Source organism: Crassostrea angulata, unplaced genomic scaffold, assembly GCF_025612915.1.
Source record: "Crassostrea angulata isolate pt1a10 unplaced genomic scaffold, ASM2561291v2 HiC_scaffold_126, whole genome shotgun sequence".
Lineage (NCBI taxonomy): Eukaryota > Metazoa > Mollusca > Bivalvia > Ostreida > Ostreidae > Magallana > Magallana angulata.
In genome coordinates, this window is record NW_026441681.1 from 1 (window position 1) to 65044 (window position 65044).

General features: G+C 32.1%; 2 protein-coding genes and 1 long non-coding RNA gene across 4 annotated transcripts; 2 read left to right on the forward strand and 1 right to left on the reverse strand.

The window, feature by feature from the left end:
- Position 1: 1 nt before the first annotated feature.
- Positions 2-8709, reverse strand: LOC128169399 (uncharacterized). Of its 2 annotated transcripts, none has more exons than XR_008241530.1 (4): positions 8494-8709; positions 5227-5327; positions 476-665; positions 2-112 (listed from the first exon to the last, which is right to left on the reverse strand). It is a non-coding gene; the product is annotated as an uncharacterized LOC128169399 (long non-coding RNA). The 2 variants fall into 2 exon arrangements; XR_008241531.1 differs by having other exon boundaries at positions 8418-8508.
- A 377-nt stretch (positions 8710-9086) lies between these two features.
- LOC128169394 (laminin subunit alpha-3-like) lies at positions 9087-54995 on the forward strand. The gene is given in 13 exon segments (XM_052835545.1): positions 9087-9102; positions 10320-10467; positions 12348-13429; positions 44996-45109; positions 48004-48117; positions 50101-50214; positions 50581-50694; positions 51804-51917; positions 52281-52394; positions 52641-52754; positions 53435-53548; positions 53729-53848; positions 54835-54995. Coding segments are annotated over 13 exon segments (2424 nt in total). The 3' UTR covers positions 54981-54995.
- Positions 54995-56934, forward strand: LOC128169393 (uncharacterized). Its single transcript, XM_052835543.1, has 2 exons — positions 54995-55557; positions 55677-56934. Exons 1-2 carry the CDS (start codon positions 55124-55126, stop codon positions 56755-56757), a joined length of 1515 nt encoding a protein of 504 aa, XP_052691503.1. The 5' UTR covers positions 54995-55123; the 3' UTR covers positions 56758-56934.
- The last annotated feature ends 8110 nt before the right edge of the window (positions 56935-65044 follow it).

Here is a 65044-nt window from a genome sequence, read left to right on the forward strand (position 1 = left end):
CATTTGTAGATCTCTTCGTCATTATAAAATTCCAAAGGACAGGTACTATTGAATTTGTCCACACAGCTGTAATGGTCCAGGTCACCTGTACCTTCCAGTATTACACAGTTACCTGTTATTGTTCAATTTTTTTGGTGAGATATTAGACTTTTTCATAATTTGAAACAATGATGGCATTGGATTATTGGTGATTTGTAATACAGTAAACAATAATAATGCGTTAGTCATTGTCATAACCGGCTTATTTTTTTTTCTAAAGCTTATGAATTTGTATTCAGATGACTTAACAATACACATGTAATAACATATAGTCAAAATTATTACACGATTATTTGTATAGCCACACTACTTGCTCTATAAATTCCTAAAATGTGGTACAAAGAAAAACGATACCATTTAAAAAATAAATGAATTATTGTCATATTATTCCAATGATTAATGAATAATTATCACCATATAATATTCGCCATTATACCTTCTTGATAAAGACTTTTGTGTCGGTCTGTGCAAAATTCTATTAGAGATGATAGGTATTTATTGGGGGCACACAGATATCGTAACCCTTTTGTGCAATTTCTTCTTTGTGCTGCTGTTTCAAACTCATCTTTGCTTCTAGGACATTCGTTAACAGGATAAACAGGAAATCGATAAGGTTTTGCCCTAACCTATAATCGAAAAAAAGAACATCTGTTTTAGTTGCAAATTTAAGTTTTCTAAACAGGTTTATATTTGTCGTTTTGAGCGGGTTTCTTATATTTCGTCAAATAAATGCTGTTACATTGAAAGCTTTTGAGTTTTTACTGTGAGTAAATAAAATGCTAAAAGAACAGGTTCATTCAAAAACAGATAAATGGTGTTCATACATGTACGTTCGTTGAGGGGCCTAATATGTTGAACTTTGTCTCGCAAGGGAAATGATTAAAAAAACAAATTTTGATAAATTTCGGAAATCAAATTATCGACAATGATTTGATTTGGTTTGATTTCAAGAAAATGATTAGAATCGCTCACTGTAATACGATGAAACAATATTATTTTAATATTTAAGTCTATATTGTTCTAGTTTTTTGTAATTTCCTCCTTCATACTGGCATATATGTACCTGATGCATATTTTATAAACAGACGAAGATATAAGAGAAACATGAAAACGAATGTTCTCCATTTTCTTAATCAAAGAGGTGTGTTTTATATCCGTCCTAATATGCTTACAAGTTCCTCTAATTTCTTGTTTGCAAACTGAGTCCCCTTTTACTGAATATTACAATTCACAGGAGTTCTTATTTGATCTTTACAGTATTGCTAGAATAAAATATAATATATTCATTTCTGTTAGAGTGAAACAAAGTCAATATTTTAAGTCTGGACTACAAGGTTTGAAGGAATTATTGAATGTATAAATATACATTTATATTAAAGTAAAAGTTGATATTCCCATTTAAAGGGAACACGGGTTCTTCAACATAATCGTTTTTACAGTGTTAATGATTAACCTTTATAGATATCAACAAAAAAAGTATGCCCATCCATTTTTACTTTACATGTATTATCTTCGCGTTTTTAGCAATTGGCTTTATGTCTTTTTTATTATTTTTTTTTATATTTACGTGTAAAATAGTAATTAAATGCGGGTGTCGAAGAAAGGACACATCCTTCTCAAACCGTCGAAACATGTACATAATATACTACCTAAATCTACTCAGAGTGAATCAACTCATTTCATTTACTTTTTTTTAAATTTCACAACATTGACATCCATAATGTATGAGTATTCTAACAAAAACTGATTGTAATTCACAGCTTTTCAGACACAGCTTTATAGAAACTGACACAACCTTTATCAATGCTATCCAGTTCTAACAGTGTACCAGGTTATCCATCGGTTGAAACCTCCAGCAACTTAGAACAATCAATGACTGCACAAACAAAATCATGATTATTTCCGACTCAAATTCCATAAAGGACTATATGACTAAATTTCTTAATTAACGTACGGATGAAAATAACTGCGTTACATTATTTAATCTTCACGTTTATTCATATATATATATATGTTAAAAGAACGATGTAAAGATAAACACTAAAATTTCCTTTATGTTCTTTTGGGTTATAAAAGGAGCACTTATTGCAGAACAAAAATCACAAGACGATAACGTGGGATATTTTTAATTCACTATCATCTCCTACATATCCCATACGAATCACCAACGAGAAGATGTTATTGTTTAAATTAAAAAAAAAAAATAAGCACATTATTTAAGCAAATGCAAACTCTGATTTAGTGCAACTTTGTAAACAAGGCAATTTGATACAAATATTCAGAAAAAAAAATTAAGTCATAGGTAATTTGAGTTCTAACAGAACAAATGTATTTCCATTATGATAACAAACAATTGGTTTACACATGTATGCACTTGTAATTAAGATTATTGATATTAAATAAGTTAATGTTATTTAATACATGTATATGTTAAAAAGTTCTAAATTTAACGTTATGGTGATCGCAACACAAATGTGTTTGCATATCGTAACTTTAAATGACATACTAGACACATAAGAAAAATAGAAATTTATTGGTGTAGAGACAAATTGATATAATTTTTGACTCATCAAAACTTCTACGTGTTAACCCAGTATAATGTATTTACTATATGATATAGGCACATGTATTTGTCTTGTCGACGGGTTGATTGATTTCCACTTAGTTAATAACGATTCATTGATTTTGACCCAAGACCTTGATGTGTGCTCAATATCACAAACACGTCCGGTTTTACTGAGTTTTGCTCAGACTTGACTTGTTTTAAGTTGCCTATGAAATTGACATTACATTTAGGTTAGAGAAAAATATATATCATAATAAAGTTTTCTTTTGATTGCTAAATAATTAAAATGTCGAGGACAAAAATAGGCAGAAAATTTCTTAAGGGAGTCTATTAAGTGTTCATGCTGTAACTACTGTGCATTAATGTATGTTTTGATACCTTGAACACATTTAGTTGAACTATTTCACAATTACTCTGATGACATTGTTTTTAACTTGACCTGTTGATTATGCCCTCACTTCCTTCATAAAATTCAGGTTTATTGTTATTATTCCTTCGGTCCGCCAGTCACGTTTTTATTTCTCATACTGCTCTTACATTTTACGGATTTTACTTATCATCTCTTAGGATTTGATTTTTGGTGTTCTTTTAATGCTTTAATAGCGTTTAAAACATGCAACACATTAGCTAAAAATGATGCCTTTTTACCCCAAAACCCGCTTTCCAGAACTCTTGCTACATTTTACACAATATCAAATATCATTTGTTAGAAAACCATTGTGGATGCCCTGTAGATGCGTCATAAAGTCTCAAAGGTGTAATATCTTACCCAGGAGTCATGGCTAGAAATAACGGGTTATTTGTGGTTGCAAAAACGTTGTTCAAATAACGTTATTATTTTTTGAAAAATTAACCAAATCTATTTCTGGAAGAATGTGATTAAACATATTCTGTTGGTGATTAATAATAAAAGTCAATTTAACTTTGTTAGTCACTACATGTAGGTTGCAAAGAAATTATGTTTTTTTTTGTAAACATGAATACCCGAGTTGCGTTTTATAAAATTATTTTTGCCTTTATATTGCGCACAATAATTTTAAGATTAAATCTGTTTACTCTCGTGCTACAAAGCAGCTTTTGATGTTGTTTGGGTTGCATGTACAGCAAATCCATTTGCATTTACATGCAATAAAAGTAAATAATACCATAACATATATATATTTTTCAAATATTGTTTTGTGCCAGATGTTTGTAACGTTATCATTATAGTGAGTCCAAAGGTATTCATGCAGCGCATCTCACCTTTTAAAAAAAATATACAGTCCTCTCAAAGAAAGGCAATTCAAAATATCTAAGACATTTGTAATGGCATATTATATTTTTTTTACTGCGAAAATTCTAAAAACAAAAAAATATTTATAATGCGAAATGTTCACATTTTTTCTCGTTTTGGAGGTCTTTCGTATTACATGTACCTCCCACATATCTAAACGTTTTCACCAGGGTAGTTTTATAACTGGCGCAATGAAACATTCTCGTATTATTTTATTTCTACCATTTTATTGAAACTTGTACAGCTTGATTGGGTGTTAGAGAATATAAATCATTGGATATCTTTAATAGTATTAAATGAACATCGTTTGAAAATATGATGTATCTACAAATATTTAATAATTTAAGGTAGTAAGGGACAGTTTCGAATAATGTACCCGTCAAAATTTTTGTAAAATTGAGAGTTTCTGTACTTGAAGGCTTATGAGTGTTGCTAAAATTCATGAAATGATTTTTAATGATTATCATTAGTTAGAGGGGTGTCTCTTGTTGAAATTGATATGCAATATGTAGGCCCCTTTTGTTAGGTACATGAGAATCAGAAGTAAAATGCGAAACCTGCGGCTATGACTTTTGTGCTGACTTTACACAGTGAAATTGCAAGTTACAGACGGGAGGTAAAATAACACGAAAAGTAGGTAGATGGGACATTGTAAACTATACACCGGTAAGTTTCTAACATGTGATAGGGCAACATGCACACGGTGCGGAAGGTCAACCCTCTGCAGGGAATTAGCTGGGGGAGGTCTAAAAAGCTGAACAATCATGAAAAATCAGCAAAATATGAAAGGGTCAAAATCTCATAAACACCAGTATGTAGAGAATTTTACAGGTTTTGGTTCGTTATTTTCTTCAGAAATTGGTGATTTGCCTTATAAAGAGTGAATTAAAGGTATCTGTGTTGAATGGGAACTGAGGAAATTCTAGTTACAGAGTTCCGAAGACATGCATCCCTTGGCTACAATGAATTGTATTTACAAAACTGTCCCCTGCCACCTAAGATAATAAATAAAGTATGATCAACACTAAAAATATAATATAAAACTATAAAGTGCATTGTTTAAATCCTATTTAGCATGGACTTTACCTAAGCGAACAAATAGACACCAAAGGAATTTACTAAAGAACCTCAAATCGACAAAATAATGTTTAAGTTCATAAAAACAACATCTTTCCAATCTTTATGATTAAAAAAAAAACACTTTAAAATTTTGGCCAACTCATTAATTTTGTTGATGAGAATTGTTACACCACACATGCATAAAGATGAATTTTTTAGAGTAACATACTTGTATATACTAACTATAAAGTTGCACAATTGGAAATATTAAAGTTTGTTTTATACTTACCGGATTTTCTGTTGCGATGTTAAATGCGTTAATGACTAGACACACACGAAACAGTAAAAGTCCCATTATTCAAATGTCCATTATTCTTCCTGTATCTGAAACTGAACATGTCAGAAGATTTTTTAATGTTAGGGTTTTGATAAACATTCTATTTTTTTTTATATACACCAATGACTAAATTGTTATGTTTGACTTTCTATCGTGAATGTTTTTTGCTTTAAATGAAATCCCGACTTCATCATAAATTGAGATAATGTTATTATCTCATGAAACGTACGGATCCTAAAACATTGTTGTCAGTGAACATTCTTCCAAATTATCCAGACATTAGGTGTCGTGCAATAAACATAGAGAAAAAGCGCTGGCCAAACACTATTATTTCTCTTCATTTGAAAGGTGAATTGGTCGTAATGCACAACAACGAACACAGTGCACAAATTCCAACTCTTTGCAACAAAGACTTTAAAGGGACAGACTGTGTCGGCCATAATAATGTGTAATATATACAGTGATCCATTTAAACGCTAGCTTTCTGCAAGAAAATTTATACATATATAATTGTTCAAAAATACATTATTCTGATTAATATAAGATTTGAACTTTACAAAATACGATTTAAAGTTATTTAACAATAAACGTATGGGTAAGACGCGACTTCTTATGAGAAGTAATCAGAAATTTGGATAAAAAAATGGCTCCCATGAATTTACAATTCAACTTTCAGTGATGCTATTGATGCAAACATTCACTCAATGACACGAAATAACACGATATAACAATAACAAGATATTCATATACTTTACATACTTATATTGTTTTGGATATTTTATTTGGTTTCGGTTTCGCTCTGACTTGACATGTTAAGACCTGCGGAGAACTCAAGCGGAAAATGCAATATTGTATGGAAAGTCGAAAGGTTTTATCAATATTCTCTCTACGCAGCACTGTTGCGGTGTACTATCAAAGTGCTTTTAACTTTCTTAAAATATATGCATCTTTTAATACAGAATATCTATGAAATTTATATTTACATGTATATAAACTTCCACTTATATGACACTTAGTATTGATAATTCACACAAAAATTTCAATATTGCAAGGATTAACCAATATTTGCATGAAAACTATGTATCAAGTAGAATCTGCTGCTTCATTTTTAGCTCGTATTTTATTACAATATACATAAAAAAATGAACTTTGCTTGAAATTGCTATGACTTGATATTTTGAGCATTTATTTTTTATACTAAAGACTTCATTAAAACAGCAGCACTTTTTGATGTTTAAACACTCTCGTTAATTATGTAATACATGATAATAATTTGTTATCTTCAGTCCTTGCAAAATATTCATTATTTTGTTTATCAGGATTTACTCATCGAACATATACATTAAACGATTTGGGATTTAAAAACATATTTTCTTTAGATAATAAGTATTGGTTGGTTAAAACAGCAATATCTTACTTGTATATAAAACTCGGCTTGGTTTAAGTATGCATTTTTTTTCAAACGAAATGGTATATCCGCGTCGCCTCTCGTTTTATAGAAAATCTTTGCGTCCAAATTTACAGCATAACGTCATATCGACATACAATCTCAGCAACTTGTTGATATTTATCGATGTTGGATTTATTTGTTTACAAAGTTGCATGCAAATGTAATTTTTAATTTAGTCTGATATGTTAGTACATATGAAAATTGCAAATTTCTTTTTATTTATTTTTTTCGTTTTTGATTACTTAATTGTTGTTTTGTGTCATAACATAGTAAACATTTGTACTTTCTTGTTGGTGCGACTACATAATTGACCTTTACGGTGCTGCTTATGTAATTATGTATTTGTGTTTTCCAATTACGTTATTCGTTACATGTTTATTCTGGTATTGGAACCACACGCATTGCAAATCATTTGTAAATAGTCACTTGTAAGACTTATCGAGTTTTGGTAAAAAAATTATTCATAACCCGATCGATTTAAGTTTGAATTTTGTATTCGAGTCATTTTTAATTTGTTTGTCTGGATTCGTAAGGAACTGATTTTTTTAATAACGACAGGAGCGCTAATGCTACGTCGAGTCTAAGGGTAAATGGTTTATATATATATTTATGAGTAAGATATCATATCAACCTGAACTTACGATCTTTTATAAGATATGTTGTTAAAAACTCGATATAAACCTATGCTTTCATTAAAAACAAAGACTTGAAATATATATATGCTAATACTCAATGCCATTTCTTTTTAAATAGGTCGTTGACTGTATGACCTTGAATCGCATTCATTATTTACAAAAAATACAGAGTAAAAAAAAGTTAAGTGCTCCGAAACAGAGAATTTAAAGGGACAGCTTATGGCGGCCATGTGTAAAAATCGATAACTTTATGGAAAGAAAACCCGGTAGCTATCTACAGGAACCCCTATAAGTACAGTCAGTTCAAGCATATCTTTTACAACATACACCATATCATAGCATAGCATTGAAATCTCATAGCATAGCATTGACATCTCATAGCATAGCATTTGAATCTCATACCATAGCATACAATCGCATAGAATCGCATTCGTCATATCATACCATAGCATACCATAGCATAGCATACAACATTATTTTAACTCGGTTTTAAATGTTTTTATTTGAAAAAATAAATGTTTACATGATAGAGTTGTGGTAAACTTAGGCTTCTTATTATTTTACTTTGAAATGTGTGGAACTCTTCTGTGTATGGAGGCGTTTTTGTTCAAATCTCATAGCATACCATAGCATAGCATAGCATACCATATCATTAAGCCCTTCATTTCAATTTCTCATAGCATAGCATACATATCTCATAGCATAGCATACAAATCTCATAGCATATCATTAAAATCGCATACCATAGCATAGCATTCAATTGTAAAAGATATGCATGAAATGACTGTACAGCAAATATATCCCCTTGGCTGATAACAAAATTTACCTTTGGCAAAACACAATTTAATTATAAAAAATATTTTAAACAAGAAGTGTTTAGATAAATGTCGACTTGTTGTGGACATCAATCAGAAATAAGGATAAAAAAACAAAATGGCTCTCGTGAATTTACGACTCCATGCTTAGTCATGCAATCGATGCACATATCTTTTCAAAAGCACAAGGAAATACTAATTAACACAAAATAACGATTAAAAGATGTCATATAGTTTACGTACCAGTACTGCTTTTGCTACTCCATCAAGTGCTAAGTAACACAAAATAACGTTAAAAGATATCATATATTTTACGTACCAGTACTGCTTTGGCTACTCTATTAAGTTTCGCTTCATGACGTGGCATTCTTTGAGCAGCGTAAAACCCAAGCGAGAAATCCAATAATGTATGGAAAGCCAAAGAAATCAATATTCTATCTTCTCAGCACTGTTACGGAATATTATAAAAAAATGAAAGGATTTAAATGTTCTTAAAAAGGTAAATCTTTTAAAACATTGTTCATGTAAAATTATAATATTATGATAAAAATCTAATGTTAAATGAAAGAGCCTTTTAAATGTCACTACGATTACACAAATTACTGGCCCCTGATATAAAAGTCACGTGATATGTGTTGATAATTCAACATCGCATCACAAAGGTGAACCCTCATTAAAATAAGAACTTTCAAATATGATTTAATTATTGGAACCTAGTTATTTCTGCATCTTTAATTGGTCTTCTATTACAACAAACATAACAAAATGAACTTTGGTTGATATTGATATGACTTCTGCTAAATATTTTGAGTATTAATTTATTTATTTTTAGAATACAGATTTCATTAAAACAGCAGCACGTTTGATAAGTTAAACATTATCTTATTTATATTCATTAAGCGGAACATCATCATGTACCACAATGAACGTAAAACATTTACGCATATATAAATATATATATATATAACACGGAGTTGCACTGTTTTGAATGTTGATACACGAATGTGTTTATGGGGGTTAAAATAATGATTTTAATGTGTTGGGTTCACTTTATATTTTCAACAAGTTATATTTGCTGTGCATATGATAGCAGTAAAATGAGATAATGAAAAAAAAAATCAACTGCAGTGGCTTTTAAATAATTTTTTCGGAAGGGGTAAAATAACTCAGATCTTGTCATAATGGACATTAGGCAATGTTGCTAGTACTCAACTTTATTTTTTTCTTATTTTGGCCCGAAAGCTGGCTACAAAAAAGCACATTCATTTCAGCTTTTCTTTAAGTCTAACAAGTTGCCTAAAATCAAGCTTACAACTGATTTACTCTTTATATGTTTCAGATTTATATGATACTTAAGCAGTTTCAGCCTCTTATATTTGCAAAATTAATCTACTGCAAAATGATAGCCTTGCGGCAGATTATAGTAGTAATAAGTTGGTACTTTTTCAGTGCCAATTGATAACAACAATTGAGATAAAAAGAAGTGCAGAATGTATTGTTTTTGGGGGTTGATTTTTATCAAATCTCCTATGCAGTTTCTCTGGCAAACCGAAACTAAAACAGTGTTTGGACCTAAGCACAAATAAGCTTCGCCGACAAGAAAAGGTTCCTGAAAATAATCGATAAATTCGATGTAATGTATGAAAAAGAAACCTTTGTTCTTTAAGGAAACTTATTTCTAAATACCTCAAAAATAGTCAGATAGATATTGTTTGCAGTCGTGTGTATTTTTACGCGTTCAATATAGTGTCGTTCAACCATTGGCTGTCTACGTAAATCCCCGACAAGCAGAGAGCCATTCTATATTTAGAGGTCGCGCCATCAAGCTATCACGTGACTTGGTGTATCTCGCCGTGCATCTGATTGAACGAGAATATAGTTCATTATTGCTTTGATCCATACAATTTTCGAAATATATCGATTACTGATACATAGTTTGATGGAATCAATTCTATCTTTAAATTTTACATAACATTATTTATACGGAGTTTTCTCGAAATTCTTGTTGGAAAAGTCTTATAAAAAATGTGTGTAATTCAAGAAAAGCGAAAAACCATGCAAAATAACATATCGTTCATTTTAAAGTAAATAATAATCGATAAAATCAACTTCCATCAGTACTTCAGTACTTTGATTTTGTTTTAGGATGTAGTGGAGAATGGACAGCTATCGTTAAAACTGGCGCTGATGGAACAGAAATAAACGGAAGTAAACGAGATCTTGTCGATCGTCTAGTCGCCGGAGATGAGATCAGAATTTCATTGAACAATTCTATTGATCAAACATCGATACAGTCAGCCACTTTGACTGAAAACGAAAATGTTTTTGTTCAAGCAATGTTTATACTTGGTCGGTCTGCATACGACGAATTTAGTGGCGATCTTAACTGGAATTTTTTAATCGTATGTACTACTGGTCACGCACATGTATCCCGCTGGTATGTTGTCTAACATAATTCTACGGGCAACGCAATACTGGTATTTGATACTGTAGGGTTTGTAAGGTACGTATGATGGCATATTTTAATACAATACATGCCACTAAATTCCCTAATTGAACGAGTCGATTTTATAAGTCAATATAACACTGAAGGGATTAGATCGTTTGCGTACATCGAGCCCGATACGTCAGTATTGAAAGGAATTAATTCAAATGTTTGGTTACAAACAGGTTTACATCATGTAACTAAATTGATATTCATTTCAATATTCCTATCCAAGGGTACCTACTAAATCATTACATCTTTTTAGAGTCTATACAGTTTTTAGCCATCTTAAACAATAATACCTATTAAGTATGTTATAGGGCTTCACGTAGCTTATAAAGGAAATATTTAAATATTTTCAAAACCCAAGTGTTCTCTTCCAATATTCTTTTAAAACGGTATTCACATTTAAGAACGTTCTGATGGATAAGTTTTCAAGTAGTTTTGAGGTTCCGTGGCCTTTCTTTAGCTCCAAAGATGGCCCCTGCTCGGACAATGTACATGTACTTTACTACATAAACTACTTTCAACCTGAATTTACCTTAGACTTACCAACAGGATTTCCATATAGAGACTATCTGAAAAGGAGAGAGTGGTGGACTCAGATAGTAGTACTACATACCTAAATCAGGTCTAAAATGTTCTTTGCGCTATACAATAATCATCTTGTGCGTGTGCCCTAGGAGGACTAAAGCATCTGTACACAAAGTAATCAATTAAATTAATGATTGGCTGACCTTGGCATCCAGTATTAATTTCTTTTTATTTTGATAAATAATTTAAAACTTGGCAACATAATTTCATGTTTCTTGATTAAGAATACTCCATATTGATAAATGTACCACTATTTTAAATCAATGCTGTACAACGTTCATACCTTTCACTACTTTTAAACAGTACATTGCAGTAGTCATCATCACATGTGTAAGAAAAAAATTGTTTATTATCGACGCCAATTCATTGTCAACATTCTTGTAAGTCTTTCTTATCTCTTTTTGTTCACAAACCTAAAAATTGTTAAAATCGTAAAGTGCTACAGTCAACATGGGTGTTTTTATTTCATTTTTTTAATTTTTTTTTTTTGGGGGGGGGGGGGTAGGCTCTATAAACAGGGGGTACACATGAATATCTATCAACATCGATGTCAGATAATTGGCTGATGTAGGATTCATCAACAACTCATTTTCTACCAACTAATTAACATCACCATAAAACATTTTACTAACTTAGTTGTTCAATTGTTCAATATTGGACTTGGTCTTGGAAATCTTGATTTTCTTAAATCGACCCCAATTAATTAATCACCGCCCCGGTGTACTAACAAATAAGGTCGTCCTGTTTATTTTACCACTATTACGTTTCTCATTCATCTCCAACAAACTCCATTTATTTCACACTTGTCCTTAATCTGTAGTCACCAATTTATATAGTAAAACGGAGAGGTTATTTTTCGTTACCTTGATATGAATGTTCTATATAGATGAATTTATAAACATTGTGCAATTGTAAACCTGAAAACGAGTACGACGTTTTTTTTCTGTACTTAAAACTGACACCGATAGTAGATCATGTCCATTCTCGAAAAAAAAGAAATACACTGACATATCGAGTTTGAAATACGCATCTGGTATTATTTTTGTCTGAATAAAATGTATAGGACAAATATACTTACCTACATTTTAATGTAGATCATGCGCTGCTGAAAAACCTGTCTACTGTAATACGCTGTCCGGGGTTCGAACATGTGGAGACAAATCTGTGTTGTTAAATGCAGTTAACAATGGCGCTAGTGTTAAAGTTTTAAAACCAGAAACTGGATTTATGACCAGACTGACAACAATTGAAGTGTCTAACAGCTTGGATGTACATGGACAATACCCATGGCGTTTAGGACAAATTAAACTAGGCGAGGAATATGAGTTCCCAACTAGAGTGTTTTGGTTGTTGACGACATGGTCAACTACAGGCACAATTCCAACCTCTCAGTGGTACGTTGGCCAGCACACTAAGCTGAACACTTTTTAGGATTTTGGCTCAATGGTGTGGCTTGTGGACGATTGCTGGACACAGGTATACAGTCACGACACTTTTGGACGTGGATTACACGGGTCCTTAGACCTGCTTGTTGAATCTGTTTTAGCTGGCAAAAGAGTCCGAGTTAAAATCAATTCGTATATAACGGATGCAGATAATCTTTATGTAAGGAATGGTCAGGTTTCAGCTCAACTTTTAGGACAATTTTCTAAAACTTCTGCATATAACATTCCAACTAATGTCAATTGGATCTGGCAAATTGCCTCAACAACAGGCGATGTCGAAACAGTGAGGTACGATATTGGAAGCATCATCAACAAATTGAGTTCGAATGACAAAAAATCCATCACGTGGTTTGTTGAGTCTAGACCCTGGTCAAAGGTCCTGACCACTTCTAGCTCTGGCATTGCTAAATATGGATCTAAAGCTAACCTGATTACTTCTCTACAACGGGGATCTCCGCTTCGTTTAGTTGTTTATGAGGGAGACAACTCTTACCGTATCATAGAGGCAGACAATATAGCCATTCAAAACTCGGAAGTTGCAGTACAGTCTATCAGGTATATCGGCGATGAAAACGGAAGTGGAATAATTCCGAGGCGGTTTAAGTCCCCTGCCTATTGGAGATTTACATTGACGTCAACGAATGGAAACCAGCGGCTGGCCTGGTGGAAGGTTGGGGAACACTCGTCACTTCCGGCTACCATAGAAAATTACCAAGTGGATTGGATCGTAGGTTAAGATCCATTGTTTCAATTTAATTGATACTTTTTTATACTTTGTGAATTGTTTTTGTTATTCTTTTTAATTCCAAAGGTATTTAGATTCATAACTAATGTACTCGACTCTATTGCATGCATTTACATCTATTCAGTCACGCAGTTTTAGATTAGCTTCTTTCTAATAGTTATTGATATATTGACATGAAAGCTACTGAACATAAATATAAAAGATGTTACATTTTGCAATTACATGTTCCTTGTGTATGGCTTTTGATGTATACAACTTTATATTACAAACTGTTTGCTTTGAATTACTTCTCTGGATCAGCTTCTTTTTTTGTGCCACAACAAAAATACAAAAAATATAGTTTTCCAACGCACATGCAGTTTGCTGCCTTTTGAATTCAACACAAATAATTATACAAATGTATCATATAAACCATTGTGTTACCAGTTTAGCGAAATAATATTACATTGTTTTTTAACATTGCAGTTGAAATAAAAAAAAACATCGCACTTAAGCCTTTTTTGTTTAAAAAGGGGTTAAGCCGCATAAATCAGACCGATATTCGGTACGTTTTTCATTAACTGAAATTAAAAATCACATGAATACTTGTAAATATCTCTTGTTCAATAATGGCCTTTCTTATTCATATCTTAAAAGGACATCATGCATCATGTTGAGTTGTTTTGCAAATAAAACAAAACGTTCTTTTACTAGTGTAATGTCCGCAAAAGACTTGGAAAGGAAAAAAAAATGAAAACTTAATGTGAACGTTTTTCGTTTGGTATTTATTTTACAGAAACCTATAATGTATAGAATAACAACAAGCATTACAACAAGGATGTTTTAACATGGTAACCAAATATAAATAAGGTCTTTACACGTAAATTAGTCATGAACTACGGACAATAAAAAAATATTTCTATTTACCCTAACGTGATTGACCAATCAAATCTTCGATTTTGAAGAAAATTAATGCCAGTGCATTGAAAATAACAGTCAAATTATTCATAACAAACAATTTTGAAGCTGTAAATACCTCTCATCTAAAAATTCAATTCATATACAACACTTTTCACCGAAGTTTTTACTGGCTTCGAATTTACACACCATGTCGATATTAAATGCACCGAGTTAGACTTATCTCCCGTATTGTATTTCCTTTGAAGAATATATGACAAGTTTTTAATGAAAATTTACACGTATTTGTAATATCGTCTCTGAGTTTATCCATGCAAATGCGATATTGTGGAAACATAAACTAAAGGGCCTTCCGTGATTTAGCATGAATGTAATGCGCATGTGCAAGATTGTGAAGTCCAAATATCCAGATGATTCCCGGGTTTTTTAAAGGAATTTTCTTGATTATTAATTAGCGAAGCTTGATAAAGAAAAGATAAAAACAAATTGGCAATCTTCATATACCAATAATGTTTAAAAAATACAAACCAAAAGACAGTACTCTTCCGATTTCTCGGTATTAAAGCCCAACAATTCGAGTCTATTATTTTAATATAGTAGTATAGATGGGGATATAATGGTAAGACATGTAAATTTTCAATATAATTGAGAAAGTGTATGCCCTTGCACTACTGCATTTTATTTGGCCAATTTCCCTTTCAGCCTCACTTGCGTGAAATTCAAACGCAACACTGACTAAGATCATGATTTTAATTTTCATTCAGAAAATAATTCAAAACTGCGAGTTTTACTAAAATGATGTCAGAATGTTGTTTCTGTTCACACCAGTCATCATTACCAAATTGTTGAAATGGGAAAAACATAATTCATCTTCTGCCTTGATAAGGTAAAGTATGAAGTTATTTTGCTGGTAAATAAATAATAAATTCTTTTTTATCTGATCATGTTACTTATTATTATAGTTAATATTTCTGTAATAAATAAAGAAAGCAAGAAAAATACATATTTATCAAGAATTTATTATAATAATCAACTTGACAAATACTATAGAGATTGCACTACTGTGACAAACTGTTCAACAAGACTAGTGTTTTATGATTTTCAGTATTATTCAGTCATGATGTGGAATTTATGGAAATTGACCATTCTTCTTGCACAATATATGTTGTTTTCTTCTTTTTTATATATTAAGAGGGAGTGCAGTTGATAGAAAATCAATGCCTGAAATGATGAATATTTATAAATTTCAAATTTAATTTCAATAGGTATCAATCAAAAAATTAATATTATGATAGGTTACATTATATAGTAATATGATAAAAAAAAGTCCAAGTATACATGAAGTTAGTGAGTAAAATAAATATTATTAGAGAACCTACTTTTTATCACCACCCCCAAAAAGTATCTCCAGTGGACCATTCACTGCTTAAATAACCCTGAAAATGAATGATAAGTCATAATTAGCAAACTATTGTGCTAAACATGACAGGAAATGAAAACTTTCTCAAGTATTGTACATACTTATAGCAGTTTTGATTTAATTTACATCACAACAAACATAATAAGATGTTTATTTTTTTAAAATGTGTGGAAATTCTGTTTGAACAACTTTTTAATTTTGTCTATTCATTCATGTAATCTTCATAAGATACATGTAAGGCTAAATGAAATAACACATTTCGATTTACTTTTACAACAATACAGATCCTCACAATAATCTTTGTAGTGCTAGCACACACAGTGTTTGGACTTTCCATTGTTTTCTTTGAACATGGAGGGATAGCAATCTATAATATCGCGGTATGAGACAAGTTAAAAGCTACAATGAGTCGCAATACTCTTTTTTATTCATTTATCCGAGTCAACAAACTGATGTTTAAACACAATATTACATGAAAAACAAATGTAAACAAGTAAACAAAATTTAAGCCGAGGAATTTCGCTTAAATTCATCTCTGTTTCATCCTACAGTATTAAATAATATAAAAATAATATATATTATATATAATAATATCTAGGGAAATTACATAGTTATAAATCCTACCTTATTTAATTGAATTCAGTTCTATTTTTATTTTATTTTTATTTATTGTTTTATTTAGTTTTATGCCGATTACCGTCCAGGTTGGTTGTAGATAAGTTAAATTTCCAGATGCATCACTGAAGTCCACATGTTTATTCTGATCACAGCTGCAAGCGCCGATGTGACGTAGTCAACCTCGAAACGTCAATAGACGGTTTAAGAATTTCATGATTTCGCGAGGTATAAAAAATAGTTGATGTTTTCAGTACACCTATCTTGAAACAATCTATCCCAATAATTGATCATATTAATTTTGGTAGATGTTTGTTAATTACCAAAAAACAATATCTAGTAAAAACTCATGAATAAGAGGTGGGCTTATGCAATTTTTTATCTAAATCACACGTGGTAGAGATATGATATCGTTCTTAACAAAGCTGAGAACATTAAACAAACATAAAACTACTAGCAGATTTTATTACCGGTGTGTAATTTGACGTAATAGTAATATGTTCAACGTCACGACATTCGAAAATTATTAATCATGATTATACGATCATGCAAATAAACATGGTTATACATTGGTATTATGTAAACCTATTTAATTTCTCGTATATTCGTTTTAGCATCGTTTGCCGAAGCCTGTTTCCGCTAAATCATATAGGCACCCAATAACCATTTACACATGTGTTAGAATAGGCACATTCAGAAATACGCTACATAAAATCCGCGCTGAATTGTTAAAAAATATTGTAAGGTATGATTTATAAAAATGATCTCTATGTTTAAACGCACATTTTTAACCAATCTCCATATGGAATTGTTTTTTCCCTATTGCCTACAAAAATTGTTTTTATTAATAAGAATACGAGGGTCAATTAAAAAATACGAAGACTTTTGCCATAGCTATTTTATTTCACGTCATATTATTACTAGATTTAGATGGCGTAATTTAGCAATTGTTTAAACAATTTGAAATTGAAAACGATCATATCTTCCTTTATATCTAAGACATTTTTTAGAATCTAATCCTGCAAAAAATGAGGAAACGACGCACGGTCAAACTTGGTGCTCTGTCAACAATACACCATATAATGTTGAGAAAGTAATATCTCAATAAATTGGACGTAAAACCAAGTAATATTGGGACCTAAAATTGAAAAATGTAATATTAATCTATGTACCAAATAATGATTGGATATATAGATTTGTTGAATATATATCAGTAACTAAAGACTTTAAGTCCTTGTTAAAATTGACTAAAAACATTGACGTCGCCGGACGTCACGGCGCAACGAAAAAAGTTTTGAAAGTATAGATCTAACTCTGGAAAAAGCCGATAAAAACTGTGAAAATGCTCAATGAAGGTAAAAATAAGTCAAAAATTATTTGCACATTTGTATATCACTCAAAAACATTTTATGGGGGATGTTGTAAATATATTTTGAACACCAAACTGTACGAAAGAGAGTAGAATATCTGTGAATATTTATTAAAAAAAAATAAACACCGTCATCTGACATTCAGGTATTTTCTTAATGTAAATGAAGAGACATGCGGTGGAAAAAAAAAAAAAAGAAAAAACTTCGAAGGACTAACTTATGATTTTTGAACAAATGTGAACAAATTATATGTCAAGTGATGTGGTGCCGATTTAAACTGTATCGTGAAAAGGACAAAAGACTCAGAATTATATAAAGTTTAGATATTTCTATGAACTGTGGATGCGTCATTTTTACGTCCTGTTCTCAACGTTACCGTGCGCCGTGGTGACAAAACATATTGAATTTAAACAAAAATACCTTTTCATCAAATGGAATGAAACTTCGTATATCAATAAAATATTTATTGATGCATTAATTAATTTGATAGAGATGACTTTAATGAAAAGTATGAAACAGACAGCCACATTGTCATCGTATTATTTGATTGAACCTCGTATATATGTTTTCTGCATGGGGTTGAGGACAGAGATGTCCAAGACCTGATTAACCAAGCCTACCCCCCCCCCCTTTTTTTTTCAAGATTGTTGCATTGATTGAAAATCGGAGTCCAATTAAAGCAAACACAATATAACGACATATTTAATTAAAATCAGATCTTGCTACTGTCGATTTCCAAATCTAGCTCTGTAGAATGAATTTAATATGATTAAATTGACATATATTGAGTTTTTTGTACAAAAAAGAAATATTTTAGAATTTGTTGTTTACTTGAATTAGAAACTTAAGATAACCGGTTAAAACAACATAATATCTTTTAAGTTTAACTTCACAGAGAGAAAAAAAAGACAGTATCTGTGTATAATATACATGTATATACCTTGAGTTGATAAACGGTTTTAAAGTCGAAATTACCAATCTTCTATAATGTAAGTCTTACATCTTTTTCAAGATACTACGTAATGTGTTAATAGGAGCATCTTTGATATTCAAAATATTTAATAAAAATGAAATAAAAATATTATTAACAATTTTGAATAAATTGAATATTTTTTTTTCCCATCATTTTTGATGTCTTTTTAAACTTAAAATCATATTAGAGATTAAATATTTTTGAAATTCATCCCTTCCCTATTTTTCTCTTTAACCAATCGCCATTCGTTCTGGATATGGTACGCAAAGAACAAGCTTGCATATTTTTTATTGATTATGTGTTAATTGGCTGGTACTTAGTGGCTGAAAATTATGTAGTTTTTCAAATCCGAAACAAAATGTAAAATTAGGTCTTCCCCGGGTAACTTTTTTCAGAAACATATAATTTTAGAAATCTAAAGATTCAACTGTAATAATTAAAAAGCAATAAACTACTGCATTCAAATTAAATATTCAGAATATCAATTTGATAATTTTAAGAAAGATTTTGTAGGTATTATATGAGATATTTCAAATATTTAGAAAAGATGGGTACAGTGTTGTTCAGTGCAATGTACAGTATCAATTAGTGGGGTACACTGTTGGTCAGTAGAACTGTACTTTAATGTGCTGTGGGGTACTGTGCTGGTCAGAAGAAATGTACAATGGGATATAGTAACGTACAATGGGAGCCTGTGAAAGGTACAGTGAGGTACAGTCAATGCGATCTAGATGTCGGACAATGTCAGTCGGTTTTCGGATTATCAGTTGATTTTGAGCTCGGTAGGGATAATTATATAGAGTCTACAATAATTTAATTATTAGAAATCAATTGTGATAAAGTGCACTTAGTAAAAACATATTATGAATTCGAGATACAGAGAACTTCAAAATAATAAAATTTGTATTGGTAAAGTTAAAAGCAATACTAATGTGGAATTTCATTTAATAAGTATATTATTTCAGCATGTATAAATGCATTTATTTGGATGAATTATAATTTGAAAGATGTATGTACGTACTACATATATATAACGAATGATGATTGGACCTAATCTAGGAGTGAAAAGTCCATACATAAAAAAACAATGCAATCTATTTACTAGGTGGAAAATACCGTAACCTCTTATAAAAACTTTGATCAAATTAGAATGCCAACTGGACGGGAAACATTTGCTCACAAAGATGAATGTGGTTGATTAATTTTATATAATTTTGTATAAATTTATTTTAAGAGTACAAACCATCAAATCATTTTGTTCAGCCTTTTGATGTGTCTGAATTTACATTTTATTCTTTTTTATATATATTTTTTTTAAATTTTTATCGGGTTTTCTTCGCTTCGTCAGTGAAACCAGCAGTTCAATCAGGTATGCCGATCAAATTTTATTATTTTGAAGTTCTCTGTATCTCGAATTCATAATATGTTTTTACTCAGTGCACTTTATCACAATTGATTTCTGAATCATATCAATCTTACAAAAATATTCCGCATATAGCATATCCCTCTTCTATCAGTCATTCCAAGTATTTTAAACTAACAATTATACCGTTATGACGTAAACACTATATCATTTGAGTTTTTACCCCCCCCCCCCTCCCCCCCGACCCCCTAAAAAAATTAAATAAATTAAAAAAAATGAGCGAATGGTTTGTCTTGGTATTACTTTTCTCTTAGTTAGGTGTAGTTCCAAAATAAATAGTATATATAAATATTAGGTTTGACATTGTGTATATCTCTGAGAGTTAACAACATCATTATTCAAATGTGTACAGCTACATTTCAAGAAATATATTTGGCTTCTTTTTTTTTGATATCTTCATATACGACATAAACCGGTTTCTTTTTAAAAAAAAAATCAGCAGATGTCTTGTTTGGATCTGGATTTTGATACTTTTATTCAGTAAAGGTCCTGGTATCAATGTATAAACGCTATTCAGTATTATTATGTCCTACTTTTAAATCTGAATACTTGATAATAAATTTTCTAGAATAGAAAATGACACATGTGTTGTTTTTTTTACGATCAGCAAGAATATTTATTCATCCAAAGAAAAAAAAAAGGAATCTCTCTTCACATCATGATGAAATATACCACAATTTAATTAGATCACTTCTATTAACCCTTTAACTAGGAATGTCTATCTTAAAGAAATCGGTTTAGATAATATACAATAACGTAGCTTTTAAAGTACAATATCAATTGCACATAGATATATTCAATTTTATCCAGAATACTCTCATTTTTCTCGATTAAAATAGACATGTAATTTTTTTATATTTTGTCTATTGACAACAGATCCTACGTTGTGTAATTTGTCGATAAAGTCGATTATTTTACTGTGATATTTCTCCAGCTTTGCGGGGGGGGGGGGGGGGGGGGGGGTCTTGTCCATGACGCCAGTAGCCAGGCATGGGCACGATTACTCAAAAAAGTAATCGATTAATAATCGATTACTTAGGGGAATTTTGTGTAATCGATTATTAATCGATTACACTAATTTTTGTCCAGTAATCGATTGTAACCGATTACTTTATAGCATGTAATCGATTATTAATCAAATACTTTAGAAAAAAAAATCATTAAAATGTGCATGGTACCTGCTCTGAATATATCATATAAAAACTCTTCAAGTTGATTTGGTTTTAGAGTTAAAAGGGTATTTTCATTATGAATGATATGAAAATTTGAGACTACATATTGCAATCTTCATAAAATAACATTTTGTAATTTCCACTGCTTATTCAAATGTCAAATTATAAGCAATTATATAAAGCTCTGTCATGTAAACAAGTATTTTTTTCTTGGGGGGTTAAGGAGTTGAGATGAAATCTTGACCTTGCACCTTTAGCCATCATAATTATTCAGTTGTTATTGGTAATACGAGAATTGAATTTAATTGATTGAAATTTTATAATTTTTAAAAAATATCATCGGAAATATGCAAAGAACTTTTAAGCACCCTTGCTTCATGATTTGAATGAATTGTGTTTGGAGCTTGTAATTGTTTTGATTTTTAAAATGATCCTTGTTGGGGCTATTTTAATTGTTATCTAAACATGATAAGGGTGGTCACACCTCATTAACTGTTTTGTGGATTCCTCACCTGACAAGGACAAACACACTTAGTGACACTTACACACCCTTAATTTTGTTTCTTTCTCTGGCAAAATAGACAAAAAATATAACTCTCTCTCTCTGTGATAATTGTCAGAAGCTTAGTGGTTTTTCGGAGCCACACTATGTTGAATAATAAAAAAGTTCTGCAAAGAAGTGTGAAACACAGAGTAAACTGATTATCTGATTATGTACTCAATGAAATGTGAACCAATATTTATATTTTAAGTGAAAGTGGAAAATCATAAAAATGAATATAAACAATTTTATTCAATGAATTGTATTATAAACAACACTTGAAGAGTATTTTTTCATACAATAAGTGCTTCACAATATGTTTATGTAAAGAGTAATCGAAAGTAATCGAAAAAGTAATTATAATTGCACTGAACTTTTTAGCTGTAATCGATTAAATTACGATTACGAGTAATCGAAAATCTCTTTGATTACAGATTACTGTCGATTACTTGAAAAAGAGTAATCATTACAATCGAATACGATTACTCGATTACGATTACCCCATGTCTGCCAGTAGCAAAAACTAGATATTTGATCTTCGAAATTTCGCAGTTCTCTAAAATACTGGTTTATTGACCTAACAGTAGACTCAGGATGAATCTCTCCCATTTGGTCAATTGAAAAATGAATGAATGGTAACTGAAATGTGACTGAATTCAGTCACGTTTCTAGAACACTCAGTTATTATTCAGTTGACTGAATGGCAGAGATTCATTCTGTGAGATTTCTTTATATATAGCAGTAATTCTTTAAAAAGCGTTTTATCGTTTTTCTTCTACGGATTCTATGATTTTTTTTTTAATTTTCCAAATTTATTTACATTGTACATTTCGTTTTCTCAACCTGATGTATTAAAATCGACGATTACAGGAACAATATAGTGAGTCAATATGATTCATTATGGATTGCATATCAATATAAATAGAAAATAAAGCCTTAGATTTTAAACGTCAGTTCTTTGGAACTAGAAGACTCCCTAAGACGCAATGCTTATTACTTTTGAAAAAAAAGAAATCGTCATATAAAAGCGTTTACCAAAGTGTTAGTAATATTAAATAAAATCGGTGATTGACGTGTTATGAACGATAACATTACATGACTTGTGCAACTGTTCCGCCAAAAAAGAATCAAAACCGTAACCCCATTTTTTATGTATTGAACATAAATTGTTAATGGAGTTCAATGTTAAGACTGTTTTGATCTGCTTTGTGTAATGTTTCTATCCTTTTTGTGAGAAAATGTTAAAACAAAGAGAAATGAATACAATTTTATCTAATTGACTGGTTATTTTTTTTTTAAGTTCTTAAATTGATGATTATTGTTTTTATTACATGATGTTATCTACATAATTGCATATTTTTAGATGAGCTGATATTAACTAAAACACCCTTTTAAGCGTGTGATGTACTTCTGATAAAGTTATCTGCAGTTTGTTGTAACTTGTAGATACTAAATTGTCTTTTAATGAACCATGTAGCCTTGACAAAAATTGACAGATATGATTGTGACGCCTGTGTCGGAAGCCCATAATGCTAGATGACATACATTGTGCACTTTTGTAGCTAAAATTAAATCCCACACAACCACGTCATTTGGCAATCATGTCTAAATGATATACAGAACCGATCAGATCCAACCTAACAGAAAGTAATCTAAAGATTAACTCTATATACTCCCATGTTAAAATCTGACCCCCCCCCCCCTTCCATTGTGGCCCCACCTTAACCCGGGTACAATGCTTTGAACAAACTTGAATCTACACTATCTGAGGATGCTTCCACACGAGTTTCAACTTTTCTGACCAAATGGATTTTGAGAAGAAGATTTTTAAAGATTAACTCTATATACTCCTATGTAAAACTTCGACCCCCTATTGGGGCCCCACCTTATCCCCAGGGAGTATGATTTGTCAACTATCTGAGAATGCTTCCACACAAGTTTCAGCTTTTCTGGCCAAATGGTATGTTTTCAAAATATAATCAAATCTTCAATAACAATTTTAATTAGTGTCCCTTACAATAAGGAGGTTCCTTTATTTTAACGAATTTGAATCCTCTCTACTCAATGATGCGTTGTGCCAAGTTTGGTTAAAATTCGCCAAGTGGTTCAGGAGAAGAAGTCCAAAATGTAAAACGTTTACAGACAGACGGACGGACAGATAGACGGACAATCAGACGGACGGACGGACGCCAAAGAAAAAAATGATCCGAAAAGCTCAGTTGAACTTTCAGCTCAGGTCAGATAAAAAAAATGCAAACAATTTTGTCTCATTGACTGGTTATTTTTTATTGTTCTGACTTTGATGATTATTGTTTTTATTGCATGATGTTATCTACATATCCACATATTGTTAGATGAGCTGATATTAATTACAAGACACCCTTTTATGCGTGTGATGTACTACTGATATTAAAAGTTATTTGCACTTTGTTGTAACTTGTAGATACTAAATTGATTTTTAATAAACCATGTAGCCTTGAAAACAAATACAATTATGATTGTGACGCCTGTGTCTAAGTCCCATAATGCTAGAGGGCATACATTGTGCACTTTTGTACCTAAAAATAAAACCCACACAACCTCGTCATTTGACAATAATGTCTAAATGATCTGGGTGATGTGAGACATGAATAATAATTAATAATAATAATAATTGCAAGTTTTTATATAGCGCTTTTAAAATTGGCGAACCATTTCTCAAAGCGCTTTACAATTATTACCCCAGCAGACCTTTAAGCATTTCAGATCCTTCTCAGTGCGGCAGCCGTTAAGGCGCTCAAACACTCACATTCCGACAATATCTTTCACCGCCTATAACCAGGTACCCATTTTTACACTTGGGTGGAGTGAGGAAATACATGTAAAGTGTCTTTTCCAAGGACACAACGTCGACTTGCCGAGGCCAGGATTCGAACCCACAACCTTTCGGTCATGAGTCCTGCACCTTAACCACTCGGCTACCAACGCCACTTCAGCGTAGGTGTCTTTTGAACAAGCATCGGAGTATCAAAAATTCTTTCAAATCTATCCGTTTTGCGATAAACTGACACCTGCAAGATTTAGGGAGGGAAATTGATAGTTTGGAGGAAAGAATTTTAAAGTTTCAATATGAATTTTGATGGTAAGCTGAAAAAAGGTATCAACCAGAAGGTCTTGCAAGACCAAAACAGCATATAGAATTACAAACACTGCATTTAGATAAAATCTCTACTTACCTTTATAAAAACTTGACCCCAGTAGCACTGCGTTTTAAAATATAGATTATCTTGTATATTCAGTTTGTTTCAAGAGTCCTCGAATCCCATGAGCAGCTTAAACCAAATTTCTTTGTTTGTAAAACTGATGATAATGGTACTGAATATTTAACACTTTCCTACAGCACAAAACAAAACAATATAGAAAACTAGAGCAAAGCTCGTTGCAAAGCAACGAGTGGGTTTTCCGCTAATGTCGAAAGCAACGCTAAAAGTACGTCTAAGAAGCAGAGTTCTTAATCTAGTAACAAAGAAACCTAAGTACAAAAAGATAAAAAAAATCGAATGATTCTTGGTACAACTTAACATGATCCGAATGTTTTAAGTACGACTTAACCAAAAACCCTTAACCATTTCAAGAACGACTTTACAAAAAAAACAATGTGTTTAAGTACGACTTAACAAATTTGACTTCATTTTAGGTACAAGTTTACTTTACCTTGAACTAACATCTTTTTCTTAACCCAGAATGCAAAATTAAAATTTATGTAAAAAATCAATTTTGTTTAAAACATAATTCTGAGCAACTTTTCCTCTTCACTGCTTTTCAAAAGGTTGACCTTTCGTACTATGTGCTCGTTGCGTCATTAATTATCAGAAACTTATCGATGTAAAGTTTACTGTACTTCTGTGAATATTTTCTATGTAAAATTACTATGAACCAGACAACATTGAAATGGTGAACATTTCAAAGGGCCCCGCTTATGTTAATTCAGAGAATTCTGCTTTGACCTTGACCTATAACTTGAAATTTTTCCAGCTGGCATAGAACTTTTAATTCAATTTCATTCCCCCTAACATACATGCATTTTTGTTCAATCTGACCAAGATTAAGCATATTTGGAAAATAATCTACTGTCTAAAACTAATTTTAAAAAGATCTGCTATGACCTTCACATTGACAGACTTGGTTCAAGGTCACTGCACGCCATTAACCAATAAACTCTGTAAAGGTAAAATATTAGCCAAATAGGGGCTAAAAGGAGAGTATATCTACGCTCTTAAAATATGGATTTTTGTGTGATCTGATATGACCTTGACTCTTCATCTACAAATATCATTCGAGGTCATTGCATATATTTTGAACAAAGGCATCATGTGGGTGAAGTATGAGCCTGAATGGAGCAAAGGGAGAGAAGATATACTCCGGACAAGGATTTTTAAAAATATAGTTTCTTTTCACTGAAAATAGGTTCAAGGTCACTACACACCCTTTCACTCTTTACTCAAAAGCTCTGCTTATGTGAAGTCTGAGCCAAATAGGGGTTAGTAGAAATTATATATGCTCTCAAAAAAGGATTTTTGCATGATCCAAATGATCTTCACCTGTTACCTAGAAATTTCATGCAAGGTCACTGCACATCGTTTAACCATAGAGACACTCTGTGAGTATTAGCCAGATTGGACCAAAGGGAAAAAAGATATGCCCCAGACAAGGATTATATATATATAATTCTGCTATGACCTTAACCTTATACCTAAAAACATGGTTCAAGGTCACTGCACATCCTTCAACCAAAGGAACCCTGTGGATGAGGTATGAGCCAGATTGGGCCAAGGGGAGAGAAGCTATGCTCCTGTCAAGCCATTTCGGATGGACAGACGGACAAATTGATCACTAGAAGGCGCCCGCATAAACATGCCTTTTTATCTAATTTTAAATAGTATCCATGCTATCTGCCCATGGTGAATAGTCATCAAAACCATTCATCAGCAGAATTTGATTTCCCTCCTTTTTAAGGTGGTATGGGACATCTGTCGATATTAATGTGGATTAAAGTACTATATAATTGAAAACTTTTCACCGGTTTAGAATTTTCAAATTTTACAATATTTAACCAAAAAATAGCTTTTAAAAATATTTGAAAAGGTAAAAATTGTAAAAACCCCAGCGGGATTCGAACTCATGACTTACAGGTTCCTAGTAAACCCTCTAACCCACTGTGCTAAGGAGTTAGGTGACCATTTTTGAAAAGAAACTACATGTACTTATATAATTACACTTTATTTTATTGTTTATTTCGATAAACAATACGTCACAACATGGAAGTGTCCCATATCACCTTAAACTCGGAACACCTCTGACCTAATAAGATCGCCGCATTAAATACAAAGTTTGATTTAACTCTAATTTGTTTATCATCAAGAAATTCTGCATCGCTGACAAATAAAGTTTTCTTCTGCATAATGAAATACCAATTAACTGACTATTCGGACACACTACTGGCTCTAAAAAGTACTGAAAGTGCCATTTTTTACTGATAATTTCTGATATTTACTGATATTGTACTGTTAGTGCTGAGAATTGCTGATATTTACTGATAATTTTACTGCTGTTACTGATAATTGCTGTTGGTTCTGATATTTACTGATATTTACTGATGCTTTTGCTGTGAGCTCTGATAATTACTGATGTTACCTGAGATTTACTGTTGGTACTGAGAATTGCTGATAATTACAGGCAGGGGATTTTTAAGAGATTAATTTGAATTACTGTAACATGCAAATTATATTTATTTAAGATTATCGGTAAACAAATATCGGGCGTTTTTTTAAAAGAAATATGTAAGATCTAACTAAAGTTTTATCAACAGTAACTTCTCTTTTACAACCACAAAAATTAGATTTGATTATTTTTCTTATAATCTGCTTATTTATTTCAATGCATATTTTTTCTGTTTGTTCTTGTTCTAAGTTTTATTTTAGCTGATTAACACAATTCAGCACATAAATAAATGAATGTAGAAATTGCAGAATTGTACGAAAGCCGAGAAGGATCATTCGAGATTCGAGATTCGAAATACGAGATTCGAAATACGAGATTCGAGATTCGAAATTCGAGATTCAATATCTAAATTAACCAATCAAATCAAGGATCTGAAAATATGTATCCTAGCGACATCAAACTGTTCTAAATAAAAATCATACGTACATGCTCTTATATACAAATAAATGCTATGTTCACTTCTCCCTAACTTACTAAATAATTATTTGTATTTACTTTTACACAGAATATCTAAGTAGACTAGTAATAATGCAGTGTGCTTCGCGGATCTAAGTGATTTTGTTTGCCCTGGTGCATTTCCACCTGATGCGTTTGAACCCTAGGGTATTTCACCACCAGTAATAGTTTAAAACCCGGGTTTATTCACCCCTTTTGTGTAAAAATGCGGTTATGATAGAGAACTTCATAAGCGTAGCTAATTTTTTCTGTAGGGGGTCCTAGGCCAATTTTAAAAAATTTTACTATGTAAATTTAATAAGCTCCAATTTTCCCGAGGAGGGGGTCCAGATCCCCTGACCCCCTCCTTTCTAGATCCCCGCATGAAGATTAGTACATGTATCTAAATAATCTACATGTAAATATAAATAATCTGTCCTGTTTCACTAATAAATATAAGCATTACTTATCGTTTTTATGTATGCATACAGTGATACACTAGTACTATGATTATAAACAAATCATTGAGATATTATCACATCATACGGAATTATCAATAAATACAATTTTTTTTTTCCTTTTCCTCAGTAAACAACTTATTATGAGTCTTACTTTTGGAATTGTTTTCAATATAGAAGGATACCTACTCTCTACAAGTAAAGGTAGGGATGATAGGGTGCCAATGTGTTCATATTGCCGATACTTGTGCAGAGAACAGTAAAACCCTTTATTTGATTGTGCATGAATATTTCAAAATTAATTGTTGTACATATATTTTGTTATAATTCATTCATTGATATATCAACAAGAAAGAATAAAAGCATATGTTTCACAGCCAAGTTAAGTTTCTCTGTAGTTTCCTACCCCCCTACCCCCCACCGCACCAAAATTGACAATAATTACATATAAGTCATACAAATGTTTACTTTTTTTGTAAGTAAATCTCTAAAGATGTAAATAAGCACTGCAAACAACGATGTGTGTATTTAATACTACTACATTACACTTAGCCAGATAAAATGTAATCAGGATGAAGCTACAAGGGGTGAGTGGTGCAAATTTACCAATTTGTCGCCATACACACAGAACACCAAATAAAGAAACTGTGAGTGGTGTGTGGAATGCATAAAAGATGGCGGCAAATTATCTCTAATAATCAGTGCAAAAACCCACAAATAGGCTGTTATTTGTTACATATCCTGCAAAAACATTGATAAAAAATGTTATCGTCCCATAACATAGCCGATTAAGTTAATGTGTACATATGGTCAACGTACATGTAATTCTAATATACAAGAAGGCGGACGTATCAGGCGGGGATCCAGAAAATTTAATTTCAAAAATGATCGGTTGAATTACATTAAATGCTTTGAAAATTGTTTTAAACTATCGCACGGGTCAAAATGCGTGATAGAAGCTATGTACAGTGTAATTGGAAACTTTCATTTTATATCAATATGTAGTATTACCTATTATAACAAATGAGAGTATAGCACAACTGCCACAAGCAATACATGTCCTTTACCGGCACCACCTCCCTCCCCATAAAAAAAATGAAACAATTGTCGTTTTATTTGCTAAAATGTGTGTGGTTCAAGATTTTTCTAAAGGACATACCCGATTAGAATTGAAAAAAGAGTCGTACGTTTAAAACTAATTTTGTCAAAACTTTTAGAATCATTTGGTTATATTTTGGTCCATTTGGGTAAATATATGCACCAGCGCAGCTCTAATTTATATATAATAAGGCCATAAATTCAAAATATTTTCAAAAATTAATAGCTTAAATTAAATCCAGTGGATGAAAGAAAAGGAAAGCAAGTCGAACTCGATGAGTGCTAATACCTGTGTTGAATGAATGGTACAGTAGGATATGCGCAAAAAAGTCCCGTCTACTCTTTCCTACCCTATAATTATTGGAATATTAAATCCGATTATAAGAGTCAAATTAAAAATCAAGTACGGATATGAACCTGTTTATCAAAAGTAAAACTACTCATAATTTATCTACAGTGCATCGTTATGGAGCCACACAGAAAGTTTTATATTAATTTGCCGAGCCAAATAAAAAAACCCTGGAAAACGAAGAGAAAACAAAGTGGGGACAGAATAACTGACAAATTAATTAGGACTATATAGCCCCCCCCCCCCCCCCTCTTGAAATGTATATACTGAAAACAGATTATTGGCGTACAACATCCGCACACAATTTAAAGAAAATTTCATGGTTTTTTTTTTATCATTTTCGCTAGCTAATGTAAGACATCACAAATACCCCAAGCCCCCTCACGGAAAAGGAAATGCTAGGTGATGAGAGAGAGAGAGAGAGAGAGAGAGAGAGAGAGAGAGTCGATGTAAATCACAGGTGCGCTAACACCGTTAAATTAAAGCTTGCTAGTTGGTCTGCCCTACCCTAGCTACCTCCTCTCTTTTCTCGTTTTAGAGGCTTAATTATTGTCTATATATGCTTGTAACAAATCAAATCAATTTCAAATTCTAAATCAAACTGAATTTGACACTACAAAACTGACTGTCTCTCTCTCTCTCTCTCTCTCTCTCTCTCTCTCTCTCTCTCTCTCTCTCTCTCTCTCTCTCTTTCATATCGACAATGGCATTGCCATACCCTACAATACACTATTCTTATCTGGATTTTTTTCTTTGAGGTTGTAAATCATTATATCTTCTATGGTTTAAAACTTTATTATAACCTATATTTTGACAGGGTGCGTCTTTTTACCCCAATGAACCCCAATGATACCCCAATGAACCCCAATGATACCCCAATGAACCCAATGATACCCCAATGAACTTTGAAATACCCAAATGATACTAAGTATGTTCATAATTGATACACGTAATGAATTTTATGTAACAACATGTTACACAAATGAAATTTCAACTACGTGCCGTTTTTTCACCGATTGGGCCATATCTTGTGATGGGAAATTATTAGAATTTTTTAAGCTAAAATTTGACTCAAAGATTGTTTGTGACCTGTAATTATGTCCTGATGGGAGCTTTGGTCATTTGTGCTAGTTCAACATAACTTTAAGAAAAAGAGACATATTGATTCTTTTCAATTTGAGAAAGACTTCAGTTTTTACTTCTACGTCTTTAGGAATAAATGATGAATGCAGAAAAATGAAGGTTGAATGAGATAACTCCCTCTTTCCCCAACTGCTTTTTAATTTTGCCCCCCAATTGCTTTAAATTCTTATTTGGGACAGTAATAAAAATTATAGAGAAATTTGACATTGGAACAAATTGAATATATCATCCATTTTAGTGTGGATTTCTTAAAACCCTGCCAGCTCCTTTAAATATTCAGCCATGGTTTGGATTTTTTATTTTAATTTTAAAGAATGGTTTTAAAAAAAAGAATTAAGAAAACTTTCGGTCAAAAATGAACAAAAACAAAAAGGAAAATAAACACCTGATATTAATTTTATACATGTACGGTGTTTATTCACACGCTTGCGCGGAAGATCTTTTAACTATGCACACATTTAGTTTCATTGGGGTATTAATATTTCAAAGTTCATTAGGGTATCAATTGGATATCATTTGGTATCATAGGGGTATCATTAGGTGTATTTCGGTATCATTGGGGTATCATTGGGGTTCATTGGGGTATCATTGGGGTTCATTGGGGTTCATTGGGGTAAAAAGACGCACCGATTTTGACATGTCGATTATTTTTTTGAGTTTCGTTTCATAGCTAAAACATTTAGATTAAACAGATCTTTCTTCGCGAGCCAATTTTTACACAGTTGGGGCGAATACACTTCGGGTTAAAATTGTTCGGGGGGAAATACATACAGGGCAAACAAAACCACTCAGATTCGCAAAGCCAACAGTGTTATTTCTAATTTAATTGTTTATACTGTGTGGGGTTAATTCATCAATGTTAATTTAACCATTTTATAACCACTATATAAGAGCTATTAAGACTTTTATTTGTAGGAAAGAGCATGTACGAATGATCTTTATTTAGAACAGTTTGATGTTGCTAGGATACAGGTTTCAGATCCATGATTTGATTGGTTAATTTAGATATTGAATCTCGAATTTCGAATCTCGAATCTCGTATTTCGAATCTCGTATTTCGAATCTCGAATCTCGAATGATCCTTCTCGGCTTTCGTAGAATTGCTATATATCCCATCCCCGAGCGCCAATCCACTCGATACTACAGTGTTACATTGTATATATATAGAACAATCCATAGTAAAACAAAAATTATAAAGATTTTAACCACCTAATGTAATTGATAAACATCTATTTAATGATTCTAAATTTTGAGCGATCAACTCTTTAATTGAACCGTGTTACATATTTATAAGTATAAACTTAAGATGTTTTTATCCCGGCCATAATCACTAATTTTGTTTTCAAAATAAAATCAAACACTTTTGTTTCACATTGTATTTCCCGGCCATTTATATTTGTTTATTCTGAGGCTGCAAGACATATATACAGGTGGACAATTTTCACACCTTGCCACGGTCACTCTGTCGTGTATATATTCTGAGCACTGTCTGTTAGTTCTGAGGGTTTTCTTGATCCCAGTCATACAAAAGAATCTTTTCAGCGATTGCCAGACATATACACAGGTGGTCAATTTTCACACCTTGCCGTGGTCACCCTGTCGTGTGTATAGTCTGAGTGCTCTCTGTTAGTTCTGAGGTTTTTCTTAATCCAAGACATACAAAATATTTTTTTCTGCTTGCTTTTAGGCGTGGATATTAAATATCTAAGCGTTCATAGATTAAGGAAAATCAGTTAAAGTGTGTGTCTTCTTTTCAAAATTATATAGCCGCTGGTCATATAACCGCATACAAGTGCATGAATAAAGTATTAATGAGAGAGAGAGAGGTTTTCAATCAAATTGCTGTTGCAATCGGTGGTTATGATACTGTAATGGGACATAATCATGCTTATGCCTTTCTGCATTGACGCCTCAAAATACGTTACAATAGATTATCTGAGAGAGAGAGAGAGAGAGAGAGAGAGAGAGAGAGAGAGAGAGAGAGAGAGAGAGAGAGTGAGAGAGAGAATTAAAGCATGATACGCTGTAACACTTTTTCACTATACATTAAGCTGGTGTTCTTTGTAGTCTTAGAAAAGTTTACACTCGAAATCTGTGTTTGAAATGGCGGTTGTGATGCTGAAATAGAACTTTATCGTGCTAATGCCGTTATGCCATTTTGAGTCGGAAACTTGGGTCAAACTCGGATAATTTATCCAACTTTTTTTAATCAATTGAATGCGGAACAAATAAGATGATGAATATGAAAATCATTCTAATATGTTATTTATATTGTTGTCAATAAAAATAATACTTTTCTCTTTGAATAAATATTCTCAAGATCATGGATTCCTGTAAACGGATATTACGTAATGTCATACACAAGGTGCCAGACTGACAATTTATAAGGTTGAATTGCGGCATTCAAACCTCTTGATCTGCTGAAAGTATGTATACTATACACAGATACTGCCTCGCTAATCTTTCTGTGAAGTAAAACCTCAAAGACATTATAAAGTCCTGACCGGTATCTCTCTATTTTGAAAAGAAAAATAATCATGTTAAGAATTATGGGGTTTTTCATTGTTGAAAAAAAAAATGTCCACCGCATTTAGAAATTAAAATTTTTGTGGAGTCTGCCTTAAGTTTAAGTACCAATTTTTGACCGGCTTTCTAATATTGTCTAAAATGTGATCTGTGAGTTTCCGAAGTTCAAAAGAAGCTAAATATCAAATAAATAAAACTTAGGAATATATGATTAAATAAATTGTGAAATATGTGTTATTAAATAATTAAAAGACGATGTTTTGGGCCTTAAAATATTCTCAGTAATTATTAGCAAATCTCAGTACCAACAGTAGATCTCAGTAAATATCAGTAATTATCAGAGGTCACAGCAAAAGCATCAGTAAATATCAGTAAATATCAGAACCAACAGCAATTATCAGTAACAGCAGTAAAATTATCAGTAAATATCAGCAATTCTCAGCACTAACAGTACAATATCAGTAAATATCAGAAATTATCAGTAAAAAATGGGACTTTCAGTACTTTTTAGAGCCAGTAGTGACAATAGCAAATTAATTGTCCCATTCCACAGCAACTATTTCCCTTGGCTTTGCCTCATTAAATAGTTGCTGTCTTGGGGGACAATAAACCTGCTATTGTCCTCATACCCAGTAAATACTAAATACTTAATAGGCATATAATATCCCATCCACCTACATTTCATGTTATATAACCTCCCGTTTGTAACCTTCAATTCCACTGTAAAGTCAACATATCTGTCATAGCCGCAAGTTTCACAATTTATTTCTGCTTCTCATGTACTTAAAATTAGGGGCCTTAATATTGCTTACCAATTCCAACAAGAGACATCCCTCTAACTATTGATAATCATTAAAATTCATTTCATGAATCTACGCAACAATGATAAACCTTCAAGTACAGTCACTCTCAACTTTACAAAAATATTGACAGTACTTTATCCGAAACTGTTCCTTGTACCTTTAACTTAGTACACTAACATTTTTATGAAAAGACGGTTTGTCTTAGAATAAGAAAGCTAATGCAATTCTGAGAAAAAGAATACCACATATAACCAATTCCATTGAGGTTTAATAAAAATATGGCCATTTAAGTGAACCCACCATTTCCAATTTCCTTTAGTAAACACAGATTTACAGGGTTCTCCATTATTGTTCATGCATTGTTCATGCATTATCGGATTTAATTGGAATTACCGGTAAATAGTCTGTAGAACACAAGGAATATGCATGTGGATAGAGGTGACAGGTTAATCTCAGGAGCTGACCCACAAGAATCAACAGGTACCGGTAAAAGCCATGTGGTAACAAGAGTCTGTTTTGAGCTGAAATAAATAAAAAAAATAATTAGCTGTGTTTACATACATGTACTAGTAATAGCTGTGTTTACATTAACATATGCATAGTATTTCTGTAAAAAATACACTGACCATGCAGTGTAATAAGTATGACATATCCCAATACATGACATAACATTTAGGCAGTACAAGATCAAAAATTTGCATATCAAGTCATAATATAATATTAAAAAATTTTCATAAGTATAAACACTTATCAAATTGAGAAAGAGAGAGAGTTTGAGAGAGAGAGAGTTTTATTACCGTACTTGTAGTGCAACAGTCAATATTTCAATTCGTAAATTACAAACGAATATTACCACCCGAACAGCGTCAAAGTACATGTACTGGTATTAGCTTCTGGTATACCATTTTTTATCAATTCTACTGTGTTTTTTTTTTTGCAAATAAATTTAGCGAGGGTTTTTGTTTATTTTCTTATAAATTACATGTTTTAAAAACAATACTACGTGTAATAAGCATAAAACATGTATGAGTAAACTTAATGAAGAATTTGTAATAGGTTATTTTTCACAGAATGTGGTACATTACATGTATGTCAATCTTTATAAAACTAGCGTATATTTCGTGCGCCATAAATTGCAAGTTCTTTGTAAATATCATTTACTTGCATGATAGGTATATATGGTCTAACCAAAATTTTCTTCATAAAGCTACAGCTGTATGTACCACATATATGTTTTGTCACAAGTATACATTTTTAAAAAAAAAATACCCAAATTCCAACAGTTTAAATAAACTCAACTCATTCTCTGATAAGTTCATTGTGTTTTGTGCGTGCATATCTTATTTGTCTGCTGCAACAGCAGCCAATCAGCGGTAAGCTGAATCCACAAAAAGAAAGTTTGTGTTTTAGGAGCGGGTAAATTGTTTATGCGACACTGTCAAGAAAACCACACCAAATAATAACAAGAAACATAAATATTCACTTAAATGTATTCTGTTGTAAAGTGAAGGTTTTTAACACTTATTGCATCTTGCAAAACATGTGATGACCTTAATCATCTGTCATATATCTGATATACATGTATATGTAAAAGATGGGAGAAATAACGACGGAACAAAGTGGGATTTGAACCTGGCCCTCTCAATCTCTAGTCAAGTGCTCTACCAACTGAGCTACATGTATCTGGCACCGGTATTCAAACCAGTCTGACCGTCACATTCCCCCCCCTTAAATGATCTTCACCCTCGAAGATCATCCCTGGCAGGATCGAGTTAACCTGTTAGTTCCAGGGGTTGGTCACAACACCAATATTGTAACAGGATGGGAGAAATAATGAAGGACCAAACCGGATTTGAACCTGGGCCCCCTGAATCTCTAGTCAGGTGCTCTACCAACTGAGCTATCTGGCACTGGTATTTAAACGGGTCTGATCGTCACATATATAAAGAATTATTTTAAACAATGTTGTTCAATAAAAAATAACTCTCGCAACCTTCAGTTTTTGTCTGTAATTAATCAATATTGGCGTGCGATCAGTTCTCGCCGTGTACCATTTCTCACCAGTGCATTGTTACATCATTTTATCAACACATAAAATTATATACGAAAATATGATGTAACAGTGCACCAGCGAGAAATGGTCCTCGGCGAGAATTGCTCGCACGCCAGTACTGCCAGTAGTCAGATTAAAAAAAGAGAATAAAAAATTACATTTAAAACATTAACAAGGACAATTTAACTCAATCATAACTGCTAAACTAAACAAGAAAAATTATGTGAACTGGTAGAATGGTAGGCATAGTTCTAACTTGTAACCTACTTGTACAAGTACATGTACCGGGTACCCGTTGGTCTGCTGAACCTCTTTAATGATACAATGATCGGCATCATAAAGATATTAAAGTCATGTTTTAACTCTGAAGTCTGAAGTATACAATTTTATTTACTTGAAGTTATGTCTACAGGGTATTCATGACTACATTTGGAGTCTTCTGCACAAGAATATATGATATGTTTCTAATTAGACCCTGCTTTGAATTTTGAGCTGAAAATTCACAATCTGTTATTTTTTTAAATAGATAAATTCAGTTACCCTTTCCAGTCCCCCATGAACCTCGAGCGAGTCTAAACATCCATGAAACATGTAAAAATTACACGTTAGTAAACAAACACCCACACCATAACAAAAACATCTAACAGTGTGCACGTACTTACATGTACATCTATACTATATACTGTACTAAATTTTAACCAGTTAACAAGAAACTTTAAAAGGAGTAAAAGCCTCACCTTCTTCAGTAACATCCACATAAATCACACACTTTAATGTCCATCTTTTCTCCTTTATTACTCGTAGCTTATCAACGGCTGATCGTCGACAGAAGTGTGGCTGTCAGAATTTCCTCGTAAACGATTCACACGAGAAAAATATCCTCCTTAAACAAATATGTAGTATTGTTCCCTGTGCATGTTCATATGTTTCACAGTAAATTGAAAATGCATGTGTACACCGAAAGAATACACAACTTCTCTTCTGCATTACGGCTCTCTCTTTTATACAACAATGCCGTTCGTTACTGTTTACATTCGGCGCGCGCGCGGGGGTTACAAACAGGGGCGCCCCGACAAATAGTTGCACATAGAACGTTTAAATAATGTGTGTTCATTGAATTCATAAATGATATAAATGAAAAAAATGAAATTGTATCACAACAATTTATCTAAGACGCAACACAACGTAATGCATTAAATGCCTGGGCCTTAATGTGGCATTTGTTCGCTTGTGTGTCTATGTAGACATATTAACTCGTTCATGTACGATTCTCACATATTTGTTTTATGAAATTTGAAAAAAAATATAGCACAGAACTTGTTTAATTTGATACCAAATGACATAATTTAATATATTAAAAATAACTGAATTAATTGTTTTTCATAAAATGATAACGATTTTTGCTATCAGAAAAATACGTGTATGAGCTGCTGACCCCTAATTATAGGGGCCAACCCTTTTTTCTTAATTTTAAATGAAAGCTCTCGTTATTCTAAACAACTTTTGTTCTATATGTATTAACAAAATATTTTTAGTTTAAAGGTTATAATACAAAAAGCAACAAAATTTCAACCCCGAAAAAATCTTAAACTTTGGCGACAAATAGCTCAAAAACTAACAAAGAAATTACCAAAAATTTTCATGCCGGCAAATCTATAAAATGTTGCCGACAATTTCGCCAAATTTCATGCATCTATCATCTGTAGTTCCCGAGATCAACTCTGGACAAAAGACCCCCCAATTTTCAATTAAAGGGCAATAACTCATAACTGGAAGTGAATTTTAAAAATTTGAAAAAAACGTCTAGAGATATTAATATCATCTACATACCCTGAAAGTTTCATAGCAATCAAACAAAAAATGTTCGAGAAATCTTGTGCACAAAATTTGCGGGAAAAAAAAAAAAATAATAATTAGAAACAGTAGAATAACAGAAGGGTTTTCCGTTGAAAAACGGAAAACCCTAATAAAACTTTAGATTTAAAGCGTAACTTTGTTGAATTCAGAAGACAACCAAAGACGCACTGGTATTTAAAAAAAACAATTTAAAAGCATTTAAAGGGTTTAGCAATATTAAATAAAAGCGTTGCCTGATATGCTATGAAAGATAACAAAATATTACATGTACAACTGATTCGCCAAAATAGAGAGAAAACTGCACCCCCTGTTTTGTATTGAACAAAAATGGTTAATGGAGTTAAATGTTAAAACTGATTTAATCTACTTTGTGTAATGTGGCTATCCTTTTTGTGAGAAAATATTAAAAAAAACAAAACAGAGGCCCATTGGCCACATTGCTCACTTGAGCAACGATAGACATAATAAAATCAGGTTTACAGAGTAACAGAACCCCAAAAATATGGAAAATCTAGTCTAACAGAACCTGTATTTTTAAAAAAATAATCAATTTTTGTCCTAGATATTCTGTTTATCATTGATTCCTTTTTGTCACAGTATAGTCATTTCATATATTGTACATTACAGTTCTCAAGAAGATCCAAATAAAATGGAATATATACGTACATCAAACTTGTGAAACCAAAGAATTGTCCAGAGGCCAATGTCTACACAATTTTAGAGAATCAAAAATATATCAAAATGCTTGCATATAAGCAAAACCATATAATTATAACATTTGAGTTTTGGTGAATTAAAAATGTCTTCCTTTGTCAAATTGAACCCCCACCCCATGTGGCTTCATCCTACTCCTGGCATATATGATTTTGACAAATTGGAATCCACACTATCTAAGATTGCTTTCACTAATGTTGCACCTTTTCTAAAAAAAAAAATGCGTTTTTTTAGAACAACGATTTTTCTCAATATATTTCTTTGTAAAGATTCACCGATCTCCATTGTGCCCCTACCCTACCCCTGGGGATCATAATTTGACCAAACTTGAATCTTCCCTACCTGATGATACTTCACACTAGTTACAGCTTTTCTGGCTAGTCGTGTTCTGAGTAGAAAATTCAAAATAAAATTTCTCTATATACTCCTTTGTAAATATTTGACCCCCTCTCCCCAATTGTGGCTCCACCTTGATTTGAAAAAAAATGAATCTACAATATCTGAGGATGCTTCTACATAAGTTTCAACTTTTCTTTCTTATGGGTTTTTGAGAAGTAAATGTTTTAAGTTTAACTCTATATTCTTCTATGTAAAATTTATACCCCCATTTATACCCCCCCCCCCAAAGTCCATGATTTTCACAACTTTGAAATTACGCTACCTGAGGATCCTTCCACACAAGTTTCAGCTTTTTTGGCCAAATGGTTTTGGAGACAATTATTTTTAAAGATTAACTCTATATACTCCTATGTACAATTTACACCCCCACTTGTTTCCACCTTACCCCCAGAGGACCATGAATTGGACAAACTTGAATCTACGCTACATTAGGATGTTTCCACACAAGATTAGGCTTTTCTGGCCAAATTGTTTTAAGAAAAAGATTTTTAAACTTGAAATCTATATACTCCCATGTTAAAATTTGACACCCCCACCATTGTGACCCCACCTTAACCCAGGGACTATGATTTGAACAACCCTGAATCTACACTATCTGAGGATGCTTCCACACGAGTTTCAGCTTTTCTTGCCAAATGGTTTTTGAGAAGAAGATTTTTAAAGATTAACTCTATATACTCCTTTGTAAAACCTTGACCCCCTATTGGAGCCCCACCTTACCACAAGAGAGTATAACTTGAACAAACTTGAATCTACACTTTCTGAGGATGCTTCCATACAAGTTTCAGCTTTTCTGGCCAAATTTTTTTTTTAAAATAAGATTTTTTCAAAATATAACCAAATCTTCAATCAATCCTTTTTAGTTCCCCTTACAATAAGGTGGTTTATTTATTTTTAACAAACCTGAATTCCCTCTACCCAATGATGCGTTGTGCCAATTTTGGTTAAAATTCGCCAAGTGGTTCAGGAGAGGAAGTCGAAAATGTAAAACAAATCTTACAAACAGACGGACGGACAGATAGACGGATGAACAGACGGACGGACGGACGCCAAAGAAAAAAATGATCCGAAAAGCTCAGTTGAACTTTCAGCTCAGGTTATCTAAAAAAAAAATGCAAACAATTTTGTCTCATTGACTGGTTATTTTTTATAATTCTGACATTGATGATTATTGTTTTTATTGCATGCTGTTATCTACATATCCACATATTTTTAGATGATCTGATATTGACTACAACCCTTTTAAGCGTGTGATTTACTACAGATATTAAAAGTTATTTGCACTTTGTTGTAACTTGTAGATACTAAATTGTTTTTAATGAACCATGTAGCCTTGAAAAAGAAAATACAAATATGATTGCACCGCCTGTGTCGAAGTCCCATAATGCTAGAGGGCATATATTGTGCACTTCTGTAGCTAAAAATAAAACCCACACAACCACGTCATTTGACAATGGCTAAATGATCTAAGTGATGTGATACATGAATTAGTTTTGTTTCCATTTTTCAGTCCTTTAGAAAATGAATTATTAAAAGAATATCCAAGCATTGCATATCAATGTAGTTAACATCAATCATTTATATCTTTATTTTTATATAATCTAATTCTGGTTGTAACGCGGCATTTGACTGCTTGATACAGATGGAGGGACTTACATTATATTGAATAACCTAACTTGGTATGGGGACACACTCCATTGGCAATATCAGGCTCGAACTACTCTAAGACGTTTACATGTAGACCTATACATGTGCATGTGTGCACAGATGTGAAGTAATAGAGTATGGTTAAGTTTATATCTTTTCATTTGAATGATATAAATTTGTATCAAATAGCTATGTTTTTTAAAAAGAAATTCAAACATTGAGTTAAAAATTATGCATAGAACTTTTACATGGGGGCATGGATATACATGTTATTTGGCAACTGACATCCTAAAAATTGCCGATTTGAATTCAAAGTATGACTTTGCTCCACATTTGGAAAATCCTGAAGAAACAGAAGAAATGGATTAGAACACTTTACAAGAAATTTGTTATCCCCGAAAGTGAACTTGCTTGTCTTGATGCATGTAATGAAAGTCCCGCCTCCATACAAACAGAGGAAGCAGGACAGAAGGATAAAAATGCTTTTAAAATAGAGGGGAAGGACAAATTTTGGCTCAAATTATTTCAAACTCACCAAAAATAAATTTAAAATGTCTTAGAAATGCAACTGAAACAATTTGAAGACAGAAAACATTGAACATTTTTATTTCTACCATAAGAAGCACAACATTTGGGGGTTTGAAGATAAAACTTTTTCAAGTTATGAAGAAGAGAAAAAAAAAGTGCACTTGTATTTTTGTAAATAAATCAATCAAATAAAAGACCTATGTTGGATATACATCAACGCATTTTTTCACATACAATTCTAGCCTAATTTACCCAACAAAAAAAAACCTCACAAATTTTCAACCCAAAATGAAAATTGCACACAAATCCCTCTTTTCAGAGAGCTTTACTATTAAGCTATCAAAGTTTATGATTATGTGTTGGTGTGGTTTTAATTTTTCAATACCCTTTTTTGAATAATAAAGTGTAGATACATTTGGTGAGCAAGCATATTTTTACTTGGTTGAGCTTTTAGGATTAAATGTAAACTTGGAAATTATACGCTGAAGCAAGTGTAAAAAGGGCCGATAAGATGTCTTTTACACAAGCATCAGAGTATCAAAAGAAAATTCTTACAAATCTATCCGCTTTGCGATAAACTGACACTTGCATGATTTAGGGAGGGAAATTAATATAGTTCGGGGAAAAGATTTTAAAAGTTTCAATAGCAATCTTGATGGTAAACTGCAAAAAATAGATATCTACAAGAAGGTCTTGCAAGACCAAAAACGCATAAAAAATTATAAACACTGCATTTAGATATAATCTCTACTTACCTTTATGAAAACTTGACTCCAGTTGCACTGCGTTTTAGAACATGAATTTTCTTGTATATTCAGTTTGTCTCAAGAGGCCTCGGATTCCATGAGCAGCTTAAACCAAATATAATATATACCAATATAAGTAATAAGCACTGCACTAAATTTAAATTTGTAACTCTGATAATTCACCAATCGTATTTCTTTGTTATTAAATAATTAGTAAAGACTATAGAAATTAAAAAAAAAATCTCTAAAATTCCTGATAATTTATTTTGAGTAATATTTTTACAAAATATTATGTTTAGTTAAGATGATTATCTAAAACTGAACTTTAGTGCTATCCTACAGTACCATTTAATGATGTAGCAAGATAACAGTGTAGCTGAGTGCGGAATTTGAACCAACGAAAAGAACATAATTATCGTTTTATCTTTTAACGCTTCTCTTGATTGGCGAACACAAATCGAAACACGTGATATTGAGATGCACTTTGTTCCTATAAAAAAAGGAGTTATTTGAGATTACTGCTTCACAAATATTACAATTTGTATATTGTTTATTATGAACGAGAAGTTATTCTGGATGGTGGTAAGAATGTTATGATTTGCTTTAATGATTTTTAAATAAGGATGCTAGACGTTTATAGTCTTCACTAAATTTTGGAATGAAAACATGAATTCAAAGTTATTAAACTTATACTTATGTTGGTTTTTTTGTTGTTGGATTTTCTCTCTCAATAATCATTACTTCAGACAAAATGTTTCGTTTTAAATTTCAGTTGCCTACTTTGTATCTTAACACATTTATAACATTTCGTTTTTAAAAATTCGTATCTGATACATAATTTTTTTTGTTGGATGACTTGTTTGGTACGTGAACACTAAACTGTAATATTTTCTAGTTAAGATAGTATGTCTTAAAAATGTTTTATCATTTATAAAAGTTTAAAGAAAAAAAAATAAAAAAAATGTAATAAATAAAAAAAGATAATTTTCTTTTAAAATAATATTTTTTCAAACGCCAAAACATAAATCCTGAAGCAAAACATTATTTTTTTTTATATCTGGTTTCTCTTTTCCCAATGTAGGTGGTTTTGTCTTTATCATCAACGATCGCAGCATGCACTAGAGGAAAAGGAAAGAAACTGGGAAAAGGTAAGCATGATTTTTTTTTTTACTTTTGTTAAGTACGCTATACTCTGGAATCATTAAAATTCGTGGTCGCTCAATTTTCGTATTCGTATTCGAAACATTGAAAATCAAATGAGGGAATGATGTCAAAAATATTCTTGAACATTAATTGTTAAAAAATTTCAAAATGTAAATATATAATATGTTATAATGTGCATGTTTAAGCACAACTAAATGAATTATTGTGAAATTTAAAACAATGAAAAATATCAACAAATCTTTTCTAATCTTACTAAACACAAAGCAGTAAAGATAGACGTGTATGTAACATTCATTTACAATTGTAAACCATAAGAAAAGAGTTGTATTAATCATAGCAAAGTGAACCTCATTCACGAATTTACAATCATTTCTGAAATAATTTTTGGAAAGAATTATCAAAAATTACTTTAGTGGGAATTTTAAAAATCTATGGAGTTAAAGTGTCAACAGGAATCCAACATAAAACATTGAGCAGCATTGCTATCGAAAGTTGTTGGAGCCGTGCCTTCTTTAAATTATAGAATTAATCGGTTTTTTAATTTCCAGGAAATATCTGTAAAAAAGACAACCCATGTGTCAACGATGCTATATGCGGATACACAGGTGGGGGATATATCTGTAAATGTCCGCCCGGATGGGAAGGGGACAACTGTGATATAGGTAAGTGCTAATATCTAGCTATTTCATTGATGCATTTAGGTCACACTGATGATTTGTATGTAGAGGTATACACAGAATAGAACTCAGCCGCATCTAAATTAAGCGTAACATGCAGCATTATTTTGACTGAATCGCAGATATTCAAATCGTGAGTTGATCTACAAACAAAAATAAAGATAAAAAACGCAATGCATCAAATTGATTTTTCATTTGACCTACGATTTGTTTATTGTAGATATAAACGAATGTTCCAAATTTCCGTGTGGCCAAGGAACCTGCCATAATGAGGATGGGTATTATTGGTGTGAATGCCCAAGCGGCTTGGCAGGCACCTTCTGCGAAGATGGTCAGTTTATAGAAATGCTTTATAGTCATTTTATAAATACATATCTTTTTATTATTTCATTTTTTGCTTTAATTAGATATGCAGTGTTAATAACATAATAGAATCATCTAATTCAGATAAAATGCGTAAATTCTTGAAATAAGTGTAAAGAACATGGTCTCGTACCACACATTGTATATCTGGGATTGTTCATATGATATAGACTATAACAATATTCTTTATTACATTTTCAAATATTTGTATGACTTCACAAAATGATATAATTGATATAATTTTATTAAAATCTTATTTTTTTATTTATATATTGAAACTAAATACCATTAAAAGTATTAGAGCGAATCATAGTCGTAATAAAAGTATCCCAACCTAACAGTAGATTATGCAATATTTTTTCGACAAGAGAAATTACTTGCTATTCTTTTTTTCCATTTTTCAATTCTATAAACAATTTAGATGTTGACGAATGTGCGAATGATGTTTGCAAGAACGAAGCCAAATGTAAGAACACTCATGGATCGTATATATGCATTTGTAAAAATGGATGGAAAGGGGACACCTGTGAACGAGGTGAAATATTTAATATTTTGTTCTCTTTATGTAACTGACTGTCTTACTTTTTTTTAAGGTGGAACATCACATCATTACTAAATTGCTGACCTCTGATCAAAACGACATTTCTTTTTATTTAAAGGATTTTAACAATGGCAACATGTTACTTACACCATAGCCGAGTGGATAAAGTGTCGGCCTTGTGATCCGTACAACTTGAGTACGAATCCTTCGAGGGCTTTTGCTGCCACTTACTGATTTGACTTTTAAAGAGATTTTTTATTCCATTTTCAAACTGTAAATATTTGGCTTATTTGATATATGTACAGTTTAGTTCTCATTTTATCTTTCATAATCAAATGCTGTTAATTTGAGTGATTTTTTTTCAGGTTTGTTATACCGTCTTAAAGTTCTTATTCCACATTTTTATTGACCTTTAATTCTATATATGTATGTATAGGTATAAATATATTTATTTATATATCGCTAAGTTTAATATTTGCTATCTAACTAAAATTAGAATCCTCGCACGTGCTTAAGTATCGTACGCGCTTAAGAAAATATGTTAATTGTCTGAATTTAGTGGTTTAAGTAAAGAGTCCAAAACATTTTTTTTCCATGAAACTGTAACTGTTTACCTATTGAATAAAATGACCTGACATGAAATTAGCATGGATCTGTCATAAAGTACATAGTCGGCTTAGTATGTTCGACATCTATCTATTTTGTTTGGTCGAAAGATTGCAAAGAATAGGAAAAAGATTTGAAACACGAAACATATATTGCATATACAGAAACTACAGCTACTAAAACTTGACTTCGCAAACAGCTTAAAGACAGTAAATTAACTTTCAAGCTATCAACGAATGCGACAACAACCCTTGTCAGAGCAGAGGACAGTGCACTAACAGTGAGGGATCATTCAGTTGTAGTTGTACTGATGGATGGGAGGGACCGATCTGTGATGAAGGTAATCTAAACATTCAAAAATGATAAGTAAGCGTTATTATGGTTTGCAGATAATTTGCTGTGTATTTTCAATGTACTTTGATATATTTACAATGAACCATTTCAACCTTCAGTATTAATTCTAATTAAAACATTCTATTGCTTGTTCAATTTACACAAAAGCATAACGTACTTGATGCACAAACCTTAAAACAAAAACCTTACATTTAAAAAGACAAGTACTGAGGTGGAAAGAAACAGGTCCACATAACGTACCCGTTACTATTTCTTATAATTGAGTTGTTGTACATGAAGGGTAATGAGTTGTTAAATACATGACATTTTTTTTAAAATAGTATCATTAGTTATATGTAGAAGGACGTCTATTGTTGAAATTGATATGAAATTGTGGGCTCCCAATGATAAATACATGAGAATCAAAAGTAAAATGCAAAATTTGCGGCTATGATTATTGTGTTGACTTTACACAGTGAAATTGAATGTGACAGAAGGGGGTAAAATAACATAAAAAAGGTGGACGAGACATAGAAAACTATACATCGGTAAGCTTTTGACATGTGAGTGTGCAATATGCTGATGGTACGAAAGGTCAATCTTTTGCAGATAATTGCTGGGGGGGGGGGGGGGGGGGCTTTAGAAAATGAACGTAGGGGATGGGCGAAATATGAAAGGTTTAAAATCTCAGAAAAACCATTATGCAGGAAAGTGTACATATTCTGAAATGTCATTTTCCTCAGAAATCTAGGGTTTGCTTTATACATGTAAAGAGTGAATTAAAGGTGTTTGTGCTGAATTGGAACTGATGGAACTCAAGTTATGTAGCTCCGAAGACACACGTCTTCTTGCTACAATGAATTGTATAAAAATAACTGTTCCCTGCCACCTGATTTAACAAACTGGGTAAACTGAAAAAAAAAAGATTTAGTTTTACATCTAGACCCGCTTGCAGAGCTGTGCACAAACTAGAACTTTCCGAAGTTAGTGACATGTTTTTTTCTGTATTTTCAACAAATTCTATCGTTATTACGATTTGTTTTCCTTGGACAGTTACCTTCTACTTTTAATTGGAAATCAAATATGAGAAATACACCAATATTAAAACTACAAATAACGTTTTATATGATTTTATCGGATTTGATTAAAAGATATGAACCAATCATATGTTCAAAGCTTCAATAAAAAAAAGTAGTAGGGTTTTTTGGGGTTTTTTTTATTATTGATTGTGTTTATCATTTGATTCTCATTAAATTGGATAACTATCCTAGTGTAGGTTAACACTATTATAATATATACAATACCAATTTAAAAGTTACAAAGAATAATTGCTGAAATATATTGACATTTCAAACACAATATAATATACCCACAATCGTATTTACTAATGATCGAAAACTTTACTTTGAATAGCAGATATATGTCAAACGCAAAGTCATTCTACAATTATGATTAATCATTGTATGACAATTTTAGATGTTAACGAGTGCTTGACCAATCCTTGTGAAAACGAAGCACTATGTAACAACACTTGCGGATCATTCATCTGCAGTTGTAAACCTGGATGGGAGGGTGACGTTTGTGATCAAGGTAAGATACCGTTTCTACTTTTTATGCATATAATAACGTGAATTTATCGACACAATTTGCCATTTAGTAAATAGAAAGAAATTAGATTGACGACTCCAAATAGATAATTGTACATGTAATACTGAATTTCTTTGCAAGAAAAATATGTTGATATATACCAATAAGGCAGAACTGATTAAAAAAAGACTAGGCACCAAAGTTAAATTCATTAGCCTGAAATTAGAAATCCAAGTTCGTTGGTTCGAAAGAAACCTTTTTGGGTTTAAGGGATTGTAAAAGTAAAACAACGAAAACTTTAGCAAATTGAATCTGTTATTGTACATACAGAAACTATATTGGTAATGAACTTACTTTTCCAGACGTCAACGAATGTGACAACAACCCTTGTCAGAACGGAGGACGATGCACTAACAGTGAGGGATCATTCAGTTGTAATTGTACTGATGGATGGGAGGGATCTGTATGTGATCAAGGTAATATAAATAAGTAAATAAAATGTTAGTATTGTATGGTCTTCAGGGTATTTGCTAACATATTCATAATGAATTGTAATAAAAAAAATATTAGGGTATGCTGACATTTGCAGTGAACTATTTCAACCATTAGTAGAAATATTCTATGAAAAATTCAAAGTATTCTCAAACGTAAGTCAAATTAGATAAACAAGTCAAAGACCCTGTTTCAAAAACCTTTAAATAAAACCATAAGAATTATAAAATCTAAAAACAATTGCTCTTAATGCTACTGAGTTAACAAGCTGAGTAAACACAAAAAGGCATGGATTAAACAACGGGTGCAATTAGACTACATTTGGACACGCTAGCAAACAGATCTACTTTAAGCAAATTGTACCGTCATTACGATTATTTTTGCACTGCACAGTTTCCGACCCCCCAAAAAATAATCTTTTCGGTACAGTAAATATAATGTACTATTAGTGGGATAAAAAAACCAAAGTTATACAATTATCTTTTCTCACAGATTTTGAAGATTATCAGAACAGGATTAACAAAATTATATTCTGACAATTTGACAACCTTTATGTTATTTATAATTTCATTTTTCTTATATTACATGTAAATATATTGCCTGGTGTAAGTTACCAAGTACATAATGTATGCAATACCCTACAAAAGTAAAGTAAAAAAATATATATCAGAAAAATATGGATGTTTCATACACAATAAACCCAAACTTGTAATTAAAGAGATCAGAACTTGTCTATAAACAGCTGTTATATATAATACCCGAGTGCCTTTTCCGAATATCATAAATCATGGTATTGTTCATGCAATTCTTAGATGTTGACGAGTGTCTGACCAATGCTTGTGAGAACGGAGCACTATGTATTAACACTTGCAGATCATTCATCTGTAGTTGTAAACCCGGATGGGAGGGTGACCTCTGTGATCAAAGTAAGATGCTATATCTGTTTCGTTTTATATATAATTCCGTGCACATATTGTAACAATTAACCGTTAAGAACAGTACCGATCAAACCCAATCTAACACCAGAGCAGACCAACTAAACCTTGGGTTCTTCCGTTGACAACCAGACATTAGGACGAATCAAACTTCATAGTTTAAACACATCTACATATATATGTCTGATATATCAAAAAGTTTGGTTGTTCTAGTCCTAATCGTTGATGAAATCTCGTGGAAAAATGTTATAGACCCGGGGCAGGACACAACGACAGGAACTATTTTTTTTAAGTGAAGAGAACTCTTCAAGGTATTTTCATTATGTAGCATTCCTGAAAACACGAGGAAAATATATCCAATTTGCCCTGGGTTGTTCTGCCGGCAAAACGGGTAAAATAAAAAGAAAAAGGCTTTCCACATGAAACAGGAAACCTTAATAAGACAAAAAAGATCGAAACCGTTTAATTTTCATTAAATAACATTCATATGCATGAAACTACAAAGTCAACTTCAATTGCTCAAAAGTAACCTCTTTTTGTTTGTTTGTTTTTGTTTTCTGTGTTGTTTCTTTAATGATTGTACATGTAATAGGAAAACAAGAACATTAAAAGGAATTAGTTATTCTTATTCGGAAACTATAATTACAGTAAACGTATGTTTTCAGATATCAATGAATGTGAAAACAGCCCATGTCAGAACGGAGGACGGTGCACTGACAGTGAGGGATCATTCACTTGTAGTTGTACTGACGGATGGGAGGGACAAGTCTGTGATCAAGGTTTATCATTATGTTTATCATTTGATTCTCATTTAATTTGATAACTATCCTAGTGAAAGTTAACATTAGTATAATGTATACAACACCAATTTAAAAGTGACAAAGAATACTTTGCAGATTATATTGACATTTCATATATAATGTTCCAACAATTGTTATGACCGATGATCAAAAACTTTATTTAAAACAGCAGATGCATGTAAAACGTAAAATCATTCTACAGTTATGATTGATCATTGCATGACAATTTTAGATGTTGATGAGTGTCAGACCAATCCTTGTGAGAACGGAGCACTATGTAACAACACTTGCGGATCATTCATCTGTAGTTGTAAACCCGGATGGGAGGGTAACCTCTGTGATCAAGGTAAGATACCGTTTCTACTTTTTATGCATATAATAACGCGAATTTATCGACACAATTTGCCATTTAGTAGTTAGTAAGAACTTTGATTAAAGATTTAAAAAAAAAATAATTGTACATGTAATAGGGAATTTCTTTGCAAGAAAAATATGTTGATACATGTACCAATAAGACGGAACTGATTAAAAAAAAAGACTCGGCACAAAAGTGACATCCATTAGCCTGAAACTAGAATTCCATCTTCGTTTGTTCGAAAGAAACTTTTTGAGGTTTAAGGGATTGTAAAAGTAAAACAACAAAAACATTCGGAACATGAATCAGTTATTATACATACAGAAACTATATGATTGTGAACTTGCTTTTTGCCAGACGTCTATGAATGCGACAACAACCCTTGTCAGAACGGAGGACGGTGCACTAACAGTGAGGGATCATTCTCTTGTAGTTGTACTGATGGATGGGAAGGGCCTGTTTGTGATCAAGGTAGTCTAAATATGAATAAAAAATATTCGTTCTTACGATTGTAGGTGAAATAATGATATATTTACATTAATTGTAGGAAAAAGTCATTTAGAATAGCTAATAATTACAATGCACCAATTCAATCTTTAGTAGAAATGCTATATAGAAAGTTATAATTTTTGTCAAATGTTAATAATTTAAATAAAAAAAAAACGGATAAAAAAACTTGATTCATGAACTTTATTACTAAAACCCAACGATTGCATAAAATTAAAAGAAGATAATTCCTAGCAGTACTGAGTATACAAACTGAATAAATCCAAAAAGTCAGATTTAACAAACGGGCTTAGTTTTAAAATTGGAAACGCTGGCCACTCTGTGTACAACTGAAAACTTGTCAAGGTTACAAACACCTTTAATTCACTCCTTATAAGGGAAATTTCCTCTGTTTGGCTAAAAGTCTATTTTTGTTTTAGCTTAATTCCATAAAATAGTAGAAATATCGAATATTATGTAATTAATAATTCATTTCACAAATAATTTTTATGTTTAGAACAAATTTCACGCATGACATTGAACTTTATAGCATTTCAAATTTGAGAACTCAAACCCTAAGTAAACAACACCCTTAAGCATATTTTATTGTTATTACGATTATGTTTTGTAATGCAGTTTCCTCCCCCAAAAGGTAAACCTTTTCAGGAAAGGAAATATAATATTTTATTAGTTAAATGAAAATACATTAGTTATTAAAGTTACACGCAACACTGAGTAAATTGGATTCGAAGAAAAAAAATCAAATGATCTTCTCACAAATTTTGAAAAAAAATAAAAAAGGAGTTAGCAATTTACATTCGGACAATTTTAAAATTTGAGGTTATTTATAATTTCATTCTCATTTTATATGATAACTTTCCTTGTGTAAGTTATCATTAAGATAACCCATAGAATAACCTACAAAAGCCAAAGTAAAATAATATCTTGCAGAAATATAGAGACCTTTTATACACAATATACCTAAACTTGTAATTACAGAGATCGGAAACTTATCTATAAATAACAGATACATGTAACCCGCGAATACCTTCTACGATTGTCATAAATCATTGTTTTGTTCATGCAAATCTTAGATGTTGACGAGTGTCTGACAAACCCTTGTGAGAACGGAGCACAGTGTAACAACTTTTACGGATCGTTCAGCTGTACTTGTAAATCTGGATGGGAGGGTCAAGTCTGTGATCAAGGTAAGATACTGCCTCTGTTTTGTTATGTAAATAATGCCGTGCATGTATCCATACAATTTGCCTTTAAGTAGTTAGTGAGAAATCGGGTTGAAAGAATTATGGTTATGTTACAAAGAATTTATTTCCAAGAAAAATAAGTTAACATCAATAAGACGGAACAGATAAATTATCCAAAAAATGAAACCAGCACAAAGTTTTATATCATCAGCCTGAAATCACAAAGTCCATTTCTTTTCGGAAGCAGCCATTTTGTTTTAAATTGTTATGGTTTAAGATATTGTAATTGTTTAAAGAAAACATTAGAAGCACGAATGAGTTACTGTACAAACAGAAACTATATCAATAGTAAACTTACTATTCCAGACATTGATGAATGTGACAACAACCCTTGTCAGAACGGAGGACAGTGCACTAACGTTGATGGATCATTCAGTTGTAGTTGTACTGATGGATGGAAGGGATCTGTGTGTGATCAAGGTAATCTAAAAGAAATAAATAAAAAGTTAGCTTTCTTATGGTTTACAGGGGATTTGCTAATATATTCATAATGAATTGTAGAAAAAAATATTTGAAGTAAGCTGATATTTTTAATGAAACATTTCAACCTTGAGTAGAAATATTTTATGAAAAATTCTAAGTGTTGTCTAGCGTACAAATTACATATAATACGCGAGAGCCTTTTACGGTTGTCGTAAATGATGGTATTGTTCATGCAATTCTTAGATGTTGACGAGTGTCAGACCAATTCATGTGAGAACGGAGCACTATGTGTCAACACTTGCGGATCATTCATCTGTAGTTGTAAACCCGGATGGGAGGGTGACCTCTGTGATCAAAGTAAGATACTAATTTTCTTTTGTTTTTATATAACTCCGTACATATCTCGAAAAAATTTACCGTTTAGTACAGTATCGATCAGATTGAATCTAAAATCAGAGCAGACAAACTCTCAGGTTTTTCCTTTGACAACTAGAAATTCGGAGAAATTAAACCTAATAGTTTAAACACATCTAAAGATTTATGTCTGACGTATCAAAAAACGTTTGATTGTTCTAGTTCTACCCGTTGATGAGATCTCATGGAAAAATGATATAGACGCGGGGCATGACACAAACGACAGGAAATATATATATTTTTTAAAGTGAATAGAACTCTTCGATGTATTTTCATTATGTAGCATTCCTCAAACTCGATGAAAATATTTACAATCAGTTCTGCGTTGATCTGCCGGCAAAACGGGTAAAATAAAAAGAAAAAAATTACTACAACACTATGAAACAAGAAACCTAAATAAGACAAAAAAGACCAAAAATGTTTAAATTTCATTAATTAACATTCATCTGCATGAAACTACAAAGTCAACTGCAATCGCTTAAAAGTAACCTCTCTTTGTTTTTGTTTTTTGTGCTGTGTTTTGTTTCTTTAAGGATTCTACTAGTAATAGGAAAACAAGAACATTAAAACGAATAAGTTATTGTTTTTCGGAAACTATAATTACAGTAAACTTATGTTTTCAGATATCAATGAATGTGAAAACAGCCCATGTCAGAACGGAGGACGGTGCACTGACAGTGAGGGATCATTCTCTTGTAGTTGTACTGATGGATGGGAAGGGCCTGTTTGTGATCAAAGTAATCATAATGCATGTGATAAAACTCTACTGTCTATTTAAAGAATACCACAAGAAACCTATGACAGTTTTATCCACAATATACTCTTTAATGATCAACATCAATATAATAAACAACAAAGTTATTTGTAAAAACCTTAAAAACGAAGTGTGTTTAAAACCAGTGTATGTTTTCTACAAGTTTTAGATGTCAATGAATGCCTGACAAACCCTTGTGAAAACGGAGGACAGTGTATGAACACAGTTGGATCATTTAACTGTATTTGCAAACCTGGATGGGAGGGTGACGTCTGCAATCAAGGTAATACAAGTTAGATTGTGCTGATATATTTTGTTCAAGCGCATTCTAATCAAATGGCAATATGTGTAATAAATCCAGCTTACAGTTTCATATGATATATATTCACCTTTTCAAGTTATCATTTCCAACCTTTTAATACATTAATTTATATATAAACAGCTTAATAAAGACATGAACCGATACATTTGGAAATATTCAAATTTCCAACAAAAACCTAACAATAAAAATCGTTTTACATTAGAACAGAAGTCTTCACATATATGTCTGCTATTAAAAAAATACACTTTACTGAAGATGCACAATATGCTGAAAATTTTACTTTATATTATAATATAATTTAATTCTGGTTGTAACGCGCCTTCTGATTGGCCAAAAACAATTTTTATATCGTATAAAGAATGTAAGACTAACGTCAAATACGTATCAATACGCTATGTTTGAATTTTGTAAAATTTAATGTCATTTAAAAGGTCAAATGACCATTTTTATATACAATGAAGAGTAAAAACAATAAATTATAACCAATAAATTTAAAATCTATTAGTTTTATACGATATAAAATGGTTTGGAACTGTTTACGCTTTTTATAGACCGCTTTGCATTAAATATTGAATTCATTCCTTAAATGTACCCAGGTGTTTATTTTTTTATTTTGCATATACATAATTTTTATCTAAATTAGCTTCATAAAAGATTTATTGTGAATTCGAAATGCCAGTTACATTTTCTGTAATTGATATATTTCATTTAATTGTTTTTTTGAATATATAATAAATATTAATATTTAAACACAGATAAGGCCAGTCATTTGGAAATAAAGCTTAATTTTTTTTTCGTTTTGACCATAGGCAAAATAGTAAGATTCTAACTAATTTCATAAAAAAAAAAAGAAAGACAAAAGCATTTGACGCAATGCACGTAAGAATTATATACGACCTTTGGGCCACAATGTTGATTTTTCCTCTGAAAGACACTTACTAATTCAGATACATTTGAATGTGGTACCAACCCTTGTCAAAATGGAGCACAGTGCCTTAACAATGAGGGGTCGTTCATATGTAGCTGTGCAGGTGGATGGAGCGGACCTCTCTGTGATCAGGGTAAAGTTTTAAAAAGTCTGCATGCCATATAAGTGTGTGGGTCACTTAAAACTTGTTCATAATTTAGGCTGTATATACCAATAGATAGCAGTGTATAGTTGCATATTGTATTATATGTACCTCAACCACTGACAAACTTAAAAAGAACATTTTAAGAGATATTGGTAAGAGTACGATGATTTATTTTCAGTTGCAATCGGTCAGCGTGAAATTCAACTTGTACAAGATGTATAATTCTTTTGTAATAGGATGCAATGGAGGATGGACAGCCATCGCTAAAACTGGTGCTGACGGAACAGAAATATCTGGAAGTAAACGAGACCTTGTCGATCGTCTTGTAGCTGGAGATGAGATCAGAATTTCATTGAACGATAATAAATATTTAACATCGATACAGTCAGCAACCTTGACTGAAAATGAAAATGTTTGTGTTCAAGCTCTTTTCCAACTTAGTCGCTCGGCTGTATATGACAACTTCGATAGCGATATACACTGGGAGTTTTTAAAAGTATGTACAACTGGCACCGTCCATATTTCTAAATGGTCCGTTGGTGAACATACCAATAAGGGCCGAGAAACATCAACATCTGATGTCGTATGGTATGTGAGGTACGTATCAGGGTAAACTTCGATATTATGCATGTTTAAAAAATGAAAACTCTAATGTTTTTTTTTTTCACTATCGGAGTTTGAATTTAAAAACATTGATGTTTTAAATCTAATTCCAGATCACAGACCGGTCAGAAACGTGTTTTTTGCAATACGTATACAGGCGTGAGGATATGCGGTGACAAGTCGGAGTTGGTGCACGCAGTATACCTTGGCGCTAGTGTTCAAATTGTAAGCCTAAGTGATGGATTCATAACCAAAATCACAAGAGTTGAAGTGTCAAGTGATAGCGCGTCTGTATACGGACAATACCCATGGCGTCTTGGACAATTGAAAATAGGCTTTTATCCAAATGTTTTTTGGCTGTTAACGATATGGTCAACTACAGGCAAAATTCAAAATTCTGAATGGCTTGTTGGGGAGCATAGTAGGCGCCGTATTAATTATGGAAATAGTGACAACATGGAGTGGCTTGTGGATGGTTGCTGGACACGGATTTATAGTCATGACGGATTTGGACAAAAAATGTCTGGTTCTTTAGAACTGCTTGTTAAAGCTGTTTTGGCAGGCAAAAGAGTCCGAGTAAAGATAAATTCGTATATAACAGAAGCAGATAATCTTTATGTAAGGAATGGTCAGGTTTCTGCTCAACTTTTAGGACAATATTCAAAAAATGCTGCATATGAATTTCCAACTGATGTGTATTGGGTCTGGCAAATTGCATCAACAACAGGTGATGTCGAAACAGTGAGGTACAATATTGGAAGCACTGTAAACAAAATGACGTCGAATGACAAAGAATCCATTACGTGGTTTGTTGAATCTAGACCCTGGTCAAAGGTACTTACCACTTCTAGCTCTGGCATTGCTACATATGGATCTAAAGCTAACCTGATTTCTTCTCTACAACGTGGATATTTGCTTCGTTTAGTAGTTTACGAAGAAGAAGATTCTTATAGCATTATAGAGGCTGATAACATATCCATTCCAAGCTCTGAAGTCGCAGTACAGTCTGTAAGGTATATCAGCGATGAAAACGGAAGTGGGGGGATTCCGAGGCGGTTTAAGTCCCCTGCCTATTGGAAATTTACTTTGACGTCAACAAACGGAAACCAGCAGGCTGCTTGGTGGAAGGTTGGGGAACACTCGTCACTTCCGGCTACCATAGAAAATTACCAAGTGGATTGGATTGTAGGTTAAGAACCAAGTTTAGAATTTTAATTTTATACCTTGATATCAATTTTTGTTCAAAATTGCGTGACGATTAACTAGGAATAAACGGCTTGGTCAGGTTATACGTGTACTATTGAACAATCAATGTCACGATCTTTAAAACATGTGAAAATGGAAATGTACACTGAATATAAATGTCATGAAATAGCTGCATTTTTTTTATTGTTGATGAAGACCTATATATGAAACACAATAAAACACTTCATATTTTATTGACTCGCTACGAATTTATAGAGGTTTACTTACTAAAGAACTTTCATTATGGAATAAAAGGGCATCTTCAGGATGATTTTCTGCGAAATAAGTCTTGTGCTTTCTCTCCTACTGGTCTATAAAAAAAATTGGTCCACAAAAACACTCTTATAATACAAAAAATAATCATATATTTAAACTTTAAAATTCCGTTTCATAGAAACAGTCATTAATCGTTAAAAAAAGTCAAACCCTAACTTTTTTGCTATTAAGTTTGACTGTTAGCTCAATAGGAACTACACTTAAGTCGCATAACTGTTAACTACATCTTAAACAACGTCGCTTCATCGCTAATACTTTTACTTTCACCTAGAGCCAGGTGATAGTAACTGAAATCGTTTTATTAAATTGTCCCGCCATCGGCTTACATATACCGATTTGTAAAATCTTATAAAGTATATGTTTGACAAATACATGTACAAGTTCGGTTATTTTTTAAATGAATAACGGTATTATCAAATTCAGGGGAAATATCATCAATTGAATCTGTAAATGAAGATTATCTATTAGCACTATTTTTTTTTATCATCCGTGTATTGATTTTTAACTTTTTACATTGACCTAAAGGATTTTATTCTTTGGTATTTGTAAGTGCTTAATAAATATATATTTTAGGCGTTCGTCCCTCTCCAACTCTTCCTAGGTGTGCAAATAAGGAAATTACTTTCAAGGAAAACATGGCGTTCTTTAAGTGGATAACATTACCAAGATCTGATATTTTTCTTCTTTACTCTATTTATAGATATATAGGAATTCCACATAAATGAAGATATCTTAGTCAATTGCATAACAAAAATACAAGAGAAACAATACCTAGATCTTTTTAACTTGCTGTAACAAAATTTAAACGATTGAAATAACCTCACCTTAAATAAACTATGAGACGTGTCTATCGACAACAATGGCAACGCCAAGAGAAACAGGGGCATATCCTTAAGTTTGACAGCTTTATCAAAGAAAAAGAGAAAGAATCAAGCTGACATGGATAGAAACAGAAGGAGGATTTCCATCGGAGACCATGTAGAAAGATGTATTAGGGCTAAAACTGAGCTGAACTTAAGTTTCCATAAAAAAATCGCGAGGTTGCAGGGATTTTGCTTAATATGTTCATGGTCTATTTGTCCCATGTCTTTACTTTATAAGTTATAAACACAGATGGAAATCAGATTAAAAAGAACTTTGGGAATAAGCCGAGGCATATGCTCACAAGTGGCCACACCCATATTAGTAGTATGTTTCAAATGACAATCACACATTTGGTATAATATGTGTACTAACTTCAATCATTTTTATTTCTGTCCGTACATATCTCCAGAGAATTTATTATGTGTGTGTCAATAGAATTAAGAATTCCAATAGTTTGTCTTAAAGTCATTATTGTACCCCTCAACTAAGTAACATATCTAGTTAGAAAAAAATAATACTTAAGATAACTTATTTAGCAGTTAACTAAAGAAAACTATAACATCATTAGGTGCGTGTGTTCAATTCATAATAATGCAATTTTATATTTCGGATTTTGAAGATAGGGCGGAGTCAGAATAGTAATGTAGTGAATAGTGTACATGTTCTTACTGCAGGGTGCGACCATAAAGATCATAAAGCGTTTAAATGGTGTATAAAATGGTAAAAGAAGTCTACTGACACAGTTAAGAAACTGACTGTATATTTAAGAAAAACATTCAACTTCATCTTTAATCATATAACATGTCACTTTCAGGTTAGGAAGAGTTCTTATGGCAGGGGGTATATACATGTATGTGTCTCTTTTTATTTTATTCTGCTCTGGAAATTTAATGACAAAATTGAGAAAATCCACATATTAAGAAAAGAGAAAGAATGAAAAGGTATATTTACGTTAAGATATTGTTGTTGTCGTCGTTGTTGTTGTACATGTAACAGTCACTGCAATTACCCCCCCCCCACCCCCCTCGCCTGTTCATATTGGAATCTCTGTTCTTCTTTGTTAATATTTAGAAATTAAACATTAAAAATAATTTAATAAAACAATTGTATGATTTAAAAGTTATCCATTGTTATTGTTGAGAACAAAATAACCGAAACAGTTTTAAAGAAAAGCAGGAATGTGTGTAAACCGAAACACGAGCGGTGAGTGAAATTGTTGTGTGTTTTTTTCATTTTAATGCCCCAAGTGGAAAGTGCCTGTAGACCATGGTAGATGCGAATTTATTTTTTTTCTATTGTTTTAATTAAACATTTATAATAACCACCTTGTTTTATTTTATCTATAAACACATATTTATTAACCTATTATGCAATTGAACAAATATGGAACAGTTATTACTTATCATCGTTTTGCACCTTTTCAAGAACAGCCTAATCCACTCTAATATGATTGTAATATTTTTCGCAAAAATTAAAGGTTGATAGATTTCGGGCAAACAGGTGAAAGAAGACTTAGAAGTCGGTATCGTTCATTATCTTTCCTTTTTAAGGAAACTCGTTTAGATTTTTCTTTCTCTCTATCATTTAATACATTAAAAAGGCCCCATGTTAAATAATGTTATAATCCAGAGTAACAACGATTTTTTAAATGATTACAACAAAACATGGGGCTCAGGGTAGCTGCTGTGTGGCTGTAGACTTACAACCGTTTTTCGTCGTAATCTGCAAGTCTCACATTTTTGTAAAACGCCCTTAACCGCAGGTTTAGTCTTACGACCAAATCCGTAAATGATTTACGACCTTTTGTCAAACGGGCCCCTAGCATCCAAGAAGAATTAGAAAAGAAACAAAAATAGGATATTTAGCTTTTCTTACAGTAAGATATTTGTTCCATACGTAGACACGACGGGGTCATCCAGAATGAAAATATTGCATATATTTCTAACATATTTGTTTACTGCATCTAGTACATTAGTATTTGGATTCATCTCAGGCAATAAGTGTTTTACAGAAAGGTCGCTGATCCAGGGATAAAAGAAAACATCAAAGGAGTCAAATTCAATCAAGCAATGAATAAATTGAGATACACATTTTCTTGTGAATTCTTTCAATTAGAATGCTATGTTTGAGTTCGGCTTTTAAAACCAGTCTCCTTTTTTTTTATATATATCAATAATTGTTGGATAAATAAGTTTGTTATTGATGAGGAATGCACTGTTTATTCTTTTACAAAGATATGTTGACGCATTTCGCAGCAATTATGCAAATTGTAATGAAACATGCAAATTTTATTCGTTTTTGCAATATTTTTTGCTGTGCTTTACTGATTTTATATTTTTGTTCGCTATACTTTGATGTAAAACTTTGTTTATCTCGTTGATTAGGGATTAGCTGCAGGTCACAAGTACACATTGCTATTTTCTGTTAAATATCGAGTGACAAAAAATATCTTTACATGTAACTGAATCAGCCAAAAAATTAACATGTCTAATTCGCAAGAAATTGACACTCAAAACAGAGGTAAGGAAATACATTATTTTTATTTGAATACTCAATTGTAATTTTTGAGCTTCTAGTTATACGTATATTAATAACAAATAGTTTTTATCTCATTTTATATGTAGGAAACGTATAATGTTTTATTTTAAGCAAAGAAACTCTTAATGAAAAATCTTAAGAAAAATCTAAACAATCTGATCTTTTTTTTTATTTCTTTTAATCCAGTGTACCATTAAATTATAACTTTATTCCACCATTTACAGTCCCTTACGTGAAGTTGTAAAATATTAATTGACATAAGAGCTACAGTAAATTCAATTCAAGTTTCGGCATGGCTAATAAATGAATATGCATGGACCATATTAGTTAAATCAGCATGCGAATCTTGTGAATCCGTAAACCATGAATTTATATTGCTATTAATTTAATAAAGAATTTGACATTTCTTACTTATTCTATCAGTTTGCTTTCACACTAAAGGCCTTTTTGGTCAGGTGTAGAACTAGCATATGTACCTGACACAAATCAATGTATAATAATCGAGTTTGGCTTATAGTGTCGGCTCACACAAGAGGTCTTAAAGTGCAGTGATATGCTCACGTAAAACATTTATGCCTGTAAATGTGGGGTTTTTTTTAAAATATCATTTGACTTGCTTGTACAATTTAGATTCTCTTCCCTTCAGACCTAGAATTCCGATAAACTTAAATATGAACGTAAGTGGCGGTTTATTTAAAGATAAAGTTAAATAATACCGACATATTTAAAAAAAAAAAACAAATCGTATTTTTATGATAACAGCTAATTATCCATACCATAGGATGTATTCAACAGATTGCAACCAACGTGTTTGTTATTAACATGAGATTTCAAGATATATATCTGAAAAAGTGAAATGAAAAGTGGCTACATGACTTTTAATCTGTATACCCGTTTTTAAACAAAAAAGTGTTTGTCAATGACAAATTTTAGACTTTGGATTTTTGAGCATTTTACAATCATCTCACGTGGCCATGCCTAGTGTTAAAACTCAAGCTCAAATTAAAAATTTCCTTCACGCCTAATTTCTTAATAACATTTTGAAACACAATATGGGAGTTTAGTTAATTTCTTTTTTTTATAATTTTAAGTAAGGACGTTTCATTTTAGAATTTAGTCATAGATTTCATGTTTTTTTCTGATAAAATTGTTAAATTTATACTGTTGTGAATATCTTGCATGCAGAAAAAACCCATTCGTAAATGTCTTAGGCAAGGCTTGCTTATTTCCGAGTAATTTGATAAATCAAGAAATGGATATCTTTTTTTTAAACCGTCTTATTGTAAATTTCAATTCATTAATAAGATATTCAGGCATGTACGAGGGCTGACCAAAAAGTTCGTGGACAATCGCGTTTTTGTCATTTTAAACGGGTTTATATATGCATATTGTATACCAACATATTTGTCATAAAATTCCAAATCAGATTAAAGTAGTTTTGAATGTCTTCATTAAAATTAAACTTAAATTTTACTGTATTAAAGTGTCGCGAAAAGCACGAACGGCCCATTGTCAAAATTGTCCAAACTTCGAGATTGAGTTTTCAGATAAGAATATTAACAGTATTTTTAATACAGGTAAAAACGTCAAAATATTCAACTGTGACGTAGTCAGAATTGTGAACGTCATTTTCATACGTCATTTAAAGCCGTTTTTAATTGAGCAGAGGATTTCAAGGAGTTTACGGCAAGAACATGTCTTTGATAACGCCAGAAAAAGCGACGTCGGCGGATCGCATGGAACAGCGCGCCACCATTAAATTCTGCGTAGACTCGGGGAAAACACCTATCGAAACGAAACAAATGATGGAGAACACAAAAAGGCATCGACACACATCACGATCACTAGTCTACAAGTGGCACAAACGATTTTCGGATTGAGTTTGCGATTTAAAAGACGCTGAAAAAAGTGGAAGGCCTTTGCTTTGTGACGATAAAACGCATTCATGACATTGTCATGAAGGACAGACGTCTGACGTTAAGAGAAGTCGCGTCAATAAGTGATGTTAGCAAATCTTCGGTTTTTAATATCCTCACTGAAGACTTCTGTATGAGTCGTGTTTGCGCAAGATGGGTGCCCAGACTTTTATCCGATGAGCACAAAATAAAGACGAATGCAGACAAGTAAGGCTTTCATGCAGAATTTCAAAAGAGGAGGAGAGAAGTGGCTTGACAGAATCATTACTACGGACGAGACTTGGCTGCATCATTTTGATCCAGAAACAAAAACAGAATCCAGCATTTGGAAACACCGGGATTCACCAGCACCGAAAAAGGCGAAGGTTGCGAAATCCGTGGGTAAACAAATGTACATATTCTTTGCTGATCGGCACGGAATGATTTTGGTCCACGCTGTACCCTCCGGTCAGACGGTGAATGCTGCATACTACTCCAAGGTAGAGAACTACCCATTTGATCACATTTAAATTGTAATTACAGATTTAAAAACGTCCATTTCGCTACATTTAGCATATCGTAATTCATAAATTTAATACCCTGACATTCTAATCTTAATTTTGATTTATTTAATTACTATATATATTAATAAACCCACATATTCTAAAGCCACATACAGTGTACCAAACGAAACATTGGTTTTATTTATTAAAGGTGTTACGCCGCGACTTAGTTAAGGCAGTTAAGAAAAAACGTCCTGCCATGGCTGTGGACCTTGGAAATATCATCCTACACCAAGATAATGCACCTGCACATACGGCAGCTTCCACGTGTCTGGAAATCGAACTCCTAGGATTCAATCTTCTGGAACACCCGCCATACAGTCCGGATCTTGCTCCGATGGATTTTGCAATTTTTCCTTTTATCAAATCACAGCTAAGAGAAGTAAGATTTGAGAATTCTGATGAACTTAAATTTGCTACTCGAACCATTGTATCTAAAATCGACAGTAAATGGTATTCGGATGTGTTCGATTCATGGCTAAGAAGGTGTGAGAAGTGTTTGCAGTGCAAAGGTGACTACGTTGAAAAGTAACAGAAAACAACGCGCTACGTACGACGTTATAAAAACGTCGTTTAACCGTCAGACTGGGCCGTGCGGCCTGTACAGGGAATGTTTTTGTAGTGATAACTACATTATGAGAATGTACATTGTTCTGAATTTTATATACATGCATTATTACAGTCTATATTAAAATATTTTAATACTTTTCTAAATATAGCGTCGTTATTTAGAATGAAATCACATGTGTTCACGAATTTTTTGGACAACCCTCGTACATACATGTATCATGTGGGTATCACGATCGAGATTTTGCTTTTAGTGTACGTCCACACATGATGACAATGGGTCTTTGCAGCGAAATTCTCAAGTTGGTTAAAATATTTATGTAATAAAGGTATTGCGACTTATAAAAATAGACAACGCGGACATTGTTTTATTGAGGCTCAAGTCCAGCATTAAAATGTGACGCCTTTTTTTGCCTTATTACGCCCATATCTATAAGATATAAGGTGCTAGTATAGTAAAAACAAAAGAAAAATAAAATGGACATTACCTTTTAATTTTTTGAAATCAGCGTTAAGAATGAAAGTTATGTTAATGTCGATAAAATAAAGTAAGAATATATTGCGGAAAAAACCTTTCTTATATTTAAAAGTCGTTAGTTACATGTAAAGGATATATTTCTTTAATGCTATTTTCGCAATAGTCAGTTAATAGTTATATGGTTGACATTATATGATAACAGACTGTCAGCGAACGTTTTAATGAATTGTGTCTGTCTGTGTTTAACGCTGATTTTCATGTAATACGGTTTTTTTCTGTTAAACAAAATCTTTGATGGTTTATTGTAAAATATTCAAACATTGAAATAACATGTATTTGAAACATATTTTGATTCGTCATTATATAGTATAAGTATCTGTTCATAAGTGAGTAATGTGGGTGTTTAAAATTACATTTTGTTTATCTTTTTTACAGATTAAAGTAGAACTCAGATTAAAAATGGGATACGTCTAAAGATCCTATTCGCTGTTACGTGTGTTGTTGTATTCGTCGCTTGCTGTACGGTGCTTGGTCTGTACATCAAAGGTAACGCTCTTTTTTTCTAATTACACAAATTATGCTAAAGTTTAAAAGTATATTTTAAAAGTTTATCTTCTTTTGCATATGAAAAATCAATAACGTGCAACTTATATTTCTTAACATTCTAGTTTATGTTCTCAAAGAAAAAAAAATATAAACAATATTAGTTTGTTTCTTTTTTAAGGCAATAATGTGCATAAAAGGACAATAATTCTTCTTAAAACTGATGTATCCCATCAATACAACGAGTTTTGTGAATGAAACTGATTGTAACTATGCACGTACACCAACATTGCCCCCAATTATGTTTGTTTAAGAAAATAATTAAGTTATATTTGTTGGTTTTTTTTGTGCAGAAAAAAGAAAAGAAAAATATGGAGAATTTCAACAGACTTTCGTCAAAGATAGTATGTTACAATTATACTTTTTGACAAATGAATACCTTTTGTGTGCGGAAATGTACACACAGCATGGTATCCGTTTTAATCTTGGCATTAAATTGTAAAAAAAAAAGA

What these genes read in the sequence shown, in the direction of transcription:
- LOC128169393 (XM_052835543.1), top strand. Translation starts at nt 55,124, where the DNA reads ATGATTTATTTTCAGTTGCAATCGGTCAGCGTGAAATTCAACTTGTAC. An exon ending in GATGTCGTATGGTATGTGAG is followed by an intron (nt 55,558 to 55,676) that starts GTACGTATCAGG and finishes ATCTAATTCCAG; the next exon opens with ATCACAGACCGGTCAGAAAC.